This window comes from Phoenix dactylifera, unplaced genomic scaffold (assembly GCF_009389715.1).
Source record: "Phoenix dactylifera cultivar Barhee BC4 unplaced genomic scaffold, palm_55x_up_171113_PBpolish2nd_filt_p 000522F, whole genome shotgun sequence".
In the NCBI taxonomy this organism is placed as follows: domain Eukaryota; kingdom Viridiplantae; phylum Streptophyta; class Magnoliopsida; order Arecales; family Arecaceae; genus Phoenix; species Phoenix dactylifera.
This window is the reverse complement of record NW_024067933.1, coordinates 151,546-223,634: the sequence shown is the minus strand read 5'-3', so window position 1 is coordinate 223,634 and position 72,089 is coordinate 151,546. Positions and strand designations below refer to the sequence as shown.

General features: G+C 39.5%; 4 protein-coding genes across 5 annotated transcripts; all 4 read left to right on the top strand.

The window, feature by feature from the left end:
* Positions 1 to 5,220: 5,220 nt before the first annotated feature.
* On the top strand, positions 5,221 to 13,532 carry LOC120106304 (transcription factor MYBC1-like). 2 transcript variants are annotated; one of them, XR_005508491.1, is made up of 3 exons: positions 5,222 to 6,523; positions 12,927 to 13,002; positions 13,089 to 13,532. XR_005508491.1 is itself a non-coding variant. In XM_039119288.1 (2 exons), exon 1 carries the CDS (start codon positions 5,535 to 5,537, stop codon positions 6,516 to 6,518), a length of 984 nt encoding a protein of 327 aa, XP_038975216.1. In that variant the 5' UTR covers positions 5,221 to 5,534; the 3' UTR covers positions 6,519 to 6,523; positions 12,082 to 12,475. The 2 variants fall into 2 exon arrangements, 1 of the variants encoding a protein (XP_038975216.1); XM_039119288.1 differs by lacking the exons at positions 12,927 to 13,002; positions 13,089 to 13,532 and adding an exon at positions 12,082 to 12,475 and having other exon boundaries at positions 5,221 to 6,523.
* A 6,718-nt stretch (positions 13,533 to 20,250) lies between these two features.
* LOC120106307 lies at positions 20,251 to 21,376 on the top strand. The gene is made up of 3 exons (XM_039119294.1): positions 20,251 to 20,502; positions 20,656 to 20,662; positions 20,757 to 21,376. The coding sequence occupies exons 1-3, from the start codon at positions 20,251 to 20,253 to the stop codon at positions 21,374 to 21,376; spliced, it is 879 nt and encodes a 292-aa protein (XP_038975222.1).
* Positions 21,377 to 26,914: 5,538 nt separating this feature from the next.
* Positions 26,915 to 47,442, top strand: LOC103721789 (AUGMIN subunit 2-like). Its single transcript, XM_008812127.4, has 6 exons — positions 26,915 to 27,244; positions 28,169 to 28,297; positions 31,244 to 31,348; positions 31,965 to 32,033; positions 46,171 to 46,284; positions 46,872 to 47,442. Exons 1-6 carry the CDS (start codon positions 27,128 to 27,130, stop codon positions 47,193 to 47,195), a joined length of 858 nt encoding a protein of 285 aa, XP_008810349.2. The 5' UTR covers positions 26,915 to 27,127; the 3' UTR covers positions 47,196 to 47,442.
* Positions 47,443 to 59,010: 11,568 nt separating this feature from the next.
* On the top strand, positions 59,011 to 64,987 carry LOC103721788 (bZIP transcription factor 39-like). The gene is made up of 2 exons (XM_008812126.4): positions 59,011 to 60,695; positions 64,339 to 64,987. The coding sequence occupies exons 1-2, from the start codon at positions 59,051 to 59,053 to the stop codon at positions 64,794 to 64,796; spliced, it is 2,103 nt and encodes a 700-aa protein (XP_008810348.2). The 5' UTR covers positions 59,011 to 59,050; the 3' UTR covers positions 64,797 to 64,987.
* Positions 64,988 to 72,089: the final 7,102 nt, after the last annotated feature.

Here is a 72,089-nt window from a genome sequence, read left to right as displayed (position 1 = left end):
CATGCACGAGATCGAGGGGGCCGGGGCCGCACTCTCGACCCGTGATGCTTCCCGAGGTCGAGGGGTTTGGGACTCTACGGTCGACCCTCGGGGCATCTCAAGCTTAGTTGAGGGATCATGCGCCAGGTCGAGGGGTCTGGGAACGCTCTATCGACCTGCGATGCTTTCCGAGGTCGAAGGAGTTTGGGACTCTACGGTCGACCCTCGGGGCATCCCGACCTTAGTCGAGGAATCGTGCGCCAGGTCGATGGGTCTGGAAACGCTCTATCAACCTGCGACGCTTTTCGAGGTCGAGGGAGTTTGGGACTCTACGGTCGACCCTCGGGGCATCCTGACCTTAGTCGAGGAATCGTGCGCCAGGTCGATGGGTCTGGGAACGCTCTATCGACCTGCGACGCTTCCCGAGGTCGAGGGAGTTTGGGATTCTACGGTCGACCCTCGGGGCATCCCAACCTTAGTCGAGGAATCGTGCGCCAGGTCGATGGGTCTGGGAACGCTCTATCGACCTGCGACGCTTTCCGAGGTCGAGGGAGTTTGGGACTCTACGGTCGACCCTCGGGGCATCCCAACCTTAGTCGAAGAATCGTGCGCCAGGTCGATGGGTCTGGGAACGCTCTATCGACCTGCGACGCTTCCCGAGGTCGAGGGAGTTTGGGACTCTACGGTCGACCCTCGGGGCATCCCGACATTAGTCGAGGTCTCAAATATGGGGCCAAGGGAGCTTGGGCTCATCGTCGACTGGGTGGCGCTTCCCGAGGTCGAGGGAGTTTGAGACTCTACGGTCGACGCTCGGGGCATCCCGACCTTAATCGGGGTATTTGAGGATCACAAACGACCCAACATTAGAAGAGATAATCATAATCATTGTAAAGAGACGAATCATTATAAAGAGGAGACTGGATTCATGTTCCTGATTGCCTGGAACCCCTTGGGGTTTTATTGGCAATACATCCGTAGATTCTCGGAGTTCCAGCTTCGCGGAATAGGAGTCCCTTCAAGAGATTTCAACTTGTACGCTCTGGATCGTTGCACTCTGGCGATTTGATACGGTCCTTCCCAGTTTGGGGTGAGCTTTCCCTGCTTGGTTGGCTGAGAAACCTCGGCTCTCCTGAGGACGAGGTCCCCCACCTTGAAGAGCTTGGGCTTGACTCTGGAGTTGTAGTACTGGGCCGTTTTCTGCTGGTACCTTGCCATGCGGACCCGGGCGACCTCTCGTGTCTCTTCGACGAGGTCCAGATTATTCCTGAGCCGGGAAGAGTTGGAGTCGGCGTCGTAGTGCTCCACCCTTGAGGAGGGGAGGCCGATTTCCAGCGGGATGACAGCCTTCGTGCCATATGCCAGGTTGAAGGGGGTCTCACCAGTGGGTAATCGGAACGTAGTCCGGTATGCCCAGAGGACGTTGTACAAGTTCTCGACCCACTGTCCTTTGGATCGATCAAGCCTAGCCTTGAGTCCCTGCAAAATGGTACGATTAGTTACCTCAGTTTTTCCGTTTGTCTGGGGATGGGCGACCGAGGTGAAGCGGTGATCGATGCCGAGTTCGGAGCAAAATTATCTGAAGTGGACGTTGTCGAACTGCCGGCCGTTGTCAGATATAAGGATACGGGGGAGTCCGAATCTGCAGATTATGGACTTCCAAACAAAGTCCCGCATCTTTTGCTCGGTGATCCGGGCCACAGGTTCAGCTTCAACCCATTTGGTGAAGTAGTCGATGGAGACGACCAGAAATTTTCTTTGCCCGGTGGCCAAGGAAAAGGGCACCAGAATATGGAATGTTGGAGGCTCCCTTACTTCTCAACTCATGATCGCGACTCGGTCCCTTCCTCTAGCGCCAACTGTTGCTGGAAATTGGACCCGGGGGCGGTCGTCGGCTGAGGAGGGGGAGCTCCGGTGGGCTCAGGAGGGTGGCGATCCGTCGGCGAGCGGCGTCCTCCGTAGGGGTGCCTGCAAAAAAGCCGGTGGCCGGGTCTTCCGGCGCCGGCCCTCCGATGCTTAAGTCAGAGGGGGGGCTTTGTTTTTTAAAGATGAGAGGAGGAAGATATGTTTTTCTCCGAGTTTTCTGAGTCCTACCCCCCTCGGGAAGGAAGGGTCCCATTTTTATAGGGGGGTCGGATTACCTGTGATGTGATAGGGCGATGCCGTCGTACGACTTAGCACGTTGCTTGAGTTAGCGCGCGATCAGGTGAATCATTGCATTGATGTCGGAGGTGAGGCCGGGATCAGAGAGTTGTCACGGCCGACTGGACCCTGCTGAGCCGATTTGCCGTAGAGAGCTGAGGATCCGTAAGTAATAGGAGCCACGCGCATTAATTGTTGAGTGAGTTGGAGATATGCATTAATTGTTGAGTGAGCCGGAGATATGCCTTAATTGTTGAGTGAGCCGGAGATATGCCTTAATTGTTGAGTGAGCCGGAGATATGCCTTAATTGTTGAGTGAGCCGGAGATATGCCTTAATTGTTGAGTGAGCCGGAGATATGCATTAATTGTTGAGTGGACCGTGGGTTTGCAGAGATCACGCGTATTAAATGCTGGAGGCGGTGGCAGGGTATGGCCCCCGGCCAGACTTCGGAAGGGTACGACCGCGGTAGGTGGGTGGTGAGGACGGATTTCTGAGGTCGGGAGCTCTCCGGGTCGGAAGTTCCGAGGTCGGACGGTCGGAAGTTCCGAGGTCGGACGCCGACCTCGGCCGTCTAAGGTCGGCCGTCATGCGGTCTTCTGGTGACGAGGTTCCCATGTACTAGGGGGGAAACTGCATTCCCCCAACACTTGCCATGGCATATCATTTAGCTTCTTTAGATCCATGCATTGATGGCAGAATCCAAAGCATAAATTGTCTTTAGGCTCATCTTATAAACACACCAAGCTTGTACTGTCACTCACTCATGGATAAGGGATACAAACTTTGAAGCAGCTTGAGAACTGGCTTGCTCTACAAAATTTCATGTTAGATGTCACTATCTCTAAGTTGGAATAATATTGGTCAAAAGTTTCTTACTTTTTACTTCCATTTAGGCTTATAGGAACCACTGCTTTTTGAAATCTAGAGTCAAAGAAATGGATCTAGAAAGAGCTTTAGACACTGATTAGGTCACCGAAAAGATTACCTCATCCAATGAAACAATGCTAAGGCTAGTGTGAACTTTGATCCCATGTGCCCACTCCAATGAATTAGTAGACTTTTGATTAAAAAACTATCTAGTGGCGTTAGGGAAAAGTCCCTATCATTTAGAAGTCAATTATAATAATAATCAACTCGCCTAATCCTAAGGGTTATTTAATGGTCCCAAATTGCTGACTAAATCAAAGGCAAGATTGGTTTAGACTAGATATGTAAAACAATAATGGTGCTTTTTTTATGGAAACACTCTTTGCACACACTCTAATGAATTAGTAGACTTGTGATTGAAAAACTATTTAGTGGCATTAGGGAGAAATCTCTTTCTTTAGAAGTCAATTATAATAATAATGAACTCTGCTAATCCTAAGGGTTATTTAATGGTCCCAAATTGCTTACTAAATCAAAGGCAAGATTGGTTTAGACTAGATATGTAAAAGGATAATGATGCTTTTTTTATAGAAATACTCTTTGCACGCACTCTAATGAATTAGTAGACTTGTGATTGAAAAACTATTTAGTGGCATTAGGAAAAAATCTCTTTCTTTAGAAGTCAATTATAATAATAGTGAACTCTGCTAATCCTAAGAGTTATTTTATGATCCCAAATTGTTGACCAAATGAAAGGTAAGGTGGGCTTAAGGCAACAAATATAAAGAAATAATGGTGGTGGCTTCCTCATGACAACACTCTTTTGGCACTTACCTGACTTGTCTATAAAAGAGCATGAAACATCTGTGATGCATGATTTGTGATGATAGCTAAAAGCAGGATTTGGTACAGTGATACAGTGATGCTCGTCACCAGTAAATGGACGGCCATTAAATAAAGCTATCCTGGTATATTATACTGCCCACACTGCACTGCGGAGACTTGTGGGTCCCCATGAAGACCTCCCCGGGTGCAATTTATTGATTAGAAGGTGACAGATACGGGAGGTGAGCAGAAACGCATTAAATGATTGGCCCCGAAATTTTGTTGTCAAGGGAGGTAGTTCGGTAAAATTGTACACTTCGTACGGGTAGGATGGTCATTTAAACGTTGGCCACCTCGGATCGCCAGGTTCCTGAAAATTTGAAAGGATGTGTTTTCACAACTAATTCCGGCTGTCTCTCTGGATTCCAGGGAGGGTACCAAAAATCCCATAATTGTCCATGCTGTCTTAATTGCCCCCTCCCCCAACCGTCGTAATATCAAAACTGCCATCAAATCTAATTCCCTGATGTATAAATATTGTCTTCCATGACACAAACCAACTCTGGAACCAAGGAATTCATGCTACCATTTATGTCATGTACCAAGTTAAGAATGCACTGAGAGACACAACTAGTTCAACTTCAATGGGTTGTTTTTGATAAGTTGGAAACCAAGCAATGGATAAGAACAAGCATCTTCATGTATTCAAGTGATATTTGTTTTTCATTGATATATACCTATAAATCATAACATTACACAAATTCATTTATTTAGTCAATTTCATGTATCTTTATGTTTTAACACCATTTTTGCGAGCATTTGTTTCACTCCTTATTTCTTATCATATTATGTTGTCATCTATAATCTATTATAATGGCATCCAAAATCTATATAAAAGACAATTTTAAAAATATTTTTTTAATATTTTCTAAAGTATGCTTTCGTGTATTGCAAGCTTTTGTGAGTGTATGTAAAATGTAAGAAAAACATATAACTTTTCGAGTGCACAATTACTATTTGGCCCTTATATAATTAATCATTTTATTTTTTTATTTCTCAGGCATGGTTATGTTAATTTTTACATAAAATTATTCTGTTACACTTACATATAATTATATATAAACTGGATGTGAAGCCAAAGGATACATAATTTGCAATTTAGGGCCTCGAGTCTCCAAACCCGTAATTAAGTTCAAGACCGAGCCTAGTTGCGGAAGCTCCCGGATATGCCCGCTCTGACACGTTACAACCACCCCGGCCAGCCAAAAGGACACACCCCCAAAAGCCGGAATAAAGGAGCCCACACAAAAATAGAAAACAATTTCCAAAACAACAAACAAACAAGACATGGGATAAAAAAATACATTCGCGCACAGTTCACACACTATCACACCATACTCGTAAATCAACACCCGAAATTAAAGATTCCCAAGCGTCAGAAGGAAAGAGGAGAGAAAAGAGAGGCCAAACCCGGAGAGCATCAGCGGAAAACACCAAAAAACAAAGGAGAAAGATCCACCTCGAACCCCTCTCCCCCACCATCTCCCAAAGCTTCTCTCTCCTCTATCCTCCTCCTTTCTCCCATAAATCTTCTTCTTTTTCTTTGCCTTCCTCGTCCGGTATCACTCGATCCACTTTGGATCACCAAAGCTGGAAAGAAGGGGAGAAGAGAGGAAGAAAAATTTTAGAGAGGGAGAGAGGAAGAGAGTTAAGAAGGGAGGGATGAGAGAAGAGGAGGAGCCTAACTGGTTCGCGCGGTGGGAGGAGCAGCTCCCAAGCCCGGAGGAGCTGATGCCGCTCTCCCAGACTCTCATCACCCCCGACCTCGCCCTCGCCTTCGACATCCCTAGCGTCCTCTCCAGCCCTAACCCTAATCCTTCCCTCCATCACCACCACCCCGCTCCGACCCTCCACCCGCCACCGCCCGCGCCGTCCTCCCAGCCGCCACCGGACTTCGACTCCCCCGACCACCTCACGACCGCCTCATCCGGTGGTGGGGCCTCCGGCGCCGGCGCCGGCGAGGAGCCCGCACGCACCCTGAAGCGGCCGCGGCTGGTGTGGACCCCGCAGCTCCACAAGCGGTTCGTGGACGCGGTGGCCCACCTGGGGATCAAGAACGCCGTCCCCAAGACCATAATGCAGCTGATGAGCGTCGACGGCCTCACCCGCGAGAACGTCGCCAGCCACCTCCAGAAGTATCGCCTCTACCTCAAGCGCATGCAGGGCCTCAGCTCCTCCGGCGGCGGCGCCGGCGGGGGAGCAGGCGGCCCCATCTCTGCCGCCGACGCTGCCACCGATCAGCTCTTTGCCAGCGGCTCCGTCCCCCACCACTTCCTCGGCCGCGGGCCTGGGCCGGAGCCTTTCATGCCTTTCGTGCCGGTCGCCGCGCTGCAGCACCACCAGCAGATCACGGCCGCCATGCAGCAGCAACATCAGCAGCAGCAGCAGTACTATCAACAGAGGCATATGGGCCATTTTGGTTCGCCAACCGGCGGCAGCGAGGGATATGATCATGGGTTTCTTGCACGGACCGTGCCGCAGCCGGGGATGCATCGGATGGTGGGGCCGGTGGCTGTGGGCATGGTGCCGCCTCCGCCGCCGTCCGCACCGTCAGCAGCCTCGTACGTGGAGGATTTGGAATCGGGCAGCAGAAGAGGAGGTGGCGAGAGGAGGATGTTAACGCTTTTTCCAACAGGCGAAGATTGATTTTGGTATTTCATTCCTCCTCTTTATTCACATTATCAAATGCGTTATTGTGTTTTGGGGGAAATTATGATTACAGATCAAGTACGCCAGATTTTAGGAATCCAGTAAGGTTTTCTACAGTCTTCGCTACCATCATCATCAATGTTGTTGTTCGTTGACGTCATCGTCGTCGTTGTTCGTTGACGTCATCGTCGTCGTTGTTGTGATTACTTGAGCTCGGGGCAGAGGTGATTAGGCGGGAAATGATTATAATGTTGTAGTTTCTGCGTGTATTTAGATAAAATTAGGTAACAGAGGTTCTGAACCAGGTTGCCCACTCCTATTGCTTGTCGTCCATTGCAGTTGAGTGAATTCCTTTTCATTTTAATATCTGGGTACGGCTCCGGATGCAGGGCTTAGGCTTGTTTGCGGGGCAACGGTAACTGGGTTTTGGCTAAAGTAGAAACGACTGGATGCTTTATTTTTGGACGATTACAGTAGGAGCTTCACTAATATTCTGGGCACATTGTAATAAAACAAGCAGGAGTGCAGGGGATTAACAATGTATCATACTCTGACCGGCCTGTGCATTTGGTTGTTCCTTTATTCTTAGGACTCTGCTTCTGGCAAAAGGAGCTCAATCCATGAGAGGCTGTAGAACTGCACGCCACTCTCCACCTTTTTTCTTTTTATCTCTTTTCTGTCTTAGCAATTGGTATGTAAGGCTTGTATTATTAAATGTATCACATTTGGAAGAGCAACTTAAATGAAGGTGTTTCCTTGGGGTAGGTAATTATTGTTGTAAATTGCATCACCTGAAAATTTGGTTGTATGTAGACAAATGCAACGTGAAGGGTCTCTAGAACATTACAGCTGTTGTCAGAATGTTAAAGTGTAAATCATTGCTTTCCAGAAGTCAGAATGTAGCTGGAAATTTTAAAATTTCATTTAGTCATCAATCTTTGCAGATACGTTTATCTTTTCCTTAATTTGAAGGCTTACTAGGAAACAAATTCAATATTTACCCACAAATTTTGTTGATGCTCCAACTTTATTATATGTATCTGCGGCAGTTTTCGAGTTTCTTTTCGAGTACAGCCTTTGTGGAATAGATGTCCAAAAGTAAGATACTTGAGTTTTGTGATCCTTAAGAAGCATTATATGTTTTTTGTTTTTTTAGTTTATTATAGTAGTCTCCATTTTAGTGGTAGCAGAATCATGCATGATGATCGTAGGCCAGACTATTGTAAAATGGCACCACATATCTAGATCAGCAAGGCATGCCAACAAAGATTTCTATAAAGCACTTAAGCACTTGCTTTTGTTTGTCATATGTTGTATCATGTACAATTTTTGGTAGGTCAATACACTGACATTACTCGGTTTCTTGCCCATAATAAACATTCAACTGTTCTTTGATAAAAGTTTTATAGAAATCCTTGAAGTTCATCAAAACAAAAAAAAATTATATGGAGGGCAACTTTGATGAAAAACTGCAATATTGAATGGTAATCCCATAACAGCTCGGGGACACTGTTTTATCTATTCTGCAGAAGAAGGGTTAGATAAATGAAGATGTCTCATGATCCATGCTAGTAAGGTGGTTTGCTAAGATTAGAGAGGAAAATTTTATGATGTTATTACAAAATTTGCTATATTGTTTTATCAGTGTGTTGCATGATAAATAGGACCAATAAGCGTTGAAGTGGATTTATGGTGAGGATATAGGGCAAGGTTACTGATGAAGCCATCAGAGAATAAGGTGTGGTAAAACCATTTGAAATGGTTGGGTATGTGCAACATATACCAAAGACAAACCTAGAAAAGTGAAGGACTGGAAAAAGGAGGGTCTTGATCAAAGGACTTTCAAATGGTGTTGATGATAGATAATTCAATGGGCGTTGCATTTTTGAAGCCAGCCTTGTATAGGTTTCAGCAAAGAATGGAGTAGTATTCTGCTTATCTCCGACCCAAATTAATGAGATAAGTTTTTCTGTTTATATTATAAAAATATAAAGAGCTTTTACAGGAAGAATTGCACGATGAGTGTAGGTTGATTTTTGTGTAGAATTTTATTTTCTTATGTTGATATGGACCTTAAGATCAAATTACTTGATTGCAATAAGCAGCAAGCTTACTTCAGATTTCAATTGCTTTTAAAATGCAGAGCCTTTACTCTGTAAATTCTGTAAAATGGCCTCATATATGTTAGCCAGTTTCATGTAGAGAACAAGCTGTACTGCAAACTCGTCCAAATATCATTTGTCTGGAAATCAGCAATGATCTGCTGTGTAAAGCAATGAGCCATCACGAGAGAGGATGAAAGAAGAGAGTGAACACCAAAAAAATGCTAGAATATTGAGAAAGAAAGCAGGACACAAGAGAAGAGGAGAATAAGAAGGATGGAAATAATCTATTTATAATATGGTTGCAAGAAAATTGCCTGGAAAACTTATTTTCCTTGGAAAATCTATTTTTCCATTTGTTTGTTTCAGGAGAAAATTTCACAATTTGGAAAGCTTATTATTATATGCCCTAAGAACTTTTTTTTTTCTTGGAAAAGTTCTACTGTTCTTTTGTTTAGATTTCCTTGCATCAAGACAAATTTTTAGAGACTGAGCTGGACATCTTTCCTACCTAACTAGAGGATCTCAACTAAGAAATAAACACCAGGCTGCTCAGCCAGTCAGCTGATTAAATCAGAAAATAAAGACAGCCACCTTTTTGAATCCCTTTACAAGTCCTAAATAGGGAACGAAACTGATGATAATTTCATCTAATAAAAAGCCCTGATCAGTGTTCTTAAAAGCATAAGTTGAGTTCAAACAGAACTGTTAAAACAGAAAGACATTAAGGTCTATTAGGTGTCAAAACTATACCATATTGACATTCATTAAACCCCTATTAACTTTATGAAAAAGATCTATTACAATAATGAAATGAAACCTAGCCGAACTAAGACTCTAACATAACTAGAGGCCCAAAGGCTGGACCAAAATGGTATATGGCAAACATAATGCTGGCAATCTTTAGTTTCTTGGAGTATTTGGCAATATGAAAATGAGCAGTTTTGAAGGAAATTTGATGTTATAACAAAATATAAATTGGAACAAATTTAGTTGGAAACAACGTCTTATTTTGAAGGCTTAAAATGCTCATAAATAGATGGCACAATCTTAAATGGGAAAATCAAATATGTCCCTCATATGAATTATAAAGAATCAAATGGGAAAATCAAATTCATAACACAATCTTAAGCAGCTAGAATAGTTTTGCTTATTCTCTTTTACCAAGTGGAGTTACTATCTGTATGTCAGTTACAGCATTGGGCATGTGGCACAAGTTTAGTGATTAATCTGTCCTAAAGGAATTGTTAAGTAACAACATTATGCCAAGTTTGCAATAGTCTTTACTTTTGGACTTGGAGGTGAACAGACTTAATTTGGTGTTGGTATTGCTATTTGATCCACTTAGATCATCCATATGCTTATGTCATGCACTATATGCAAGATATATATGTAGACTTTTAAAATCTGTGGTATTGATATGATGGTGTTTAGTTTGTGTAGACAGATATTAAAGAATAAATCTATTGAATTTTTGTTTGAGGTATTTAATTAGGATATGCTATCTAGGAGTAGCCAAAATGATTAACTTTGCAAATTTCTCCCAAATAAGCAAAGATCAAGGGTAAAATTGGACCTGCTAGGTGCTTGACATGGATCTTGTTCTGTGCCATTTGACAATAATTGATTCAGCTCATTCTGTTTATGAACACATGAATCTATGACATAGATCTAACTAAGGCAGAGTCATGGAAATTTGTGTATGAATTCGTAGCATTGTCTATGTAGGATATAAAGCTTTCCTCCACCTCACAAGATAACCAAAACTCTTTATGTCTTGCAATCTCCTGCTGCATGATGACTGTTCTCTGATAAATATAGGCATCTACATTATCACAAATTGTGAGGAGCTAAAGGATCTGGAGGTGAGATTCTTTAGAACTTGTAAACTACATATATGATCGGCTCAAAGGCCAATTCACACCAGCTTGATCTAGGAATATGGGAATTACTTATGTCTCCTATGCTCAACATCGGATGTATGGAGTGCAAAAATAGATAGAGCAAAAATTTCGCCATCATGCATCCTTAGTAGTTCCTTAAAACTCTAGGATCTTCACGTATGGAGTGCAAAAACAGATAGAGCAAAAATTTCGCCATCATGCATCCTTAGTAGTTCCTTAGAACTCTAGGATCTTCATTGGAAATTTGGGAAGCATGGAGAAGTCAAAACCCAGGGAGGGTGAGTTCAACTGTATGGGCAAGGATGGGGAGGATGCAGCTTATCAAGAAAGTCAGGGAGGTGTGTGTTGATAAAGACCAAAGTTTTATATTGTTTCGTCTAAGGCACTCCATATTGCTTACCAAAAACTGAATATGTGGCAGTCAACTGGGACAGGGCAGGTCAAACAGAGATATTTGTGAATATGTGAACACGCACTCCTAATCATAATTAAGGGGATGAAACTAAGGCAAGACTCCAGGAGCTGATGTTCTTTGAGATAGACGTATATGAAATGCCTTAAAGCCTTGGTGCACAAGGGCGAGTCATATAACTTGTAGTGATAGAGGAGGCTAAATAGCTTGGCTTCAAGTTACCCAAGACAGGATTAAAAAGGTCTCATGAATAATTACTGTCAATTCAGAAATCACCAAGGGAGTTCATGTGTATGCAAGAGATTGTACCAGAGATTTTTATTTGCTTAGTTTTTTATTTTTCCCTTGAGAATGTACCTGGTGTTGTTGGCAGGGGTGGGTCCATGAGGAACTGGAGGGGCCATCATTTTCCTCAGATTTGGAAAATTTTCTTTTGATCTGCTTTTTCATCTATATAATTAACATACCAAAAAGGCGATTGTCACATATCTAATTAACATATCAAAAAGGTGATTGTCACATTTATTAGCCATCCCTAGGTAAACTTGAGTATTCCTTGTGACCACGATAAGGTAGACTAAGGTTTGCTGTACCTATCGGTACTATACCATACCGTATTTGTTCTGAGTCAGTATGTTGTTTTGTACCATACCAACACTCAATATGCATTGCCGTCTCATATCATACCACGTACTGATACTGTAATAGGACGGTGCCGGTATGAGATCCGCTACCGGGACTGTGAACCTTGAGATAGATTTTATGATTTTTTCTGCTGCCTAGAGTTCCATTTTTTATTATGAAAACTAGATTTTTTGTGATCTATATATGAAACATACTGCTGCAAAAATTGAAGCCCACAATCTGTTCAGTATTCTAAGATCTGCATATTTGAGTCACCCCAGTTCCTTCCCATTCACAACCTGTTTATGCGATTGTATGCGTACCTGTTTATGTGATAGTATGTGTACTCTAGCCAATGGGAATGGGGCTGAGTCAGACACTCACCTGCATCATGGATTCAAACACTTGCAACAAATGTCTATTGCAATGAATTAAGTTGGTCTGCCTCTCAAAATTCAAGCAGCCATCATATAAGACTATTCGTTTTGACTTTTGAATTTTAAATGATTCCATTGTAGGACTCACCCTAGGAAGGTGTGACTGGGAATGGGGAGGGATGACAACTTTTCTGCAGAGGATTATTCAGAATAGGATGGGAGCATGTATGGAGGAGTGGATCTGCTATCTTTTAATTACTTCTTCCTGATAAGGATTCAACTCAAAGCAAGAAAGAGTGAAACTGATTTCAGATGAACAGTTACCTTATAAATTGGGGTTATAAAAAAGTTTATCTGAATTTCAAGATTAGATGCAGAAGATGCTTAAGAACTATAAGGGGCTTCTGTTTTAGCTATATAATGGTAGTGGCAATGTACATATGGATATCAGAACTTATTTCCATGTGTAGAGCAGCAAATGGCATAGCTGATGTTTGCAAGTCATCACTGAAATAGATAGCTCATTTGTTTTTCAGTATGCTGTCAAATTTATTTTTCTACTGGAATTTTCTTCTAGTTACAAAAAGTTCATTTATCATGCATATATATTTGTCTACCTGAAATGCTATTCATAGCAAGCAACCAATTCATAATGGAAAGTAGTATTGAAAACTTTGAGGTTAACAAATTCAGAACTTGCTGGTTTTATTGATTAAGAAAAAAGTACTTCTGTGTGGGGTCAAACTGCCCTGTTCATGTAGCCTTTCAATCTCTAAATCTTGTTACATTCTGAAGCTAAATCCGAAGCATGTTTGAAGAAGCAGACCACTTTGCCATGACCCTAGAAAATTAGTTTTTTAAAATTAAAAAACACTTGGAATCCAACTTTTGTGCAATAGCGTGATGTTTGTCTAGGATGTTGTTTTGCAAAACCTACATATTAGCTTAACCACAAATTACTAAGCCAATAGTGAATGGTTAACAAGGAATGCTTCATCTGTGTTGGAGCGCACCTCTGGATGACATGCTCAAGCCGCACCTCTCTGGAGGCAGCAATTCAAGGTGATGTGTGATGTTGGTGATGGATTTTTCAGGTTAGAACGTACATATATAGTTCTTTGAGACTCATTTTATAATCTATTCTGCAGTGTTCCACATTTAGCATTGCCACTCAGTAGCTTGAAATTAGCCCACCAACATCAGTGCTGGTGATCAGTCTGTGACCTGAAGGTTCCCATTGGAAACTATCATTGCCTCCAATTTGAGTTATGTTCCTACATCTCGGATGTTAATGTCAAGCTTTGCACACCCAATTTGAAATGATGCAGTTGTGATGTTTCTGAGGAAAGATTGGTTGGCGCAAGTTAATTCAAGAGGTATTCTGAGGGCCTTTTGTTTCCAGAAGATGGTCTAATTCTGTAAACCTGTTTTGTTGCAATTCTGCAAACTTTTGTGCATTGTAGGAACTCATGCACCCTTTTAGTCCATAAGATGGCCGTTTTCCTTCTGCGGTTCTGCCCAAGGATATCTCTAAACTAGCAAAATGCGTTGCATCCTTTTATCATGAAAGGCTCTGTATCTCTTGAAGCTCATTAGGCTGCATTCTTTGTGATGAATGCACTCTTTTTCTAGTTGTCTTTGGAGGATCTCCTGGTTCCGAAACACATCCGTACTAGAAACAGATCTAACAAACGAAGCACTAGCGTTTAATTCTCCACTCATCTCACTACAGTTGTTTGATGTCTTTTATTTGCTACTTTACATTGCAAGAGTGTCGCATCTATTGGGTTTTTATATCGTAAGTAACTGGACGTTGGCTTCCATTTTAGTGATTCTCCTAAACTTTTGTACAATGAGAATGGGTTCGTGCAGCTAGCATGAGTTTTGCATGTTTTCTCTCCAAGCTTACCACAGCATTGATGGATGATAATATGATGTATTTAGGGTGCGGGTAGGGCCAGGTGTAGAAGTTGATAAACTCCTTGTGGATTCTCTTGCTTGGTCAACTGGAAAGTTGTTTGTAGAAGACGAGAAGGCTTGGGAGTTTTAGACCTCCGATCCTTTAACCAAGCATGCATGCAAAGTGGCAGTGGCATCTACTCTCGAAACCATCTCCCCCTTGCCATTGCAAATTGCTGATGCTCACTATGGAAGAAGGGAGTTCAACTGGTATAAGATAGGTCTCGAATTAGAGAGCTATGGATGACTTTTAAGAACTTTGACTACTAAGATACCGCTTTCTCAAAGAAGAAAATGGCGGTTTTGAAACTATATTACATTTTATAGACTAAGAATTACTAAAATCCAGGATAAATGAAAGTAACTGGAAGATAAAATCAAGGAACTAATAACTTCTGATTGGTGAAAGGTCCCTTCTCTAAGTTGCACTCTAATATTTATACAATTTATTATTAACTATAAGACAATTGCTTGCTTTCTGAGTTGATACATGTCGTTGCTTGTTCTTTCATTTTCTTCTGACGGTTTCAATAGTGAATTCCGGTCATTTATTCCATTTTCTACATCTTATTTCCTTGGTAATTACCTATGTTCTATATTCACATGCTAGGTTAACGATTGAAGCTAGACAAGTAGCAAGATTTGATCAGCCTCAAGTTCTAGACTTAGCCTTGAATAGACAATCTTCAACCGACCTATAATTTCCATCTTTTGAAACTTGATCTATACTTTAGGTTATCCCTCAGCTTGATTTGGCGGACGCTCTTTAGGTGGCATTGGTGACCCAAATGGGATCACCAAGATGATCTTAGATCATTGGTAATTCTTATTTTAGGTTATTTTGATCCTGATGAACTAAGATAACGATGTTTAGTATGCTATGTTCCAGTGATTTAAGATTTCCGGATATCCACGAGTAACTCATTTGGCACTCCATGGGAATCCAAGATTAACGATCATACAATAGCAAAATTGCCTCTCATATATTTTATAAAAATATATTATAATAAAATATTAATATATTCCATAAAATATGTTTATTAGTCCGATAAATTATTAATCCTATAAATATATATTCATTATTTTTATAGAATTAAAATTTTATTTATACTCATAATATATTATTTTTTAGTACTAATATTTATTTTGATTAAAAAATAAGGCAAATAGAAGTAATATATTAAATAATTTCATTATATAAATATAAAGCACAATAATATATTTTTACTATAATTTTGAATTATTATTGAGTAATAATATGATTAATAATATATTATAATATAATATATCATAAATATAATATATAATATCAATATATATAATATAATAGTATACTGATATATCAATTTTTTATGTTGGACTGAAGAGTATTTTTGTCCTCAAATTTCAGCCCAAGACCACTACCTTAGGATGATCTTGGATACTCGATCTCAAGGATGGGTATCCTATCACTGGGTTGGACGGTGATTTGAGGAGTTAAGGTGACTAGGGATCACTCTCATATACGATCACCATGGTGTAACAAAATAAGGTGATCTCATTATCTTCATCCACATCATCCTTCATTTTGGAATGATCATCCCATACCAAACGCTCCCTTAGATGCCATTTGACCTATTAGGTAGCACGTGGTAGTTTAATCAGTTGAGTTTTCAATGATTTCTTTCAGCTCATTCGACCTGCCCATATAGCCCCTATCTAACTGACCTTTTAAATTTACATTGTAGGTTAGGTTATGGTGTAAACACGGTCTCTTATCACCATGCCAAGTGTCCATATAGCTTCCTACAGTAATAACGTGGAGCCTCTCTACTTTCTCCTCACATTCCACTGTAATTTTTAATTTTTTTTATTTCATAAAAAACTAAGATAAGGTGAAACGTTATTATTTTAAATGCTCAAGATAATATCAAACTTAATCTACCTGTCACATAGGGACCCTCTTATGGGATTGAATTGGGCCACCTAGGGCACCTCAATTTGGGTCTAAGATCTAAAGTTCAACGCTCCCACTCGCACATAATGAGCTCAACATCGATTAAAATTGTATAGTTTCTCGACATCCACCCATTCTAGAAGCCATTCATATTAACAAATGAGCTGCGCGGCTGTAAGTAAACTAAGCACTCGGGAGCTCAATACTATACGAATCTACCTTTATGGTCATGCAAGCATCCTTTCACCATGACAACCTAATAATGCTTATACACTAATTACATTTCATTTTCATCCTTTCATCTTTCAGAAAATTTATATATGTCAATGTGATCAGTATCTTGAGTGCAAAAAAAAAAGAAAAAGAAAATTGAAATAATCGATTTTTTATTGGCTAATATATTCATATAAACATGAATATCAACCATCATTATCTTAACCAACATAAATTAATATATTTCAAGATAATGACCAACTCTTTTATTATTTTTTTAAAAAAATTACATATTGAAGAAGCTTTTGATTAACAACTATTGAAATCAATGTCTAAAAACTTAATTATTACCTCTTTTTTTCCTAGTCCAAGCCATTGAAAATCAACTGTGATCATAGGATATGACACACGCACAAATGCGCGTGGGGGAAGTAATATAGGAATTATAGCGGGTGGCTTGCATAAAGTGGTATCAGAGCCGGGTGGTGCATTTTGCCGAGGAAAGTAGCAACCTCTAGCATTGTGGCAAAGGGGAAGGCTAGATTCTTTGTGGCACGTGGAATAGTAGTGAGTCTCATGTTGTGCCCGTTTGAGCGAAAAGGGTATATTAAAGGCTTTTAGAGACTGTGACTAGTACTCTCTAGAGAATCACGGCCAAATCAGAGCCATGGCTAGAATCATTGAGTCCCTCACTAAGAGCAACACCAGGACTGATGATCATGAGAAACTCGTACTTATTAAGACAATGTCCGTGAAAAACTCTCATTCTATATATTTTGAAGCCTTAGAAAAAAAATATAAAAAAATCAGAAAATACCAGAAATACATGTTAAAGAAATATATTATCAAGGTAGTTTTCTATCTAGAGCCAATTATTATATTAAAACTATAGAAAAAAATCCTAACCATAGATACAACCCCAAAGACAATCTAACTTTTGGGATCAAAAGATCTAAACGGGTCCAATCTCAGTCAAAATACAACTACCTCCATATAGGATTAGTACAGGTGGTTGTGAGATCTTTAACAAGAAATATCTTAACCATTCTTGGATGCCTAAGAGACTGCAGAAATTTGAAATTTTCTGACTTCCTCTTAGGACTATTAGAAGCTGGCCTCAGCGATAGGCTGGTGTTTTTTAACACCTTTTCTGACTCGAGATACCGTGAGGTGACCTAGAAATATACTTTTTGTCTAGTAAAAAAAATATTTTAGACAGAAGATTTTTTACTTTATCAGTACCGATATCCGATAAAGAGAGAGGACAGGACATAGGGAGTAGAGGGGCGCAGGGTTAGGGATCCGAGTACACATGTGGTGGCGGCTGGTGGCTGTCAGCTAGCGGAGACCTCGATTCCTAGTGCTGAGCTAAGAGCTGCATGGGAGGGTGTTCGATATGCGCAGCGAGTGTTGCATGCTAGCTTTATTATTATGAAGGGTGACTCGGCTACTATTATTGAGTGGATCTACAGGGGTCCGAGAGTGTCGGCGGGGACTATCCCCTACTCCGAGACATTTGGGCCATGAGTAGGGATGGGGAGGCCTTCCTGATCAAGCATGTTTATAGGGAGGCCAATGGAGCCGTGAATTGGGTAGCCTCTTATGTGGCTAGTCATTCAGGCGACACTCTGTAGACGCAGGGGGAGAGCTGCCTAGAGCTCTCCGCGGTATTTTGTTTTCAGACTTTATTGGGTGTGTCCGTACTTGTGTACTGTGAGGCACCCATCTAAAAAAGATAAAAAAATAAAAAAAATAAAGAGAGAGGACACATTAAACCCTATAATATTGCCTACACCACCTATGTAAAAAGCTATGAGCCCTCCATCTCAGAATTCAAGGTAAATGTTATTGAATTAGAAGAATTTCAAATTGATGAAGAATTATTAAGAAAAGACTTCAACTCTGAAGCCAATAGAGAAAAGAGGCAATGGTTCTTCAGAACCTCTAATGAAGCAAAAGGAAGCTTTATCAGAGAATTACATAATAATCAAATGAGGGCAGAAGAAAGAAACATCCTTTTCTTTTGACTGGTATGAAAATGAATATTTGGAAGGGCTTCAGAGCTGTAACCCAGACCTACAACTAGCGGTAATCAAATGTTTTTCAAACACATGAAAGGCAGCCAGAGGAGTTGAAGTAGAGTCTGTATATCCACCTTTCGAAACCATACAAGCAGAGGAAGGAGTATGGGCTAGTCTTTTAAAGGTATTCACAAAAGGACTTAGAAAAACTACTAAAGTCGAGCATATGGAGCAAATAGTGGAGCAACAAAACTTCATAAATATGGCTCTCAGATCGATAGGGAAGCAAACGAAAAGGATTGAAACAATCTTTCTGAAAAAGAAGGAAGAGGTAGATAGGGTAGTACATAAGGTCCCTAAAGACAAAAGATACCTCAAAACAATAACAAAATCTCTTCATCAAAAAACGTAGCCCCTATGTTTACTTCTCATGAGTTGGACACAAGAGTCAAACTAGGACCATCCTTAAAATTAAAGACACAATAAATTATTTATTTGAAGAAAATTTTGAAGGAGAAAATTCTGAAGATGATATTCCTTCAGAAGAAAGAGAAGACGAATTACCAGAAAAACCTATAGAGGATGATGAGATAAATAAAATCTCAGCCTATAAACAAGTAGTACAAGCCTCTAGGATTATAAATTATCTAATCTACTCATGCAGACCTGCAGTTCGAAGAAACAGTAGATACTATAGTAGCTGTTCAGTTCGACAGAAGAAGCCTAGTCGAATGGAATCTTGATGGACTTACAGAATACCAAATATTCACCATGTGTCATCAAATGATCATGTATTCTAATGCCTATAAAGTCCATGGTAATATTCAGAATCAATCATGTTTATGATAAACTGCTCTTCATCAATCAATACCATCAAATCAAAACCACTGGATTGACTCTTACTATAATGTTCATCACAGCATGAACAACCTTTGGTTTCAGAGTTAGCCGAAATGATCAATCAGGTATAAGGTATACCTCAAATTCACCATAAAAACTGATCAGTTTCCATTATTCTTCATCCGGAAGACTTATGTCAAAAGATGGAACTGGTTCAATGAACAACCGATTATTTGGGGGTACTAGCTAGGAAAAGCTCCATCAGGATCCGACAATCTATATCAGGTAGAATTGCGTGTCAGTCAAGATCTGAAGACTCATAATCTTGACCTATCTGAAAAGGATCATCAAATTGAAGTATATAAAACTCTGCACAAGATGTTTCAAAAATCTCCTCAATCTCTTGATATAATATACGAAGACATGTATTATCAAAGCCGGACAGCAGCTATATCAACAGAAGCACCAAATGAAGAACACAGTCTATTAGGACAATCTTCTTCATCACTAAGGGTGACATACTGGTTACCCCTCAAGTAGGAGGAAGAAGAGATTGCTGATTTATCTGACGAAGAAAATCTTCCTAAATATAATCTGAGGCTAGGAGAATGAACAAAAAATCCTACCAAAAATGGACCATTCTAGCCAAGAAATCTGAAGAAATACCTCCGCAAAGAAATATTTAACAAAACTTTGAAGTAATGTTTCTATATGTCCACAATAAAAAATTGAAGTGATATCTACAGTAAAAATTATCCCTAGATAAGGATGTCCATAGTAAAAAACTGAAGTGACATCTATAGTGAAAATCCTCCAGATGTCTATAGTGAAACAATCTGAAGCGACATTATCAGTGAAGATTCCATCCAAATCGGCTATAATAAAGGACCGATTTATCCCTTGGACTTCAGAATGAAGTAAGTCCCGAAATCCACCAAGGCTTTAAGTCTTGAGGAGCCCCCTCATCTATAAAAAAGGGACCAAAGGCTCCTGGTGATGGTGACCTCCCTCCGAGGGCTGATGTGGGTATTGCTGATGATGAGAATACGACCCTGGTTCGACCGGTGTCGGCGCAGGAGGTGGAGGAGGCAGTCTGGGCTCTGGCAGCAGATAAGGCTCCGGGACCCGATGGGTTCCCCCCTTCTTTTTTCGGAGATATTGGGGTATCATTCGGAGTGCAGTGGTTGAGGCTGTGCAGCGTTTCTTCACTCAGGCAGCTATGCCTGAGGATTGGAAGGCCACCTTCATTACGCTCATTCCGAAGCGCCAGGAGGTGGTAGAGCCGGTCACTTTAGGCCCATTAGCTTGTGCACAACCGTGTATAAGGTTGTGGCGAGAATAATGGTGGGCAGGATAAAGCCCCTATTGCCGGGCATCATTAGCCAAGAGCAGGGGGCCTTTGTAGCGGGGAGGAATATCTCCCACAATGTTATGTTGGCCCAGGAAATGATGTGGGATCTTCAGCGAGCATCGAAGCGGCGCAGCTTGATGGTAGTCAAGCTGGATATGGAGAGGGCATATGACAGGATCAGGTGGAGTTTTCTTCGGAGGGCACTAGAGGCCTATGGCTTCCACAGGCGATGGATTGGATGGGTCTTAGGGTGCGTCCAGGGGCCAAAGTTCTCTATTTTGGTCAACGGCACACCGTCGGATTTTTTCGAGTCCACTATGGGGTTGCGGCAGGGATGTCCCTTATCCCCTTACTTATTCATCATTTGTTCTGACATCTTGTCTCGTGCATTGCAGGGTGCGTGTACTAGCCGGGAGCTGGAGGCCTATGTCCCAGCACCGGGGGTGGGACCTATCTCCCACTTACTTTTTACTGACGATTGTCTTCTTTTGACTAGGGCGCGGGTTTTCTGATGCATGGGTACTTCGCAGAGTGCTGGCAGGTTACTGTGCGGCGTCCGGACAGAGAGTAAACTTTATGAAGTCAGCCATTCAGTTCAGCCCTAGCACGGAGACCAGAGTCATACTGGAGATCAGGAGGATTCTGCAGATACCAGAGCAGGAGGGGACATTGGTCTACCTGGGAGTCCCTATCACAGGCCGGAGACTACGGGTGACAGAGTGCTCGGGGCTGGTACGGCGGGTCGAGAGCAGGCTGGAGGGATGGAGGGCATCATCTCTATCCATGATGGAGAGACTGACACTAGTCAGATTGGTGTTAGGATCTATGCCGATATATCTCATGGCCAACACTGTGGTCCCAAAGACGACTCTGTTGAAGATTGAACGTCTTCTCCGGAGCTTCTTGTGGGGGTCTCACGGTGGGGGCCATGGGGTACATCTGGTGGCCTGGGAGCAGGTCTGCCTTTCCATCAGCGAGGGTGGTCTGGAAGTGCAGTCCCTCCTGGAGCGGCGTGAGGCCCTTATTGCTCGGCATGCAGCTCGTTTCTTGCTGGAGCCACAGGGGCTTTGGAGCCGGGTGATGGCAGCCAGATATGGCCGAGGGGGCTCTGAGTAGAGTTGGGCACTGGGCCGGGCCGCCCACGGCCCGGCACGAAGCGGGCCGTGCCTGGCACGACCCGCTAGCTACAGTACCGGGCCGTGCCTGGCACGACCCATTTAAGGGGGCCGTGCTGGGTCACGGGTTTCTGGCCCGCGGGCCGAGCCCGGCACGGCCCGCTTCGGGCCTGGGCCGGCACGGCCCTCTCTTGGCCCGCGGGCCAAGCACGGCACGGCCCGCGGGCCAGCCCAGCCCGGCCCAGGCCATCATAAATTTTTTTAATAAATTAATAAATATTGAAAACTAAGGATTTATTAATATAAAGCCACCTTAATGGTGGGGAGTTTGGCATAGACCCCTACCAGTTTATTAATTTAAATCAAAATGGTACATGAAGGGAGGTTTGGACCTTGGTCTGACCTCCAGAATACAATAAGAAAGGGCCGAGGTTTGGACCTTGGTCTGACCTCCAGAATACAATAAAAATGTATAATTATAAAAAATTAAGAAATCTTACTAATCATCAGTGATTCAGTGAATCAGTATTCACTCTTCAGTAGTGTTTGTATCATCATCATCAGAGGATGTTGTATTATGTCCACCTTTATCTTGAAGTCTTGCCTCAGCATCCAACCAATCTTTGAAGCAGAGAAGCATCTCCACCGTTTCGCCCGTCATCCTACTTCTCTTTTCGTCAAGAACACGCCGACCTGCACTAAAAGCGGATTCCGATGCTACCGTGGACATCGGCACAGCTAAAATATCGCGTGCAATTGCAGACATAACAGGATATTGATTTTTAACACTCTTCCACCAAGTTAATACATCTAGATTCTCTATTTGATTTTCATCATATGCAGACTGAAGATCATTTCGTAAATAAAATTCTAGTTCACTACTTAAAGATGAAGAAGATGAAGATAAACTTGAAGCATGTGTGTGTTTTCTCTGTGCAATGAATGAAAAAATAGATGACGAACAAGAACTACTAGAAGAAGAAATAGAGGTTTGTATGGAAAATCTAGATCCACGAATTTTTTCATCATATATAGCATAAATATCATAAAGAAGTTGTTTTACCTCATTTTTAGCAGGTTCGGGATCTTGATTCATATTTTCACAGTATGTATCAAGTAAAATTAGCACGCCATTTAATTTAACTCTAGGATCAAATACAGCAGCTAAGTTATGCATAGGACATATCTTGTCCCAATACTCATTCCATTTAGATTCCATTAGGTCAATAATAGGCATTAAAACATCATCATATCTATGTTCTGCAAATTTTTGACTAATTATATATGCTTGTTATAAAAATGAACATGAAGTTGGATAATAAATACCAGAAAGAACATTGGTAGCATTATAAAAACTAAGCAAAAATCTTCCAAAATTTTTTCTTTATTCCAATCAGTTTCAGTCGATGTAAAGCCTAATCCACGATCATTAATATATGCACTTAATAAGTTTTTATATGGGTATGCATCATGTATCATGCTATATGTTGAGTTCCAACGAGTAATTACATCAAGTTTAAATTTTTTAAAACGTTTACCATGATTTATACATAGTTCCTTAAATTTTTGAAGTCTTGATCTTGAAGCATGAATAAAAGAAACTGCATTTCTATTTTTTGAAATCACATCTTGAATCATACTCATGCCAGCTTGAACAGAAAGATTTAAGATATGACATGCACATCTAATATGCAATAAATTTCCATCTAACATGGGATGCAATGAGTCTTTTAATAATGCAACAGCAGAATTATTATTAGATGCATTATCAAAAGTAATAGACATAATTTTATCATTAATATTATATGAACATGCAGTTTGATAAATGACATTTGAAATTTGTTGCCCAGAATGTGGAAAATCAAAAGCACGAAAAGCAAGAATATGTTTATTTAATTGCCAATCATTATCAATATAATGAGCAGTAATGGCAATAAAACAATTACTACCTACAGATGCTGACCAAATATCAGAAGTTAATGAAATTTTTATATTTAAAGTAGAAAGTGTTTCAATTAAACTTTGTCTCATTGCTAAAAAGTTAGTCATAGCTACTCTTCTAAATATACGCCTACTAGTTCTTTTGTAAGCAGGTTGTAGGTTTAATTGAACATATTCTTCAAAATTAAAAGATTCACATAAACTAAAAGGTAATTCATCCTTAACTATCCATTTTACAAGTGCTTTTCTTTGATTTTCATGATTATATGCAAAATTACCTACAAGTAATCCCCCTTGTATATTAAGGGTACTTTGAGTTTGAGCATGAGAATCATGCATCCTATGAGACTCTTGATGTCTTTTTAAATGCCCTGTTTCCCCACTACTACTACAACTATAAAGTTGGGCACATTTTTTACATTTAGCTTTCCAGACTCCATCAACCATAACTCTATCAAATTCATTCCATACACTACTAGGCCTCTTACGAGAAGAGGTTTGATCTTCACTCGGTTCACTAGTTCTGGAGGAACTAGGAACATGGGGTTGGGGATTAGTTTCTTCTTCCTCAGAAACAGGAGGAATGCCAAACTGACTTTCCTCAAAAGATGACATATCTAAATTGATGAATTCAAAAAATAAAAACTAACCACAAGGAGGAATTGAGTAGAGGGTCGGAGGGCAGAGGCAGAGCCGAAATTCTGAGCTTCCTCTTGTGCTCTCAACAGGAGTGACCTTCTCTTCTCAACAGGAACCTCCTCTTGTGTAGCACTTGAACACTTGCTAAATGCAAATTAAAAATTAAATTGCTAGAAGAGCACTTTAGAAGAGAGAAATAATAGTAGTAGAGAAGGAGAGAATAGTTGGTTTGGTGTGGTGAGAATGAGGGAGGAAAGGGCTATTTATAGAAGCCAAATTTTTTTTCCCCAAAATATCCCTCAATTTAGCCCTTTTTTGGACTGTTGGGAGGGGCAAATTTGGAAATTTCCCAAAATAGCCGTTGGAAACGGCTATTTTTCTCCCCCTCTCCAGACGGGCCGTGCCAGGCACGGCCCGTTTGCGCCCGAGATGGGCCGTGCCAGGCACGGCCCGTCTCGTGCCGTGCCCGGCCCGTCTCGTGCCGTGCCCGGCCCGTCTCGTGCCGTGCCCGGCCCGGCCCGCCAATAGACGGGCCTGGGGCCGGGCCGGGCTTCCGTTCTGTGCTGAACGGGCCGTGCCCAGCACGGCCCGCTTCATAAGCGGGCTGGGCCAGGCACGACTCGTTTAGACCTCGGGCCCGGTGGGCCTGGGCCGGGCCGGCCCGGCACGGCCCGATGCCCAAGTCTAGCTCTGAGGTAGCACGGAGAGGCCGCCGAATCTCCTTTATGTGGCACGAGATTGGGAGGTATCTGCCGACTGTGTCGGCTAACACCAGGTGGCTGATAGGCGATGGACGGAGCATCGATGTGACCGGTGATCTGTGGGTGGATACTTTTCCTTTGAGATGTTGGCCGACGATGGTGGATACTGAGGCAGCAGAGGGGCTCCGGGTGTGCGACCTCCTAGCACCAGGGAGGACAGAGTGGGATGACTCCAGACTGCATCAGTTGTTTGGGGCACATCTTGCTGAGAGGATCCAATCCCTTCCAGTACCAGATTGCGAGGGACCAGACGTCAGGGTCTGGGGCACCTCATGCAGGGCCAGTGTCAGGCTGGGTGATCTGTCTCGGGTCATCCAGCGGGAGCATGAGCGGGGACCGGACTACGCCTGGATTTGGAGGTCTGGGCTCCATCCGAGGGCAGCACTCTTCTTATGAAAGGTGATGTGGGACCGCCTTCCGACGAGAGCAGTGTTGAGTCGGCGTGGTTTGGGGATCCCTACGGAGTGTGGGGCTTGCGGTGCAGATGAGACTGTGGACCATGTACATTTCGGTGCACTTGGGCGAGGTCGACATGGCAGTGGACAGGTATCCCGAAGGAGGTGTGGCAGGAGAGGAGACTTTTCCTGCAGCTGATACGACAGTGGTTGGCCAGTCTCGAGACCTGTCAGGAGGCCATCCGAGCGACTTGCACAGCCCATCAGATCTGGCTGGCAAGGAACGCTCGCACTTTCGGCGAGTGCAGGATGTCGTCGAGGTTTGTTGCGGAGTTTGCTCGAGCACTGGCAATGGAGTCCAGACTTCCCACCCCCTCAGACATATCCTTGATAGCTCGGGACACCTGGGGTTCCTTCTCTGCTCAGGCAGCTCCTCGGACGGTGTTCTTCACCTGGGAGCCCCCAGCCCCGAGTTTCCTCAAGATAAATTTTGACGGGTCGGTGTTGGATGGAGGTACGCAAGGCGGGGCAGGCTTTGTCATACGAGACCCTCAATCCAGGGTAGTAGCAGCGGGCGGTTGCCGGTTGTTCGACATATCAGTTCCAGGGGCAGAGTTGCGAGCTGCCTGGGCAGGTCTTCGCCATGCCCGGCAGGTGCTGCGTGCCAGCTCGATCATCCTGGAGGGCGACTCGGCTATAGTTATTGGGTGGATCCGGCGGGGACCGAGTGGTAAGAGCATTGACCACCCTCTGATCCGGGACATTAGGATGATGGTGAGGGATGGCGTGGCCTTTGAGGCCAAGCATGTATTCAGAGAGGCCAATGGGGCGGCTGACTGGGTGGCTGTATATGCGGCCCACCATTCCGGATACGCCCTGTGGGCATGAGAGAGAGAGAGCTGTCGTTGGCACTTCATGAGATTATGTATTTTGACTTTTTTGGGTGTATTTAGACACGTGTTGTCTGAAACCCGTTTAAAGCAAAAAAAAAAAAAAAAAAAAAAAAAAAAAAAAAAAAAGGCAACTAGCCGAGCACCTGCAGCCTCGACCCTCACTCCTCTACTCTTTCTCACTCATCTGCCTCTTCCACTTCCACTTCCAACTCTACTCACCTTCCCACTTACATCCACCACAGCCATTCACCCTCACTTCTTTCTCCCGAACCACCCCTCTTTGTAAATCTATTGTAATTAACTAAGAGTGTATCTAGAGTAAAGTTTATGTCTCGAGTGAGCTTCCCTACTAGTCTGTATAAAAGGTCAACAAAACTATTATAATCATCATCTTTATCTTAATGATAAATATTATGTATTTATTTTCTTTATTCCTATGTTTATTGTCTTTCTTCTAAACTAGACCGTATACAAATCTAGTATAAAGTTTATGTCTTGAGTGATCTTTCCTATTGGTGTGTATAAAAAGTCTGACAAAACACTCGTAACCATCTTCTCTATCTTAATGATAAATATTTTGAGTTTTTTTTTTGTTCGTATGCTCATTATTTTTCTTTTGAACTGGGTTGAATACTATAAAATACTATAAAATACTATATATATATATATATATATATATATATATATATATATATATATATATATAGATGGCTGGTACATTGACCTTAAAAAGATATACAATTTTTTCTTTTTGACTGATGACCTCTTTCACATTTAGTGTACAAATATTATTCAAAAGAGAAACGAATGGTTTTCACAAAAAAAAGGAAAAAGAAAGATGAAAGGTATGTAAGATCGGAAGGAGAGTACGCTTTTAAAATTTATTTCCCATGAACAATCTTGATTAATGTTATCATGGCTGTCCATCAAGTGCCTCGCCCTTTTCTCTGCACCCCCCAAAAAACCTCTCCTTGATTTTTGTATTTTTCCTTCCCTCTGAGTCACAGACTCACGGTGCCAAGGGGAAGTGCCCGACCTAGCAAACCCCTCTCTCCTCCTCGTCTTCGCTCTGCCACTCTCCGCTGTCCTTCCTTCTTCGTCCAGTTCTACTCGGGACTCCCAAATGTCGGTTTCCGGTGACGCGGGCTGGGCCACGAAGAAGCCTCCGAAGCGCCTTGGAGGCATGGCCGAAGCCCTCTCCATCGCTTCCGATCTCGGCTTCTCCATCCCTCCCCTCCAGGTCCCAAATCCCGTCCGCGATCCATTCTTAGATTCTATCTTAATTCTCCCTTCCTGTAGATCTTGGTCCTTCGTCAAAGCTCGCACCTTTCATCGTTAATTTCGATATATCCATGACATCCCAACTCTCCTTGGTCGGCAGGCAGATGGATTCCTTTAATTTTGTGTAATTTCAATGTTAGATTTGGATAGGTTTCGCAGATTTGTGGTTTTCGGAAGTCCTAATCTCTTTAAACAAAAGAATAGGAGACATTTATGTGAATCTGTTCCTTTGTTCCTTTGATTGTAGCTGATCATATTTTTTTGGGCTTTTCTCACTCTTGGATGCTTTAGTTGCTTTTTCTTCTGTGATTTGGTGGGAGATACTAATTTTTCTATGTAGTCTTAAGCAGCATTGCACTTCCTAATAGGATCTAAAACCTCTGGATGCGGTTAAGCTATCAATTTTCCTCACCCAAACAAAGAGTTTCATGCATTATGCATTCTGTAATTCGATATGTTTTCGGGAGTTCATTTAATTCCTAGATGTATTGATTCGTTTTCCTCTAACAGTTACAGATGTTAGTCTTTTTGTTTTATATCTCTCTCCATCACTTGAACATATTATGTTAGAAACACTTCATTAATGAGAATTATTGGCAAGCTTCGTAATCTATGGAGGTCACATATATTTATTTTCTAAATAAAAAATTGTAAAACCTCTTGGGTCAGCTTTTTTTGTCATTTTTTTTAAATTATGTTCTTTAGCTCATTAATATTTGATTTATATTCAATCTTGCGAGGGTCATCCAGCTTTTCGTTTAACTTAATTTCTTGTATTTATTGGTTAGTATATCTTGTTATTTTTTTGGATATGCAATTTCTCTTCTAACTATGTTCCTTTGGCATCATTTGATCCAGTTTTCAATCTTGTTCATTTTCATAGGAAGATCAACAAAGCATGGTTAACTCCTTTGGTGGTGACAAAAGTGATGACTTGATAAGGGTTTTAAGAGAGCTTACTTCAGTGCAAAGAAACATCGCCAATTTGCAAGTGGAACTTCAAGGACGAAAGGTGAATTAATTTCCTGTGCTTTTTTCCCAAATCTACTCTATGGAGATATGTTGCAGTTCTTTTTTTCTTTTATGTACCAATAAGAATTCTAGAGATATTGCTATTGTAGTGTTTTGTTTCTTGATATTTAAAAAGATTCAATGTTGTTTGCATCACATGAGATCAGGGTCTTTTTAAAATTTCTAGTAACATATCTTGCTTCGTTGTTATTATGCAACCTAAATTGAAGTCTTTGACTAAAGTAGTCATGGTTCAATGTACAAGCTTCATAACTAGTGTTGAATGAGTAGTGCAGGCGATCGAGTGAACTAGTGACCATGTTATATTTGATATTTACATATTGGTGAACTTTTTCCTTAATCTTCCAATTGAGATGTCAACTTTGTATATTGGATGCTTCATTGTGGGAAGGCCATCTTTCAAGCGTCAAGTCGAGGGGAAAGTGTGCTACATTTCCATATTTCTGGCAAATGGTTTTCTATTTATGAATATATAGATATTTTTATTTTTGATTTTAATTTTCAAATGTATTATCAAGTATTTTTGGTTGTTTCTTTCAATTTTGCAAAATCCTATTCAGATTAGGGTAATGACTATTGGTCCCTTTCAGTTGCATTTTGTAGTTTGAGGTGGGAAAATTCTATATCACTAGCAAGATTTTAAAAGCCAACACATTGGCCACTCTGATGGGTGATTTATTCTGAGATAAAATCAAGATCTTGGTTGGTTTTCCTTGCTTGAGATGGATGGAAATATTAAAAAAGAAATAACCAATATACATGAACCAAGTTAGTAAAATATCAGCCAATATAAATAGTAAAATATCAGCCAATATAATATACATTGATTTTGATATTTACTAATTAAAAAACCCATTTAAGATAGTAAAAGAAAGACTAGGATATCCTGGTTGATATATTGATGTTGTACATGTATTGGCTGGGAAAATAGTGGTCTATGTTAGTCTAGGTAGTCTAGGTAATAAATGCTGAGATTTTAGATATATATTGGTCAATGTTGGATACCTTTACCAACTGATATCTCAGCCCAGGTGAAAACCTTGATTACTAGGGTTAAACTTTAGCCATTTTAACCTCTATAAATCATGATCTATGAGGGTAATATCAATGTTACTAATTTATTTTAATTTAAGAATCTCTTTAAGTCTACAATTAAGGTATCACACCATATTGGTTTGTACCATATGGTACATAACTGGCTAGGTTAGTACAAGGTACATACCTCTGTATCATGCACATCTATCCATGTTAGTTAGGCCCGAACTTGCATGGCTTAATATTGGCTAGCGTGGACACAACTAACACATCTTAGGGCATATGATTGGTCCTATCCTAAGTTACATACTGTACCATGCAAGCCGATGATCAGCATGGGTGTGGCACATGGTAATTTAATACTTGCTATAGGTCATGAATAGTCAATAATGCTTTGAGTTGTAGGACACATCTCCCTTTCTCTTGCAGCATGTGACTTTGATGGTATGCTTCCTTTGGCCTTAGACTTTATGCACAAATATTTATATTTTAGTCATATTTTTTTTATTCTACTTCCATCACCTTTTTCCTCCAATACCTGCCTATGTTGTAAATTATCAAAGTTGAAAATCCATAATAAAATACAAACTTTAAAAATCCAAACTGCTTTTTAAAATATAACCCACAATATCTAAAATACCTAGAAACCAAAATACAATAGCCTTAAGGTTTCGTAGTTATGCATCATATGGCTCCAAATTAGATAATTTTTAGTTGCATGATACAATGCTTTGATTTGACTAAAGGTTTTAAAGCATACAAATTAGTTAACTATGTTTCTGTGATTTAAAATGTATAAATCAAGATTGATGGCTCTACTGAAAAAAGAAAAGAAAAAAAAGTAATGGTCAGGAATCTCAATTTAGACAACTTTTATTAGTTTTGGCACTGTAACTTCAATAACAACATCCATTTTTTTTATAATTGAGCATAGGTAATAGACATTCAGAGCAAAAATTTCTTGATTTTAGGCAATTTAAATATTCTAGATCACGTCGATTGTCTGTATGAAATGGTCTGACATTGGTTTTGCATCAAATTGTTGAAGGTTCATTAGAAGGATCATATCTCAACTCTCCACGCTTGTGCATATCTTTGTGTGTATATTTTTTAAAGTCATACATCCTACAGTCTATCCTATCTTCGCACATAGTTGTTGTGTGGCCTATGTAATCTTTGCAATTCATCCCTAGCCAAAAGAAACTTTTGTTGGAAGTTGCAGTTAGCCTGACATTCAGCCTGTCCTTCTTAAAACCTCCCTGGTCACCCAATAAGACCTTACAATTCTATTACCTTTACTTCAACTCCATTCATCCTACACTAATTTGTGAAAATCTTTTTCTAATTCACTTTAATCCAAATTCGCGTGCAATTTTAAGTTTGTACAAAGCACATATTCAGCTTTCTTTACCTACATCTTAAAAATCCCTGAAATTCCGCATTCTTATTTTTGTCCAATATCAATTTGGGCATTAGAGCTCAAACTCTTTGATTATCCTGTATCATTTTTTTTTAAAATTAAGTTCTCTCTCTTTTTCTTTTTCCTAGTTTGTTGAGGTATCAATCATGAGAGAAGTCAATTATAGTTAATTAGATCTACTTTTCCTACATTTCTTGTGTTCCCCTCTCCATTTTCAACTAATTCTTGTTACTCTTTTCTTTTATTTACAGAATTGTGCATTTTAGTGGAAGCAGTCAAATATAACAAATACTTAGAATTGCTTGCCAATATGAATGTCCTTGCTTTATAGGAACTACCTGCTGCATGATGTTTAGTATGTTAAGAATGCGCTGTAGTAGACTCATAGTTTTCTGACACTTGTGTACCTCGAGCAAAATATTCTTTTTTGTGAAGCTATTTTTGTTTATATGCATGTTTTTAAATGCACAGGATGATAAAAATGTGGCACATCTAACCCATGTGAGTGAAATGGAAAAGAAATGCGAGTCTTTGGCCAGAATCACTGCTATTTTAAAAGATGTTATCCAGAACAAGGTATTACCAACTCTGAATTCCTTTGCTATGACCACTTGAATTTTCAAATTGTATGTCAAAGTAATATTTAGCAATATTTTAATTTGTCGATATATTTAAGAGTGGAACATTCGTATGATGTATCCGGCCCTGGTATTAGTTTCTGTCTTTGTCTTATGTCTGTGGTTTTTTATCTTTCCATCTGCCTCTGTAATCATTGTGATTCTTATTACCTAGTTAGTTTTAAGCTTGCATTTTAAAGCTACCACATGTAAATGCGATCTCTATTGTCGGGGAAAAAATATTTAATCTTGTAATAAAGATGTAAATATCTGTGCTTGATAGGAGTTTGGGCCATTGATAAATCCTAAGTTATGCATTCATGAAGAATAAAAATTTCAATAAACAGAAAGAAGAGCTAGATTTCAATATGTCCAGTATTTCTGAGGTCCTACCTCTCCTTTAACCACTGAAAAATGAAACTTTGATCATTACAGTTTTGGAAATTCATCAGGCTTGGGCAGCCTTGATGAACTAACTAAATCTCCACTTGTTAATCAGCGATTGGAGTGGGTGATATTTGAAGTTACTGTCACTTATTAGAATCTTTTCTCATTAAGGGGACTTGTTTTGTCAGGATCGCATCATTGCTCGGCTTCAACAACCATATTCTCTAGATTGCATTCCAGTGGAAGCTGAATACCAGGTTAGAGTATTCGATATTGGGGATTTTTATTCTTTCACTTATTATCCTAATGCATTTGAAAGGCAAACTCAAATATTTCATTGGATTAGCATATGATTACTTCATATTTTAGTGCTCTAATATTTCATTAACAGTTAGAATGTATATGTTGATCCAAGTCTAATTATAACACTTCATGATAATATCATGGGATATTGAATTTATCTCATGATAGCTTCTATGGTCTGTGAGGAATAAATTGCTTCTAAATTTGAAATAAGGCTTTTGCTTTGTACTTTATTTTAGTAAACTTCCCATTTTTTGATTAATTCTGGCTGCAAGCTTTAAGGTCCATGACTTGACATGGGAACATTTGCTTGAGCTTCATAATATACAATTTTGTATTTTAAAATGTTAAAAGCATCAAACAAGGTTGTTTAGGACATCTTATTAAGCATGAAAGTACAATGAGTAGCGATGCAAATGTCCATTTTTTTAACATAGGTCAAAGGGTTTGTTGATTAGTTTATCAGGACATTGGTTTAGAGTATAGCTAGGTTTTGTAAGGAAGTTAGCATGCTCACCTTTGTCGGGGTAAAACTATTTGGAAGGAAAAAAAGAACAAAATAAAAATATAGTTTGCATGTTTTGATATCACCCTTCTTCTCATCAATGATGTACTTCTAGAATTAAGTTTTTTTTGGCTTTGATGATTACATTTTTCAGGGTTCGCCAACTAGTTTTGGATGGCTTACCAGCCGGTGACCCGTTTGGCATGGTCTGGGTTTGTACCAAGGTATTCCGAACCGGTACTGGTAGGCGTACTGGTGGCCTACCGGACCGGTTCATCCTTTTCGGTACCGGGCCCGTACTGAGAGTCGGAGCCGGAGAAGACGAGGTGAAAGAGAGAGCGAGCGGGGGAGGGACAAGGAGAGGCCTCCGCCGCTAGCGGGGGGGGGGGGGCGGGGGTGGCGGCCGCGTCTCCTGTTTCAGCATACCATGGTTTGTACTGTGCCGTTCCGGGATGCATCAAAATAGGAAGAGCCGGAGAGGGAGGGGGAGAGGGACTAGGAGAGAGGAAAAGAGAGAGAGGGGGAGAAAGGGAGGGAGAGAGGGGGAGTGGGAGAGGGAGAAGGAGAAAGGTTGAGAGAGGGAGGGCCATCATCGTCAAGGTGGGGAGAGAGAGGGAGAGGAAGGGAGAGGGAGGCAGGGAAAGGGAGAGAGAGAGGCCGACAGAGAGAGAGGGAGATGCTGTCCTTGTCGTCGTGGGGGAGAGAGAGGACTTACTTTGGGGACCTTGTTGGCGGCAACGACAACATTGTCGTTGAGTTGGCCGGGGATGGGGATCTAGGAATTTGAAACGGGAAGAAGTGATGGAGAGAAGCGAATGCGGGGTGAGGGCGCTTTTTACCGAACTGATATATTGAACTGTGTTGGTAGTCGACCGGTCTAATTCAGTATGCTCCGAACCAGCCAGTTCGACATGGTTCAGCCAACACAAACCTTTTTCCTATGGTCATTGAATCAATAAACAATAATTCCTTTGTTTTCTTGACATCCAATATGAGATGGATGCTATAGGAAACTAGGAGATTCTACGATTTGAGAGGTCAAAGCTAGTAAAGGACATACTATTAATCCCTAAAGATGTTTACAGCAGCTCAAAAGACTTGTTTAATTTGTTTGAACTGTTCCATGAATTAATAACTTTCTTAAATGAAGATTCCTACCAAGCACCAGACATAGATTGAAAGAATTGTATTCGTCCTTTCCTGTCTACCTAAAAATATGCTAGACAGATCGTTGTTAGAACCGACGAACAAAGTTTAAATTTAATTCTACTCTTACCTTTCTTACTCGAAAAATAGCGGTTGTAAGAGGTCGATCCACAGGGAGGCGATTGGAGTTGCATAAAAATTAGAACGTTCACTCGGATTTGAAATCGATTTTTGAATGATAAAAGGAAAACATTATTTTGAGGATGTTGAATGTTTTCTAATTGAAATTAATTAAAAGACAGGTACTTAGATTCGAAAAGCATTTATTTAATTAATCAGAAAAAAAAGTTTTTGTATAAATTAAAATAGACGACACTAAGAAGATTGAAGCGTGAAACATAAATTTCATAAAAAAAAATTAAATATATTGCATCAAAGAAAAATTAAAAGATTGCATAAAAAAATAGAAATTAATTTGAATCTAGAACAGGGATTGCATGAAAGAAAAATGATAGATTTAGAAAACTAAATTGATTACAATGCTAGAAATGAATATTGGTAGCTTGATGCTCCCTTTCTTCTGCAATTAAAATAAAGGAAGGAAATAACAAAAATAAAAGAAAGAAAACATCTCCCTTCCTCTCCCACGGTGGAACAACATAAAATACTTTTTTTTTTCTTTCTTCTTCCCAAAAGAACAGAGCATCCCCTGTTCTTTTCTTTCTCTCTTCTCTAAACGAACAGAGCAATGCTCTGTTTCTTCTGTTTTTTTTTTCTTCTCCGCCGAAGCAGCCGAGCTCCTTCTTCTTCCTTGGATCAACCGAAGCAGCCGAGCACACCTCTCCTTCCCTGGTTCTTGGCCTCAAACCCAAAACCGAGCACACCCCCTCCCCTCTTTCTCCTTCTCCTCTTATAGCCGCAGGGTCACTTGGATTTTGGGAAGGAGGAGAAAATGGTGGCGGATTGCTCCGGTCGACTTCCTTCTTTGGCCGCGGAAGCGAGATCGCCGGACTCCTGATGCGGAAGGGGCGGATGGCTGAGATTTCGGCCGCGTGAAGAATGTGGTCGCCGGGATTCCAGGGGGGTAGATCCGTGGATGATGAGCGCGGAGGAGGGGCTCAACCGGCTGTGGGGCGCTGGTATTTCGGGATGCTTCACGGAAGAGGGATTCCGAATCTGGCTCGGGCGCGATGTCCGGATGCTGGGAATCCTTTGTCGTTGCCGGAAGAGGAGGAAATGGGGATGCTGTGGCTTGGATTCCGGTTCGGAATCTGGGAGGAATGCTTCACTTGATCGACGGAGCTTGAGCTGATCGCGGGCGCTGTGATGCGAACGAAGCAGGGACTCGGGACCACTGGAGATGCGGGGACGGTGCTTGGATCACGCTGCAGTAGTCGGACGAGCATGGAAGGTTGGAGAGGCTGGGAGATACCAAGTTCCATTCAATTAGTCATATAGAAAAATAGTGTGATATGAAATTTGGCTTGTAGACGGGTCATCTATTCTGGCTGGAGGTCAAGTGCAATTCTTTCAAGTCATGGGTCACCCAGTACCTTATAGTTATGATATAGCCCATTTAGATTTGCCCAAAATTATTTTCCAAAGGCACAAAAGAAATGGACCCGATTCGGACCCAAACCCGACTCGGATCCGAACCCGACTCGGATCCGATTTGAAGTCAAATTTGTACTCAATGTGCATTTTATCTCTAATTTATACTAATTTATGTTAAACCCAAATATAATATTAATCCAGTGAATTTATCATTATCGGTTAACAATAACACTAATTTTAGTAATATGTAGGTCGCACTTTTGTGCTCTCATCAAATTGCTTGGTCCATGATTAATAGCCCTGATCATTGAAATTCTGATTGATAATCGACCGACTAAGAGTCATCTAGCTTTAAAAGTGCCATAATCATTTATGCTCCATGAAAAGTGCATCGATTGCAAATCCAACCATTGATTCAAGACCCTCAAGAATAGAGCTATGTTTGATTTCAAAATTTACTGTAACACATGAAACCATGACAATGACCTTGTCTGATGTTACTGGAGGAGCAGTCTGGGGGCTGATCATGAAAAAAAGCTCATAGTTAGTCTTCATCAACCACTGTGCGTTGGGAGCAAATTTACTGTGATTCAACTTTAGATGAGACTTTAGGTCGAAGGCTTTTTCCCTTCTAATTTTTGGACATAATCGCAGAAACAAGTTAAGAGGATCATAACTTGCAAGCAAAGCACTTTATAGATAATTTTGTGCCGTGTCAATGAGACTCATATCTAGAAGTTACAAGAAGACCTTTTAAGCTCATAAAATCTATACGAGTTTTCCAACTCAGTTGAAGACCATTCACAGGTCAGTTTGTGATTTTCTATCAAGCTTTCAAGAAATCTTTTCAGGAAAATTAATTTTTCCAGAATAAAGCCAAATTAATTGCATAAAATCTTACTATTCTAATTCTTGTTTTTATGATCTATTTATAATCATTATTTGACTCTATAAATTTGGTTTTATGCAATGTTTTGTAGATCGACATATTATTGATTCAAGGAATGTGTACAGTTTTTTTTTTTTGTAATTTTCTTTTAATGAATCTCCAAGTATTAATGGTCTTTTTATATTGATCTGTTATCCAAGGCAAAAACTGTCATTATCATTCTGTAGCTTTTATCACATCATCCTTGCCGGTAACTTCTTAGTGGCTCTTTGGTTACCTGGAATTGGATTGGCAGCAAGTTTATTTGCAATGAGCTTGCAGGCAAGCACCTATATGTGTTTGGTTGCATGTAGGTCGCTTCAGTCACAAACAATTGATTGCGACTTTTGGCCCTTTTGCTGCTAAACCACTGATAGTCAAATTTAGTTGCAAGTACACTTCTAGCCACTAGTTGCAACTTGTCTAGGGACTGACTCGCAGTCTTGCACCATGCCTATTATCATGACCTGGAAGCTTCTCATCCTCTTTGGAAACACTCATAGCATAACATAACATAACATAATATTATCATATGTTTATAGGATAATATATATATAATACAACAAACATATCTATTAATGTTAGATGTCATATCATTATATATAATGCAACTATTATAGTATTATACAATATATGATACAACATATAAACATAATATTATAGTATAGTGTTAGCAATATACTCTATGTAAGTTATATCATTGATAATATTTATATTGATTAAAGTACTATGAACCTTAATACAAATGAACTGAATTATACTACATAACATTACCAGCAATGCTATAATATCATTAGTCCAATCTTATAGTAATATTCCAATGACACTATAATATTCATGATATAATCATTAAAATAAAATAATATAATAGATTCTTAAAAAAAAATCATATTTTCATGTTATTGGTATTATATCAATTCGAAATTGTGTATAGTATCAATAATATTATTATGTACTTATGTTAATGCATACTAATAATATAATATGTAATAAATAGTAATGTCATATCACTATTTTGTATTATTATAGACCACATGTTATAACCTATAATACAATTTATGATAATATTTTAACATAATATAATAGTATATTATGTTATCACAATATAGTATGATATAAAAACAATAACATATCACAATGTCATTGTATAAATATTATTTTCACTGTTTTTTGAAGCAGATAGTCTCATCAGATTAGTTGTAAGATTACCATATCGCTTTACCATTGGACAACTAAACACAGAATTGCACTTGCAATATCAGGTGCATGCATCTAAGGAGGAAACAAAAGTTTCTTCCAGCTGTATTGCAGATTAGCCAAATAGATACCTACAAACAGAATTGCAGCATTTCTACTTGCAGCTGCATATCCTATTGCAGGCAAGTGGAATTGCAGGAGACCAAACTGCCCTTACTTTATCTTTACAGTATCCTCTACACCAGTCACCCTGTGATGTATATTTCCTAAATATTCCTGTTTAATCCACATCCAATATCTTTTCTATTTCATTGGGATTCTTTAATTTACTACCTTTCTTATTGTTCTTTGTATATAATCTAATCTACATCCTAATTTTCCTCAATTATTTCCATAGCTTTTTGTTCGTTTTCTCTCCCTTTTAAAGCTTATTAATTGTTTGCATAAACCATCAATTGCAATTTTCCTCACTAGGTTCTATCCTACCCCTTGTACTGCTTGCTTTCCCTAGTTTTGAACAAACCGTAGAGCATGGCCTTTTTGCATTGATTGCATTATCTATAACCATGCTTGCTTTACGTTATCTTAACCTATCAGTATATTGTGACATCACTTTTGGTGGTGCTTCCAAGTCACCTTTGAGATGACCAAGGTAAAGATGGAGAGCAGAAGGTACTGGAGTCCAGAGAGAAAAGATCTTACAGGAATCTCTAAGAGTCATATTAGAAAAGTTCCTTGTAGGGGACAAGATAAGTTTTCTAAATCTTCTGGTCTTTGTCAATGCAAGGCTCCTCTTTTCCATTTTCTCCTTAAAGGAGTTCGCTTCAGGTTCGGAGGTAGAGACCATCATTGGAGAGAGTGCAAATACATGCTTGGTGTTTTTGTGGATGCAGATTGGCCATTGAAACTTTCTTTGTAGGAGGTTTCCACTTAGTGTTCTAGTTGGTTCTTGGGGAGAGATGGTGGAGGATCAGATTAATCTTGGTTTAATTGCCATTCCTATATGGAAGCATATAAAGAAGCAATGTGCTGAGGCCTGTGATTCGACCATTATCTTATCCTCTATGAAGATCCTATGTAGAGGAAAGTGGAGATTATTTTGTGTTTTTATGCTAATATCATTTGGAAGTGGGAGGAAAAGATCTGGGAAACCTCATACAATGGTCGTTTTCTGTTGTCAAGAGAGGCCTTTTTTTTTTCTAGCCATGGATGATTAAGTATGGGTGGTGAAACATGATTACAAGTTCAGAGCTTGAGTTAAGCTCCTTGATCTACTTGTTTTTTGTTGTAACAAGGCCTCTGTTGCAAGTGTTGTAAGCAATTTTTGTGCCATTGAATTGTCCAATGTAGATAGTTTTTCAAGGAACTACATGAAGGAGTTTAAGTTTACAATGGTGTGTGATGACTTGAAAAATACCAAAGGTTGGTTCTTTCTGTTATAGTGTCAAGATTGAGGTTGATAATTGGTTAAAAATACACCATGTCTCCTAATCTAAAGGCCCCAGCTGATTCAATAAAGTTTGGGATTTATGGTACAAGAAGGTTTATATTGAATTTAGAAGAAGGAAAATTTTAAAGAATTTAGGTAATCCAGTCAATGCTGTAGAAGCTGCTGGAGTTTCTTCTTTTCTCCTAGTTGAGACTACTCTTGTGTTGGGAATTTAGCGATTTGGTAAGGTAGGGAAATATTATTTCTGTAGTCAAATATACGAGTCTCAAATTTGAATTGGGTAAATATTGGATCAATGCCTATTGTTTGCTCGGTCGGGATGGTTCATTATGCTAATATTGGAAAAGAAAAGAGTAATGAAGAGGCCAGGTCTCCAGATGATTTAAGTCATGAGGAGATGTGGGATAGCTTTGATTGCAGCATGGATGAGGTGAACCCCTTTGGTTCACATGAATGTCAATAAAAGAGGCTTCTTTAGGGGGATTGCCTTCTACTGACATCACTCCTTCAAGAAAACTTTCTAAGGTTAAGAGTATTTTGTTTGATATATCCCTGCTCTTTGATTGGAATGTCCAACATATTTTTGGGGCTGTGTTAGAGGGAGAGCCTTTTTGGAGGGCCTGATGACTATTGCTTTTATACTTGGTCCTGATCTGGTGTTGTCTGCTGATGCTGGAAAGTGTTGCAATTTCAAGTTTAATTTTCACTTCTATTGCTGAGTCAGCTGGTGAGGCCCTCAGTATGTGTTGAACATTAAGGAGCCATAGCGTTCACATCTGGCAGCCCTGTCAACTGTAGCCTGAAACTTTTGCAAAGGGTGCTTCTCTTGGGAATATGGTTAAGGCTTCTAAAAGAAAGATGGTGAAGGATTTGGAATGTCTGTCCTTTAAGACAAGGCAGTCTTCTTGTTCTAAAGATTCTGGTTCTCAAGTTATTGCTATAATGAGTGTTTATCAAAGGAGCAACTGATGATTTTGTCTTCTAAACATGAGTTGTTTATTGGTGGTCAGGGTATAAAGGGTATTGCTTTGAGGAGGAAAGAAATGAAGAGATCCTTGCTGGCTATGAGCCTCATAAGCAGACTTGGATAGTTCTTACTGAGAGGGCCTATATGTGGATCACAGTAACCCTTCCTTCCTTTCTTTCTCCCCTTCCACCAACAAACCCCACACCCCCCCCTCCCCTGCGGGGGTGCGAACCACCCAAAAAAAAAAAAAAACCGCTGTGTCTTGTAATGTTACATGGGCAGGAGGCAAGTCCTCTAAATGTTGACTTGTTAAAAACTCTTTAGCTAGTTGTTTGTTTGTTACAGAGGAACTGAAAGCTGCCTTACCCTGCCTTTCCTAAAATCTATTAGTGGTAATTTTTTAAATTCTTGCGTCTGGATCAATTCTCAAGGTGGTTTTGGGGGACCTATCTTGGCTTGGAAGACTGGTCTGGCTGACTATGTTTGTCATTCAATGGCAAACTCTCTTTACCTCTGGTACTTCATATGAAATTTGGAAACTTTGATTGCATTTTTTTTTCTTGTATAACCGTCCTTCTGATAATTTTGAAAATCTGGAACTTTGGAATGAATTAAGGACAGTCAGTAATAGGTGCAATAGCCCTTGGATGCTTTGTGGAGAGTTCATTGTTACAAGATTTGGAAGGGAAAGAGGTGGTATAGAAGGATGTATGAGAGAAATGAATTCTTTTAATGACTTCATCAGAGAGATGGAGTTGATAGATTTTCCTCTGTTTGGTAGAAAGTTCACTTGGAGCAATATGAGGGAATGAGGCTCCTATCTTTGCTAAATTAGATAGTATTCTAGTTTCTATTGATTGGAATCCTATTTATAATACTTTGGAAGTCATGGCACTTCTCAATTGTACTTCTGATCATGTACAAGGTTGATTGTCAAAGTGACGAGCTGTTTAGATTTGAAAAGGTTTGGCTTGGTAATCTAAATCTTGTTACTTTGAGAGAGATGTGGTGTGTGAAATTGCTAATACAAAATCCTTTTTGCTCATCTGATCACCAAAATGTGAGAAGAAAGGAGTTGGGAATTCTTCTATTACTGATACCAAGCTGAATGGTGAGGAATTCTTTAATATTATAAGAATCTTTTTGGTGGCCATTCTCAGCCCCAAATTCATATGGACAGGAGGTCCTTATATCTTAACTCAACTTCAGATCTTTCTCAGATGGAAGTGGAATTCATAATGGAGGGAAACAAGGAAGCCACATTTGCTTTAGGTGATGAGAAGGCCCTCAGGGCCGATAGCTTTCCTATTCTATTTTTCCAAAATTTCTGGATATTGTCTATATGGATTTCAACTGAAGAGTTTGAAGATCTATTTGGAGGCAGGGTAGAAGAAGTGAATTTTTACATTAGTCTGGTCCAAGGACTGCTGAACCGACCTGTACCGGTCGGTTCAGCCCGTATCGGACCGGTACTGACTGGCACCGATCCGGTACAGAGGTGGAAATCGGTTCCGACCCAAATTGGGTCGGAACCGATCGGTACATGTTCGAACTGGTGCGAACCGGCTCGGTTCGCACCGGTACATGTTCGAACCGGTGCGAACCGCTCGGTTTGCACCGGTATGAGCTTGAACCGGTGCGAACCGAGCCGGTTCGCACCGATTCGGTACTGGATTTTAGTGCCAGAAAGTGCCACAGCGCTGGCCAGAGGCACTTTCAAAGTGCTACTTCGTGCGGCACTTTCAAATGAAAGTGCCGGTGCGGCACTTCAAATGAAAGTGCCGGTGCGGCACGAAAGTGCCGCGCTGTGGCTCACAGTGGCACTTTTCAAAGTGCCACAGTGCCTCAACGGTTGGCTATAAAAGCCGACCGAATGCTAAAGCCAAATCCATCAGCTTAGGTGAAGGAAAGGCAGAGAGAAAGGAGGAAAAAAAAAGAAAGGCAAAGACAAAGGCATGAAAAAAAATTAGAAGGGTCAGAGAGCGTCGTTTTTCTTGAAGAAAAATCCAGCAAAAACTAAAGAAGGTAAAATTTCTTTCCCCTACCAGCAGCGATGAAGGTTCTGGTGGTGATGGATCTATTAGCCATGGAGGAAGTGGAGGACAGTGTGGTACACTTATGAGACACAGCCGGAGGGAGGTTTTCGATACACCGGTGAGTCTCAGTTTACGCATGCTACACAAGATACGGACCACAGTAGGCCGTCTGATATAGGCCGGTCGGATACCATTGCATATCGAAGAAGAGCTCCTCGAGGTCGTTTAAGAGACCAGGATGCAGCTGCAGATGACCTCCCATGTGGAGTCGGATCCATTGATGTATCAAGTTCCGAGTCTTCCTATTATCCGCGGCCTCAGCCAGCCTATGGATATGGTGCATCGGAGTCATCTTCCGGTGGCTACTACCCTGCGCAGCCCGGAGGGTCTTACGAGTCGGATTTTGGTGCCGGCATATTCGGATGGGCCCCTTATCAAGACACCTCTCAGAGTCAGAGCTTCAGCGAGAGATCCGAGAGTTCTTATGACCCGACGCGCATTCCTCGAGGATTAAGCATACAAGACTACAATGCCGCTTGGTTAGAGGGATGGGTTGATTTGCCTCCATATTATGCTGATGATCCAGATATTGACGAGAAGCATCGCCACTCGATCCGATTTTAGATATCCGAGAGTGCTTTAAATGTATGTAATTGATTGTATCTTAATTTGAAAATATTTTATGTTCTTCATCTCATTATTTGAATCATTTGGAAGTAATAAGTTGCATCATCTAGTTTTAACTTTAAACCTAAATGTAAAAACATCAAAAAAAAAATCCAAAAGTGAAAGAACTCCAAAAAAAAAAAAAAAACGACAATGGGGTCGAAACCAGGCCGAATTTGCCCTATCGGTACGGTATCGGTTCGGCTCGGTTCGGCACCGGTACCGTACCGTTACCGGAGTCGACCGGTACGTCGGTACGATCGGTACCGCGAACCTTGGTCTGATCAGTGATGTACATAAGATTGTATCAGAAAGTTTAGCTAATGGACTTAAGAAATGGTTGGACTCAAGCTGCTTTTTTTGAAGGAAGACACGTACTCGATAGCTTTGTTTTGGCTCAGGAAATTGTTTCTTAGGATCATAAGGTTGTGTTTTCTACTTAAACTGAACTTTGGAAAATCTTATGACATGGTGAATTGGAACATTCTATTTAAGTTGCTAGAAGTCAAGGGTTTTGTTCAGAGATGGATTGAATAGGTGAAAGAAATTAAGAAGGATTTGCACCAAGGGGTCCTCTCTGCTCTCTGTTATTTCTTCTGGTGATTGATGCTCTTGACAGAATGCTGAAGTTGGTTCTGTACTATGGTCTTATAGTAGAACTTGACCCCAGTGTTGATTTGAAGGTTGCCTCTTTGTAGTATGCTGATCATACACTCATTTTTCAGGAAGCTAATATAGTTCTGTCCTGTAATTCGAAATGCAAATTATTTCTCTTTGAATGGATTTCTGGCCTGAAGATCATTTGTCTTAAGTTAGGTCTGGTTTGTTTTTGGTAATAGAGATAATCATGGTATCTTTCTTCAATCTTAGACTGTAATAGATTTAACTTCCTTGTGAAGTACCTTGACCTCCTTTTGAGGCCTGATGCCTAAAGTACAGAGATTGGAAGATTAACTTGGTTAGTTCTGTATTACTAACCTACCATTGCACTTTCTTCTTGATTCCTAATTGGGTTACTCAAAATGTTGATAGAATCAGAAAGCCCTATTTCTGGTTTGGTATGGGTGATGTTAAATGGGCCTACCTTTTAGTTAACTGGAAGTGTCTATGCAAATCCATGCTTGCAGAGAGAAGCGGCGGGGGGTGGGGGGTGGGGGGGGGGGGGGGGGGGGGGGGGGGTGTGGTTTATGGTGTAGAAGATCTCGAAGTCTTAATGTTGGCCTACAAGGGGAATGGTGGTGGAAATTCCTTAATGGTAGAATCCTTACTACTGACAATCTTCTAAAGAGATCTTGGCCAGCTTCATCTGAATGAGTCTTTGTAGTACTTCTGAATCTGCTTCTTTCATCTTCCTTAGATGCTCCTACTCTAAGAGAATTTGAGATTTCTTCATAGCTAAAATTAAATGGAATGGATGGCCAGGCTCAGCAAGTTTCTTTTAAGATGCCTAGAGACCCAAGAGAATAAACAAATTTTCTCAGACCTGAATGAGATATTCTTGCTCCAATGCGGGGCAAATTATTGTAGGAAGCGATGCCAAGATTTTTATATTTTCAGCTAAATCTGATCTGTTACTTGTAAATGAGATTGTGGACTGGTTGGGCTTCCGTTTCTTCATCTAAGGTCAGGAAGGATGTTAACTTTTCCACGTGTCCTTATTGCCCTAAAGTTTTGTATGATTTCATGAACTCGATAAAATGTTGTTGGGCCTTGCCTGCCTTTTTCTCAAAAAATCATATGGATTCATCTGGTGGATATAGATTGGAGAATATGGATAAAGCTTATTTGCTGAGATATATTGTAGGCTATACAAATTGAGAATCTTCACTGTTGATCATGTTCTACATATTTTGGAACACACAGAAACAAGAAATTAACTGCTACTATTGCTGTCCAACGATAGATTAATCAAAACATTGTATTATGCTCACATAAATTAATAGTTTCTTGGCAGTGTGGGTGTTGCAAATCATAATTAGTGGTGTGGATTTTTGATATAAATGCTCAATCATTGACTTTGCATTGGTAGGATTAGTTTGACTCCAAAACTATAGCTGATTTATTGCCCTTCTATTAATTCTCACAATGGCTCAAAGCAGAGATGATCCATCTGTACATTTTGTTTGAAAATGCCATACTGTTAACATAAATAAACATCTTGCACACATTGCCTTAGCTGATCCTATGAAATTATTTAAGTGTCTGTTTACCACCCCTTTAGTGCATTTAGGGGTAATTGACAATTTATTGATTATTTATCCTTGCAGTTAAAAATCACTTAGTATCAGGCACATGCTATACCTGTATTGCTGATCCATATTTATGATGATGAGATTATAGAGAGGGATTTGGTAGATGGGTGTATAACATCTTTTCTGAGAATGGATGGATTTTTTTATGGAGGTTGATGGTGGACCATTATCATGTGATGGAAGAGGAATTTTAGTTCGACAGACCCCATGATTATGTAAGGGTCAACACCTTCATTTTTTGATGACACTGTAATTGTAAAAATACATTCATTTTTCCCTTGATGCATTCATTTTCTCTCTCTCTCTCTAAACATGTAAGAGAGAGTAGTATTCCTATCAAAATAAAAAAGGTATTTTTAGCAATTTCCTTCATATTTTGCGTGGGCTCATGTGCAGGTGCCTCAGGTGCGTAGGGACCTGGTCATGTAGTTCTTAGTTAACAAACCAGTTATAAGTATTCCTATCAAAATAAAGAAGTATGCTTATCAATTTCCTTCATATTTTGCATGGGCTCATGTGTGGGTGCCTCAGCTGTGTAGGGACCTGGTCATGTAGTTCTTTAGTTAACAAACCAGTTATTCTTGGCCTGACATTCTTATTGTGTTCAAAAAGCGTTATCTGCATGCTGCTGATGCTATATGTGACTAACTTATTTTATTCTTACATTTTATTGGGGACTTTACAGCCTGCTTTTGTGGGCTCTTGTCTTAAAAAAATTGGCCATAAAAAAATTAATAAGTTGGTCGATAATGATAGACTTGCTGACACTATATGCGACTAACTTATTTGATTTTCTACATTTTATAGGTGATTCTACTTCACACAGCCTGCTTTTGTGGGCTCTTTTCTTGAAAAATTTGGTCCCAAGAAATTTGATATGTTGGTTGATAGTGAGAAATTTAATATGTTTGTTGGTCTATTTCTTTGCTGTCGTCTTCTTCGTTGTCCATCATTTTCCTTCTCCTTGTTCTTATCCTTGTCCTCCTCTTCTTCTTTTTTATCACCTTTCTGTCTAGCCTGGTGTTGACTGGTCTCATTTTCACATTTTCCTTATATCAGTTTGAAGTTATGTAGTCACTTGGTTCTACATTTTCGTCCGAGACTTGCACTATTCCATTTGTAGGCTTTTCTTTAACAATTTTGATTGGCTTGAAAACTTCTGAAATTTTTCAAATGAATAAATTGGTTAGTATTACTTTCCGTTTGAATCTGTTCTTGATGCTAATTTGACATGCAAAGCCATTTCTAAATCTTCCTTGAAAATAATCATTGTTTATCATTCATCCCATCCATTTGAATGGTTGGTTCTGAGGATGGTGGTGGTATGTCAACTAGAATTTTTGTAGCTTCTATTAATAGTTAAATATTATTATTCTTACATATGATCCAGAAACAATTTTCGGAGCTGTTGCTGAAGGCTGCTAGTGATTATGGGGCTTTGACAACATCTGTTGCTGATCTCCAGTGGAGCCAGAACTTCAGAGAATCACCATCAGTGTGGGGGGTATGTAAAGAATTTTTGTAGTTTTTAAATGTATGGACGGCTAGGTTTTTATGTATTGTAGGCGGCAATGTCTTTATATATTGTTTGTTTGTTTAGACATCATGCTGATGAAAAGTTTTAACAGTAAAATTGGTTTTGAGCAACGTTTTGAATGGATGATATTCTACTTTTTTTTTCTACCGGCAAGTGTTCGTATATGCTCCTCTATCATTTTATTGGTCCCTGAGGTTTTTATGGTACTTTAAGTTCTCTGAGAAAAGATCATTTTATGTTCATACTTAGAGCTCCATGCAGATAGTAAAGTCAAACGGCTGGTGATATTTTTAAGAACCATGTTACATAATTTTGCATCCAATTTTCCACATCATCTGCAGAAATACTAATTTTTAATGATTTTGGATGCTCAGATCATTGTTGATAAATTTCTTGGTTCACGTGCTGAATTTGTTGACCAAATTTGTTGATATAAATCTTCCCTGTGTTGATCGGTGGTGTTGTCTTGACAAAGTTTGTTCAGCTTGTCTTGTTTCCTTCACATCTTTATTATGGTAGGCCAGGCTTTGACATCTTATTCTTGTTTTTTGAAGGAAATGCTTCGTCCGATCCCTGCTGCCTTGGCATCCTGCACTCGTTTCTTTGAGGCCATGTCTGCCATGAGGGATTCATTTGCGACCCTCCAACAGCTACGTGTGGGTCACTCTTCCTCACCTATGACACTGAGTGACTCTTCGGGAGGGGATTCTAGGTTTTTGACACCTTCTCAATGGAGAGAGGGGACAATGAGCTCTGATGATCCAATTGTCGATAATTGGAGACAACAGGCAGAGGGTAGAGTGGAGGAGGGTGATGCGGGCGATGGCATCAATCAGAGGAGGTTATCTTGGCCTCCCTTGCTTAGGAAGGGCCCCTGATTATGTGGCTTCACCTGGCAGTTCATAGATAATATTTGGCATTACTTTGCACAAGTTGAAAGATAATAAACTGCAGTTAATTCTTTGTTGTAACCTTATTTTGTAAGACATCTACCCAGAGGATCCTATATGACATTGTAGCTGTCATTGTCCATGAGACATCAGTTGTGATTCATTGGATTTTCTACCCTTGCTGATTTTTTGAGATGTATCACTTGTTGGAATATGACAGATTGTGTTCATAGTGGCACGTATATGTATATGCGCACAAGCACATAAGGTCATGCAAGTCTTATCCATATATGATCTATGATTTGTTATCCTAAATCTAAGAATTTATACTTGTAAAGATCATTCTCAATCTATTTTAAAGATTTCTAATTGAGGTTGGGGTGAAAATGACAGAGTAATCTTCCTTCAAATCGTTATATAATTGGTCAGGATTAGATATTTTAGTATTTGGTGGTAATAAGATATCGTATGAATTGGTTTTCAAATTTACAATCATGATAAAGGTTTTGGGTAGACTACTTGTCCAATTTAATAAAGTTTAAACTACCCTTGTGATGTGTTGCAATAAGGATAAAGAGTTCTATGATTCAATTATAACACAAACACATTTTGTATATTTATATACCTTGTGTTAACTTTCAAATTTCAAGGAGCTGCTCGATAGATTATCACTGAGCAGAGACATTCAGTGTGAATTGATTTAGTATCTAAAATGTCATTATCCAACTTGCTCAATAAAAAATAAGCTTGGTAGTTAATGAGGAATTAAATAAGCAAATGAACAGTTGGTTGAATAAGAGATTTGTTCTTTTGGGGCAGGGCTTGTATATCAGGAGGAACAAATGCGTAAATTGAATGACCTCCTTTGTAGCTAATTACTTTGGTGGACTATTTTTAACCACAGAGGCATAAATGCCAAGGGCCTTTAGGTTGTTTTCTGATTTTTTGAGATGTATTCATATTAAAGTAGTATAAAATGCCCATCTTAGTTAAAAAATAATTAAGAGAGAGAGAGAGAGAGAGAGAGAGAGAGAGAGAGATATGAGGGTGGGACCGTATCAAATATTGTCCCTCTTAGAACCTAAGAAAAGTTTATGAAGGGATTGTATAGACGTCCAAGCCATTAACAAAATTACAATCAAGTATTGATTCCCCATCTCAAGCCTTGGCAACATACTAAATATTTTGTATAAACCTATAGTTATCCAAGATCGGTCTGAGAAGTGATGATTGCCAAATTGGTATACGCTTAGAAGATGAGTAAAATACTACATTTCAAAAAAAAAAGAAAAAAAGATTAGATGAATGGATGGTCATGTCATTTAAGTTAATTAATGCTTCCAGTGCATTCATAAGAGTGACGAACCTAGTTTTTAAGCCCTTTATTGAAAAACTTCTTGTTGTATACTTTGATGATATTTTTGTACTACAGCAGGTTTGAGGAGGAACAATTGAGTCACTTGAGGCGAGTGATGTGTATACTTAGGAAAGAAAAGCTTGACATCAATATGAAGAAGTGTAGCTTTATGGAACCAAAAAAGATATTCTTAGAAATCATGGTCTCATCAACAGAATGGAAAGCAGATTCTAAGCTTTCTAAGCTGATCAAAGTAAGATATTCTCCTATGCTGATAAATATTTACGAAGTCCTGAATTTTCATGGAATTGTTACTTTATAATGACATTTCAATGAAGGCTTCAGCACTATCATGCCATCAATTCTATAGTGCATCAAGGGCCCCCTACTCTTCACTTATTGGACTTTGGCAGATTCTTTGAAGTTACTTATAAAATGTGCTAAGTTAAGAAGGACATCCAATACCACAGTTCAGTAAAAGGTTGTCTTGTGCTAACAAGAAATATTATACATATAATATAGAGTTTTATGTAGTTATCAAGGCCCTACATAACTGATGTCATTATCTCATCCATAGAGAATTCATCCATTATTTTGATCATGAAGCATTACAATACTTGAACTCTCATAAAAAAAACTGCGGGTGGATCAATTATTTATAAGGACCCACCTTCTGAAGCATAAGTAGGAGGTGAGTATAGAACGGATGATGCATTATGAAGGAAAACTTGTCTTTTTGTAGAAATAATGGCTAAAGTAATAGGTTTTGAAGAAATCAAGGCAATATGAAGAAGACAAAGACTTTGATAAGATCTACAGAGCTCTCCTAGTAACTTGTACGATCATGATAACTTTTTTGTGCAAAGTTAACAAAGACTTGTGTAGTTGATCATTCTTCCAAATAAGATTTGTGTGCAGATGCCATGAAAAATTTGATTATAAATTACTAGACAAAAGAGTATGATGTAATTAGTGTAGGTTGGCAACAAACTTGAACAAATTTGAAGTTACATAGGAAGATATAATTGGAGAGGATGTAAGAAAAGGAGGTAAACATAAAATCTTTTATATATAAATTGAAATGTGTAGCTACAACTCAACGTACCAAATATGATGAAAAGCATACTCATCATAGTCATAATGCATGATTGTTTTTCCTATTCACTGCATTCATCATGCAAGCCCTCATTTGTATAATTAGGAAATATTAAAGTTGCACAAGCAGATGCGTATGATGTAGGCAAGGAGATATCATCACAAACTTCAAAATGACACAATGAAAGTCAAAAGCATCCTTAACAAGAAACATAAACTTGAAGCTAACTAGAAGAACCAGAAACTAATTATAAACTTGAAAACAACTGGAAGGTTAATTAGAAGACATAGGATGGTTAGAAGGGATAATTAGCAGCCTTATCTCACTATCAAAGATAGTGAGGGGAGTCGAGTAGTGATGCCGATGCCAGCAGTTCGGGTGTTGGAGGAGGAGACTGCAGCGTTAATTAGGCCGGTGTCGGAGAGGGAGATCAGAGAGGCGGTGTGCTCCCTCGAGGGGGACAAGGCGCTAGGGCCAGATGGTTTTCCACCTATGTTTTTTCGAAGGTATTGGATGATAGTGGGACAGGATGTAACGGCGGCCATACAACAGTTTTTCAGCACTGCAGAGATACCGCTAGATTGGCAGAGGATTTTCATCACTTTGATACTGAAGCGGTAGGATACTATTGAGCCGGGTCATTTTCGATCGATTAGTCTTTGTACCACCTTGTATAAGGCTACGACAAAGTTACTTGCTGTTAGGTTGAGGGGTATTCTTTCGAGGCTGATCAGTCCAGAGCAGGGAGCTTTTATTAGGGGGCGCAGTATCTCCAACAATATCCTAATAGCACAGGAGTTCATGTTTGATTTGGGTAGAGCCCCGATGAGGAGGAGTCTGATGGGAGTCAAGCTTGATATGGAGAGGGCCTACAATAGGATGCATTGGGATTTTGTGGAGCAGTCTTTGCAGGGGTTCGGCTTTCACGAAACATGAATTCGGTGGATCATGGGTTGTGTTAGGGCTCTGTCGTTCGCCATCTTGGTGAATGGCACGCCATCTTGTTTTTTCAAGCCTTCGGGAGGGTTGCATCAGGGATGTCCCCTATCCCCATTGCTGTTTATCATTTGTGCGGATGCACTTTCTAGGGCTTTGAGTCATGCTGTGACCATGCAGGAGTTGGAGGCTTACAAGCCGGCAGTGGGAGCTACCCCGATATCCCATCTACTTTTTGCTGATGATTGCTTGTTGTTAGCCCGGTCATCACGGCAGGATGCTCAAGTTATTTGCAGGATTCTTCGGGACTATAGTGCAGCATCAGGGCAACGGGTCAACTTTTTGAAGTCAGCTGTTTGTTTTAGTCCGAAGACCAGACATGAGGTGAGGCATTCTATACTAGAGATTTTGGGGATGGGCGAGCAGGAGGGCACAATGAGATACCTGCAAGTCCCGATCTCAGGTCGGCGGTTGCATGGCAGGTACTGCTCTCCCCTTGAACTCGGCATCAGGCGAAGGTTGGAGGGCTGGCAAATGCATTTACTGTCTATGATGGGCAGGATCACCATGGTTCGGTCAGTTCTTTCTTCGATTCCTATTTAATTACTCTCCAATACCTTCATCCCAGTGTCGGTTTTGAGGTCTCTTAAGCAGCTATTCAGAAACTTTATCTGGGGAAGGCATGGAGGCAGGGGAGGTATCCATATGTTAGCTTGGGTGGTGATGCGCCAGCCTACCAGGCTAGGGGGTTTGAGGGTGTAGTCTTTGTTGGAGAGGAGGGAGGTGTTAGCGGCCCGGCACGTCGCAAGATTTGTACTGGAGCCAGACAGTTTGTGGTCCTCGTTGATAAGGGCGAAGTATGGGGTGTTGGTGCCTAGAGCGAGGGCTGGCCGCCGCCACTCACCACTATGGAGGAAGATGTGTGCTAGAGCTACGGTGGTCCTCCTGGAGATTAGATGGGCCATCGGTGATGGCCAGTCCATCAATGTGTTGGAGGATTGTTGGGTGACTGCGCAGCTGCTCAGTCGTCTGCCGACCATGGTGGATTCGGGTCGACTGGCGGGTCACATGGTTAGTGATCTGATGGTTGCAGAGGAGGGCCGATGGAGGGAGGGGTTGATTCGGGAGGTGTCTGGGGAGCACTTAATGGAGATGGTTTTGGCTCTACCGGTGCCTATTCAGGGGGAGCCTGGCAGGTTAGTGTGGGCGCCGGCGGGGCGGTCGCAGGTGTGTGCGAGGGATCTACAGTTTCTGTTCAGAGAGAAGCTAGTGTGGCAGATCGAGGGAGGATGGATTTAGAGGATGTAGATGCATCCGCGGATGGTGCTCTTCTTCTGGAAAGTGGCTTGGGGTTGCCTCCCCACTAGGAGTGTGCTAGTTAGGCAGGGCTTGTGGATCCCTCTACGCTGTGAGATGTGTACGGACTCTAAGGAGACTATTGAGCATGCTCTTCTGCAGTGTTCCAGGGCTAGGAAGATATGGAGGAGGTCACCAGTCCCTCTCCTCCAGTCGGTGTTGTCGGTACAGGATCTGCTGCAGTTGCTGAGAGACTCATTTCGGAGCCCTAGATCTGTTGAGGCGGGGGTACTTAGAGCATATTTGGCCTACCACATTTGGTTGGACAGGAATGCAGGTGTGTTTGAGGGGAGGAGGGCGTCTTCGAGGTGGGTAGTAGTTAGAGTAGTGCTTCAGGCCGAGGAGGTGGCGTCATGTGCTACTATGTATTCTCTTGGGATGGCTGGGGACATCTGGGATACTCGCTTCACTATTACAGCGCCCAGGTTCGCCCTCATTTTTTGGGTACCCCCACTCCCTGGTTTTCTCAAGGTGAATTTTGATCGTAGCGTGTCGGAAGATGGGAGGTCTGGAGGTGTTGGATTTGTGATCAGAGACCACCATGGCAGTTTGGTAGCAACAGGGGGTCGACGCACGCTAGGCCTTACCGTAGCTGGGGCAGAGCTCCGATCAGCATGGGAGGGGATATCATATGCGAGGCGGGTGCTCGGTGCTGAGCGAGTGTACATTGAGGGGGACTCATTTATGGTGATCGAGTGGATACGGGGCACGGATAGGTATGGAGATGGTCATCCACTTATTCGTGAGATACGGAGGCTGGTAGTGGAGTGGGGTGTGCACCAGGTAGCTCATATTTTTTGGAAGGCGAACATGGTAGCAGACTGGGTCGCCTCCTATGTTGCTCGTCATTCAGGAAAGTTCTTGTGGACGCCTACAGTGGAGTTTCCGCCCCCTTTGTACTATTTACTTTTTTCTGACTTAGCAGGATGTACTCACGTTAGAGCTATATGAATTACCGCTTTTTACCACAAAAAAAAAATCTTAGTCCCTGCTTGGAATCCATCAGAAGCATTCAAGGATGTCGTGGTTTGTCAAAATTCACTAATTTGCTGCCAGTATTTCCCAGAATCTACCTAGGGTAATTGTAAAATCTATTAAGAGCATGCGTAGAGTCGACCATGTAAGAGTAAAACTCTAAAGTACACCAAAAAAAATTATTGCTTGTATTGATGAAAAAAATGAGAACATGCATGGATATTTATATAAATAGGACTCCTAAGGTTCATAGGTTTTCCCAATTCCATGAGAATGTAGTTACTCTAAAAAATAGATAACAACCAATAACATCTTTTCAAAGTCCCAAAGGACTCCTAAAATAATAAGTGTTTCTACATGCAAAAGTTTTTATCTAAAAAAAAGGGTCCTACAAAATTATAAGGAGTTATCTTTATTTTAGGTTAACCATGAGTAGTATTTTCATGACCATCTTGAATCTTGTTAGAGATGACATATCTTCCCGAAAATAACTATATTTTTCTCATTTGATTTCCGATTAAGGTGATTCAAGATATATTGGAAAAATAACTCAATTTCTAATGGCTGAAATTCAATTTATATTGGCTATGGTGAAGCCTTTTGGCGATAGATGTGCATTGAACTACTTTTCCGGCTGCATTTTTATGAAAAAGGACAAATTCATCTGCTTCAAATTTAATTTCACAAACAACCCAAAATCATGCGGCGTCATGTCACTTTTGTATTACATATGTTTGTTGGAATGAATCATGAGGCAGTCACCTTTAGATCTATTCCAGAATAATTTTTGATGCAACTATGACATCTTGATTATAGGCGCTCTTCAACCATTGACCGCAGTCTTTTGAGGCTTTTTGTTATGCAATTTGGAGCAAGATGGTCCGACTTCATGTATCCAAAAGATAAGAGCTTTTAACTCATGTTAGCATGGTATAAATATTGCACTTGCATAGAAGTTGTTACATATAATACATTCTATTGCCTATGCTTGAAGTATGCATATGGTAGGACTTGTAAATACACCATATTAGTTATATGTTTGCATCTATGTTAGTATAGACTGCTTATGTCCCATAAATTTGTAGAAGTTATGCTTGAAAATGCATAGTTGGACTTGAAAATGCACAGTGTCCCATAGATGTGCAAGTTTTGCTTGTCATATGCATATAATATGCAAGTAATATGCACTGGTCTTGTCATATGATTGCTTAGAACTTTTATCCCTTACTTGCAATTTGCATGTGATTTGCATAAATATTGTTTAGAATTCGATATTGCATAAATCTTATATCATTCTTGCATATTTATGAGTGAAGAGAGAAAGGTGGTCCAAAATTACTAACCACCTTTTATTCTGCACTTGAAGATGAAAAACTACATAAACATACAAGAAGATGAAAACTTATACAAGTGACAAGCCATCCTACTCTTCCCCTGTTTCTACAAGACAATGTCTTCTCCTAGGTAGATTTGTGTCTTTTAAATTGCACAACCACTCTCTAGCTCATACAAAGATAATACATGCTCCAAAAGTTAAAAACAACCTAAGCACACATTAGTATTTTTTCGATTTCTAAATATGAACTTCATGGCGGATGTTTTCTCTTGAATGATTGGAGAATTTAGAAGAGTTCTATGCTCTAAGTGGAAAGCTCTATTTAGAAATTCATACTTGACAATGCATTAACTTGTTAGGGATATTTGGTTGATTTAAGGTCAATATGGATTGTTTGCTCTTCACAGAGTGTATTATCCCTCTTTAGATTCAGAAAGGAATACAAGACAACAGAACCGGAGGAAGTACTACATGGAAACTCTTCTGTTTTGAGCAACAGACAACAGTTTTGCCAAATGAAAAAGATGGATTAAGAAAAGTTTGGAGGCCAACAATGAACAGTGCGGACTCAGCCTTTTTGATGCACTCATGATGTTTTTGCGACTCTCGACGATGTTTGATCTATTTCATCAATCCATTTTACGGCCTTTGTCATGAAATTGGATGCATTAAGGATCATAATCATGTTGCTAGAAGGTAGAAAGTTTCTGGCCTGCATCAATCTCCCTACCTAAGTCCTCTTCTGCACACAATATCCTTTTCCTTTAGGCCCATTCAAAAGCACAGGAAACAATCCATTTGATGCATTATAGCTCCAGCCATCTCCTCCATTTAGTTTCGAAGCCTTGGCTTTAAGAAGTTCTAAAAATAAGACCAATCTGCTGCATTGTAGGACTTTGTGAAGTAACTAACATTAAGGATGCCTTCTTCAGTGGATCTTTTACAATGAGAAATGATCTTGCTAGCTGTAGGATAGGATATGGTGCCCTCCAAATGAAAGCTGATTGAGATCCTTCCACCAGAACATCCATTAAAGGCTTGAGCCTACCAGCAAGGATCCTGGAGATGATTTTGATGACGCGATTGAGTAGAGAAATGGGTCTATGGTCTCTCACATGACAACAATCCGCCTTCTAGGGAATAAGAGGAACAAAGTTATAGCTCAATCAGTGGGAGTCAACATGAACTCCAAGAGTTATTTTTTGTTTTTAGGTGCTGGTCCAACTAAATTGAGCCTTTAGGCTCAACAAACATAACTTGTCTTATAGGGCCTGTTTGGGTGTCTAGGATTTATATCTTTAGGATAAAATTCATGATAGGATGTGGGTGTTGATCCTATAGGATTAGACGTAAAATTCATGATGGGATGCGGGTTTTGATCTTATACCTAAACAAAACAGAGTACCCTTTATTTATGATTTGTGAAATAGAAATCAAATTTTTCTTCATACCGAATATATAATAAACATTATTTACAGCAATAGAAGAACAAATAGATGATGTGAGAAATAAATCAACAATACTTTTGATAAGATAAAGTGAATCATCAGCGGTAGCAATAATATCAGAATCAATATAAAATCAAATACCTTTCCTTGACCAGTAAGATGATTAAAACACCAATAATCAATAATCCAATCATAAGCAAAATTAAAGTCTGGCATATGACAAGAAGTAGAAATACATGCATACTGGCTATGTAGATAAACTGAAATCAACAATAGATGAAGAAAGAGCCTAACTATCAGTTTTCTTCTCTCTCCTACGCTTTGATGTTGATGATGCAATATTAGACTATTTGTATTTCACCTTATAATCTTAAATTTTATGATCAAATTTTCTATATCTAGGATAATTCTCCTTGAATTATAATTTTTCTTCGGATTAAATTTTTTATATTCTCCAACTGACCTTTTTCTAAAATTTTGAATTTATTATTCCGCTTCTTATTTTTCTTTTTACTACCAAAAAATAAGGCTTCTTCTTTTTGAGGAGATATAGTCAAATCATGCATCCGAGTATTAAGTGTTTTTTTGACTAACAAGTATATTTTCTTAGTTAACAGGTATATTTTCTAGTTCTGCTAATGTAGATAGTTTAGCCTATAAAGAAGTAGAAAGTATATAAGCACTATACTGTTTATTCAAAGTTTCAAACTATGGACCACTAATCTATGCTATTTATTTTCATCATAATAAGAATTTAGATCAAGCATGCCAAACTCATCAAACAATTTCTTTTCTTTAAATATTGAGCGATTGTAAGATTATCTTATTTGAAAGCACCAATCTTATTCTCTAAAAATTGAAGCCGAGCATCAATAGATTTTTGAGCGGAAAGCAACAAATATATCCGATGCTATCTACGACTCCTTTATATCTTGAATATGCACTTCATCCACATTGGTCCTGAGAATATATATAGTGTTTCTAACTTTGATCTTCTACTTTTCTTCGCTTCTACATTATCAAGAGTTTCCAGTAGTATCACCGTATTTGTCCTATTCATGTTCTTCCATAAATCTTGCCCGATCAAATAAAATTTGATGCAGGCCTTCCAATATGCATAATTGGTATTGTCCAATTTTTTGATTCCTATGCTAGAGATGATGGTAACATCAACTATGCTAATTCACCTCTTAAATCACCAAATAAAAGTCCGCATGTTGACATTGCCACACAGTGAATTACTGAAAGCTCTTCAACCATGGCTTCAATACTGTGTAGAATAGTATCCTACTCAGAGTAGATCAACTACATCGGCATAGGATCGAGAACAACACCAAAAGAAAACAGATAATAAGGAAGAGATGCTGCAAGAAAAGATTTAGGAGAGAGAAAAAATTATTAAAAAAATTGTAAACCATATTGGAAAGAGCCCTCTCATGCCTCATCAAAGAAGTTGATTCAAGCTCTCTCTCTCTTCATACCACATACCAAAGAGGACGCGGAAGGTCTCTTTTGAAAAGAGTGAGTCTTTTTTGGAATTAATTTTATAATTAGAAATATTTTATCTTATGATGAGATGATGTTCATATTATCAAGTAATATTAAAGTTTTGTCTAATCTGAGATCTTGTATATTTTTTTTAATTTTGCTCTAGAGAACGTGCGGCCGAGTCATATGACCAGCTCGAGTGATGAGTTTAAAGCTTGACCATAATTATACTAGATTATCTTAATTTTATATCTTCTTTATTTTAGTAAAAGTTCAGTTATAAATTACAAAAATTTTGGTGTACTAATTGAATTTTTAATTTTAGCAATACCTTAATATATATTTTGAAAGCAAATCTTTTAAGAACTTGTCCACTTTACCATCTTCTTGGATATTTTTTTTTTGTTTTCTATCACCTTCTAGAATATTCATGCTCTGATCATCTCCAAAAAATCATTGATGCAAGGAATGCAAAATTCCCATCTTTAATATTTTTCATTATCTTTTAACTTAGATCAACTGTGGTAACTCACAAACAAACAAAAAAAATTAACATTTTAACTCAGATGTTTAATGTATAAAAAGTTAATGTAAAAAGTAAAAACTGATATCCTCAAATATGGGGTTTTTTTTTTTTTTTTTTTTTTTCCGCGCTGGAAACGGATTTTCATACAATACGTGTACGAATACACCCAATAAAATCAAAAAACACTAACTCATGGAGTGCCAGTGACAGCTCCCCCTCCCTCACCCAAAGGGTGTCCCCTGAATGATGAGCCACAAAGGCAGCCACCCAATCGGCCGCCCCATTGGCTTCTCTGAATATATGTTTGGCCTGGACGACCACCCCAACCCCACACATCATCCCTATATCCCGAACCAAGGGGTGGTCTGTACTCACACCCCTCAGCCCCCCTGGATCCACCTGATGACTGTGGCCGAGTCGTCCTCTAGGACAACTGAGCCAGCCAGCCTCACATATCGAAGCCCCGCCCAAGCCGCTCGTAGCTCTGCTCCGGGAACCGAAATGCCGAACAACTGATAGCCCCCTGCTGCCACCACTCTGGAGTGCGGGTCCCGTATCACAAAGCCCGCACCACCTCGCGCTCCTCCATCCAGTACTGATCCGTCGAAGTTGACCTTGAGGAAACTCAGGGGGTGGGGGTTCCCAGGTGAAGAACACCATCTGAGGAACTGCCGGAGCAGAGAGGGAACCCCAGGTGTCCCTAGCTATCAGAGGTCCATCTGAAGAAGGTCTGATCTCCAATGCCTGTACTCGCGCGAACTCCGCTACAAACCTTGGTGACACCCTACGCTTACCGAAGGTGCGGGCGTTCCGGGCCAGCCAGATCTGAATACGGGCTTTTTTTGCATTTACAGATTTACTAGCATTTATACTCCTGGATGGAAAAATCTTTAATTTTTGCCATATTTTCCACATCCATCCTTCCATTTTTTGGTATTACCAATCCATCCTTCCTTTGCTTGTACGTTACGCGGGGAGTCACGGAGACCTCCTCCCACCCATTCCATACTTTTCTAAAGAGGCGAGGGGTTCGGGTTGTATCATACGCGCTAAAGAATGGTTGATCTCGTTTCGCGATGTCGCCCGTCGGATTGCACTTCGCACAGATCACGACGCAACCATTGCGCAATTGTACGGTGGATTCATGCAAAGGAAAGTGAATCCTTCTTTTGCGAGAAAGATACAACCCTGTTCCACGAGGGAGAGGAACTTTCCCGAACCCGTGTGCGTCGCACTCACGTCAACCAAGTTGGTCGGACTCCTTTCGGTTTTGACCCCCTCCTGGACCCCCAAATCTTGGCCTTCTCTGGCGGAGACGCTAAGCCATGGCGGAGAATTCCTTCCTCGACCCCTCCCCCTTCGACTCCAATCCATCGATGGATGCCTCCTATCCTCCCTTCTTCGATTCGGACCTCACCCTTGACGATCTCCCCCTCCCCGCTGATTTCGGCGAGGATTTCTCCTTTCACGACTTCGACATCAGCCCCGATTTCCCCATCGAGGATTTGCTCCGGTCGCCGGAGGAGCAGCCATTCCCTCCCTCCGGCAATGGATCCCACTCGCCTAATTCAAACGACGGATCCGGCGTATCCTCCTCCTGCCCGACCTCCGGCCATCAAAGCTCCGATCTTTCCCGGAATAATGGCCCCTCCTCCCCTGACTCCGGCCACTCCGCCGCCTGTTCACCCAATTCCGGCAACTCCTCCGGCGTCACCAGCCAGGAGCTGAAGCTGGAGGATGAGAACAGCAGGTGGAACCTCAAGAGGAAGCAGGACGGAGAGGATGGATGCCCTAACCCTATTGCTAACCCAAACCTTAGGAACAGCAAGTATCAGCGATCGGAGCAGGGGAACTGCGCGAGTGCTTTTAATGCGGGGTGCGAGGAGGAGGAGAAGAGGAAGGCGAGGCTGATGAGGAACAGGGAGAGCGCCCAGCTCTCGAGGCAGCGGAAGAAGCATTACGTCGAGGAACTGGAGGAGAAGGTGAAGTTGATGCACTCCACGATCAATGAACTGAACACCAAGATCTCGTACATCATGGCAGAGAATGCGAACCTACGGCAGCAATTGGGCGGAAGCAGCGCGAACTGCCCTCCGCCGGGTGTTTATCCTCCGCCACCGATGGCGCCCATGCACTTCCCGTGGATCCCGGGATATGCCGTGAGGCCCCAAGGGTCTCAGGTTCCTTTGGTTCCTATACCTAAATTGAAGCCTCAGCAGCCTGCCTCAGCTTCAAGGGCCAAGAAGTCTGAGAGCAAGAAGAACGAGAGCAAGGTCAAGAAAGTTGCAAGTGTGAGCCTATTGGGGCTGTTGTTTATTTTGCTGTTTTTCAGAAGTATAGTTCCAGGAGTGACTCCTAGGTATGGAGGAGATAGAGATGAAGTATTTGGTGAGTTAGGTGTCGCCAAAGATGGGATTTTTGGTCGGTCTAAAGGAAGCATTTTGAGTGTCAATGGTCGTGGTAGTGGTGTGAATAGTACTGATGAAATTGGATTATGCAATGGAAAGATGGATCTTGGCGAAGGAGGTGTTGATTGGGTCACTCGTAGGAGATGTGAGACTGGAGTGGATGGATCTGTGTTCAAAGTCAAACAGAACTTGAGCGAGACTCTGCCTGCTTTGCTATATGTTCCAAGAAATGGAAAACATGTGAAGATTAATGGAAATTTGATAATCAATTCGGTTCTTGCTAGCGAGAAGGCCATGGCACAAACAAAGTCTAGAGATCAGGTGAGGCAATCGTCAAGTAAAGAAGGTGAAGAGACGGGTCTAGCTATTCCTGATAATGTGGCCTTGGCTTTGGCCCTTTCTAGAAGTGGAAGAGAGGTGGATCAACATTCTAACTCGTATAGGAGCGCAGGTGAACATCAGAGAGCACTTGCTTCTGATTCTGAAGACGTATATGGGGACAATTCAAAGAGAATACCAGCTGATGGACCACTGCATCAATGGTTCCGTGAAGGAATGACAGGTAATAATGGTAGCTGCTTATTTGTTCATCTGCTTTTTTGTTATTGTTGCATTTATAAAATGCATAATGCTTATACAATTTGCATCTTATCTTGTTGTTTTCACACCTAAAGATATCTGTTACCATCTGGTGATAAGGCTCTAGAATTTATTTAGTGAGTCTTCTGCGGAAGAAGGATGAATTTTCAGTGGGGACACCTTAGAAGATATGGTTTGAGAAAACATGGTTAGGTTCTGTTTGCCTTTTTTGATAATTCCTGCTATGCTGTAGCTTGGTCGCGTAGAGTTTGGTATATTCCGTGGTAACAGGCATTCGCCCTGTGTTTGCACGAAGCAGAGTTAAAAGAAGGGCAGTTTTGGGTGCAGGAATGAGGAGACAGTGGAATGTTGATATTCTTGAGATGCCATACTAAGTACTACTTGATGGCATTTTGTTGTTTATTTTTACATTCCATGATGCAAACTAATATTTCTTATTTGATTTAGACGAAGTTATGGTAATTATAACTAATTGTATGAGAAATAAATGCTTACATGTTTTTGGTACTGGGAGTGAATCATGAGTTATGAAGTGGATGTGACACCAAGATAGGATATTCTTGCAACCAAGTTCCATCCCTTCATGTTTCTCTAATCATGGGTTGTGGTTCATGAGAGTTCTTTATGTACTGCTCATGTGAGTTTATCTATGTACTAAAGCAGCAGTAATGGCTATCAAGGAGGAAAGGTGGGCTATGTTTGATCTTCTACATCGAGTCCCCAAGGAATAGAGGATTGCTTATCTCATACCATGAAGCAAATTGAGTCCAAAAGGGTGTATTCTTGTTAGTTTAGAATGAGAATGGTCTTTTTTCCCTCTCTCTTATTTATTTTTCTTTTCTTTCACCCCAGGTTTTTTTGGGGGGGTTTTCGGGGGGGGGGGGGGGGGGGGGGGGGGGGGGTGCGGTTGGGGTGGGATTTGGAGTGTGTATGTGTGTGCAGGCACTATATTCAAACCCTAGACATGAGCTTTTTTCAAGGAAAATGCTGAAATTATAGTATTACACAGATTGAGGATGAGGGTCTTGGCATGTGGAGCATGATATATAAGAGATCATCTTCCAGTAGGATGATTTTATAGTAATTGAGATATTGATTTTATAGTTAATTAGATGGTTGAGACTCTAATTGGAATATTTTTTGAATGATGTAAGTTATACGAAGATGATCATTATTAAATATCTTCCATTGTTGAAAGGACTATATATGAATTTAGAAGCTGAATTGGGGAGTACTTATAGATGAGAAGTTAAGAGGAGATGTGCTTCCAAATTAAACATGTCCTTTATTCTTTCTTTAATCTCTTGAGAAGTCAATACTGTAATTCTTTATGTAAGATTCCCTTGATTGTAACTAATGTTTGCATCTGGCATAGATTGGATTACCTTGTGAGAACTTCCGTTATATTTTTGATTACACTGCCTTTAGTAGTGAATATTTTTTGTGCTTGAGGACTTGTATGATGCTTTATGATGAAATGGAACAGTCATTGGGCCATATATTTATTGCAATGCCCTTGTTTAACTAGTAATGCTCCTCGTTTTGGACTTTTAGTGGATCCTTCTGACTGCTTCTGCATATGTCACAATGATCATCTTCATTTATAATCACATTGAAATGAGATTGTGCATTAAGTTAATTTATGAAGAAGAGCTGAAATGCTAAATGTGAAAAGATGCCAATTTTGTAAAAAGAAAGCCAAATACAAAAGAATAAGAGTAGCCATCTCTGAAGGAGGCTACTAAACCTTAAAATGTGTAGAAGGCAGCATGTCGTATATTTCTAAACTGAATTCTACTATTATTTTTGACTTTTCAATTGTAATTGAGTGAAGAAATACAGTCTGCCACATCCTTATTTTGGGGTTAGATTGTCTTCAATAAAAATTGTTCTAAATGCTCTTTGATCAGACTGTAGATATGGATATGGGATGCAGATACTACATGATATGGATACATTAATGCACCAAATATTGCAAAATAGAATACAACATGCCTTGGACACTTAAATGGATAAATGTACAATTATATATTTTATAAAATCATCTAGAAATCATTATGGTTTATCATAACATAGTCCATACTCTATACATTAACATCCATAAACTCCATCATTTAGTTGTCATTCAAATCCATGGACCACAATCTATACTTTATGCAGTGTCATTGACATTGCAAACTCTGAAATTACCAATCCACCATTCAAAGGTCTAGATTCATCAATAGAAAGAAAGAAAGCCCTCCACATCCCTAAAGGTATTTGGAAGTATTCTGATCCTATTTAAAATTTTAAAAGATAGGATATTTTAATAAGTACCAACAATATAAATATTTGTCAAGTATTTGATGTGAGCATGCAATGCAATTTAAGTATCATGCTTCGGACATTGATATCTTTGGCTGTTATAAATGGGAATTTTTCTAAGATTGGGATATGAGTTTGAGTGTTGGTGTTGACCAGGATATTCCTTAGGACCGAAATGCAATTTTATCTGTAGGATGACTTTAATTAGTTTGATCTATGTTAGCGAAATAAAAATATTAAAAAAAGGTTATGTAAGAATAAATAGATGATTATTGGAATAATATAAAATTCTAAATAGATGATTATACTATATCTTTTAACATTATTTGTTGTAAAATTATTAATGGTTCTTGTTTGAGGAGAAAGATCACATTATTCTTGAGTAAGTTTAATCTTGTGAAAAATAACTGTTCTGTGAGATTTTATTTATAAATTATTAGAAAGTTTTGTTACTAATTCATAAATTATGAAATGATGATCATATGTCCAAAATTCCTTCAGACTATGAATACTAGAAGTCAATTATGTAATCGTACTGTTGATATGTGTATCCTGATATTGCTTAAGAATATAAGTTGTTGTTCTGTTTTCTAGCTTATACATGTTTTAGTATGTAAAAGATTCATCAAATCTACTGATAGATTGTTTCATTGCAGTGGGAGATGTTATATGCTTACTACATGCTTATCGTCAATCGAGTCTTGTAGTTCAAAACTTTGCTATATTCATCAATTGTGAAGCTCAGTATGTAATATATTAAAATTCTTCATCAGTTGTAAATCACTCTGTCTGGTTCAGTTGATGCAACATGGCCATAATTAAGTATTTTCTTTGTCTTTGTATTTAGTATTATCATGGCTTTTTTCTGGAGATATTGAACATGATCCCATACAGGCATATACATAAGACATGCATACATGCAGGCATACAAACATACATACAGATAGACGTGAATATGTACGTATGTATAAGCATATAGATGTCTGATTTGCACATGCTTGTGCATGTAGACAACTTCCCACACCCTTGCCTGTTTTGGCACGTGCAGACATATATACGATGTCTGTGCGCCATTACGTGCATGGCATGCATGTGCAGTGTTTTATTTTTAAAATATAGTTATTTTTGTATATTTCATTACTCTCCCATGGTGAATGGTGTATTTGAAAACCTTGATTTCTTCATGGAGAAACTACTCTATTGTTAAAACTTTTAGCTAATATACTGTAGCTCATGTATATCCCATTGCAGTCCCTTTGCAGGGTTCTTAAATGTTGAGTTGTGATTGTATCTTTTGGCAGGTCCAGGATTAAGTTCCGGCATGTGCACTGAAGTATTCCAGTTTGATGTCTCACCAGCCTCTGCTCCAGGTGGTATCATTCCTGCCCCTAAAATTGTTAATACTCCAGATGCTAATGCTACTGAGAAGCTACACCCATCTGCTCATCCAAGGAAGATGAAGAATAGGAGGATAATGTATCCTGAGCCAATTCCACTCCCTGGAACAACTCTTAATGATACAGAACACTTTGCAGAGCCTTCTAAAAGCAGGAAATTACATGATAACAAATCTGTTTCCTCGGTGGTCGTCTCTGTGCTGGCTGATCCTAGGGAGGCTGGTGATGGGGAGGGTGATGCCAGGATCTCGCCGAAGTCTCTCTCTCGAATCTTTGTTGTTGTGCTTCTTGATAGTGTCAAGTATGTTACTTACTCCTGTGGTCTCCCATTCAAAAGTAGTGGCCCCCATCTTGTAGACTAGCTGTTAGGGACAAGTTATAACTGGATTATATGAAACTCATTGTGAGAATCTGAATATGGTCAGTTTAGTATGGTTGACGTCATTTGACTGACAACTTCTGAAACAAATAGAGCAAATCTGAAAAATTGGAAGGCAAAATCATGACCTTTAACAAATTCTTTATCATTTATTTCGAAATAATTCTTCACTTATTTGGCTAGAAGCCTGTAAGTTTCTCATCCAAGCTAGTTCAGTTGTAAGATTTCTTGCATTTGAGAGCTAACTTGATGCGAGATACTTTTCAAATTTGCCCTTTGATGCATCTTGCATATGAAATATTTATGTTCCATTATTGTCTTGTGCTAAATGTGACAGGCTGTCTATAGGCTTCGTGTGTGGCTGTTCTAAAGTTTCAGGGCTATACCATGAGGTGGTTTGCAACCTCGATGTGCATAAGAAGGGAGAGTTGTAAACTAGGGGTGGCAATTGGGTTGGGTGGGGTTATAAACAAGTTGGGTTAGATTCTGGTTGGGTCAAAAAAATTTCAAAACTTGAATCCGATTCGTTTATTAAATAGGTTCAGTTTTGAAACCTGAATTTGTCCTATTTAATAAATAGATTATCTGAACTGATTTGGTTAATCTATTTAATAAACAGATGGCCTGTCTATTCAATCCGACTCGATCTATTTAATATATTTAATAGATGGTGTTGTTGGACCTGCTAACCCAACCTGATCCAATCTATTTATCCCCACATTAAATTTTATATTTGCTCTAAAGTTTAACTTTGAATATTACATGCATTAATACAAAGGATCCAAATCTAAAATATCAACATCAAAACGAGACATGAAAAGCAAGTAAGGTGGCTATAGTATGAATAGAAAACAAAAGAACTCACTTTAGACAACTTAGATTATGATCGCAATGTATAAAAGCAAGCATAGAAACAAATATAACTTCCATAAGACTTCACTCTTCTAGGTAGAATTACAAATAGAAGCAACAAACAGAAACTTCCACTCTTCTAGGTAGAATAACAAATAGAAACAACAAACAGAAACAACTTCGTACAAGTAGGCATCTCCTTACCAATATACCTAGTAGAATAACAAACTACCCAAATAACATTGTACAGATGAAAAAACCTGCAAGTTCGCACCAATATCAACTTCCATTTCACCTTCTTCACATAGCTGCCACTGTTGCAAACCTTGGCTATCTACTTATCTACATGTAAGCTTGTATGTCTTTGCAATTCAGGTGTCTTGGTATATCTTTGCAACATTAAAGGGTACTGACTTATGTATTTTGGACAGTGGTATTGCATGAGATCATGAGCTAATGTCATACTTTTAGATGGGAGGCGAAGGTGCTTGTTGCCCAGTGACCTGATGACACCAGACGAGAACTAAAGCCAAGAAACAAGCAAACTAACTAAATAGGAAGACAATAACAAAGTTCCAAGATATAAATAATATAACAGGCTTATAATGCCATTATATGATACTTACATGATCTGTCATTGTAGACATCTATTTATTTTTCCTATTATGCAGAGAAGACCTGAGAAGCAGCTAACAAACTATGACGACATCAAAATTTGATGCAGCTAATATGATACTATGCATATTGTCATATAATGCTAATATGATACATATTTCATATGAGACATCAAAATATGCTCTGTTTATTTTTCCTTTGATGGAGGGAAGACCTAAAATGCAGCTAAACTATGCATTAGTAAGCAGTTGTATGTGCATATTAATTGATAAGAAAGGAAAAGAGATCCAATAATCCAACTTCAAGGAAAGGAACTATGCATATTAAATGATTTGCAAATGCATTAGTAAGAAGTTGTATATGCATCGAGACAAAAATTCAAATAATTACCCAAACACGAGAAAAATTGTTTTATCTTTGTACCTCTTGATCAGCTCTTCGAAGCATGATGCTCATGCATTTGTAGAGATTCAAAATAAGATACAAGTAGATAAACTTGAAATTATAATCTGAACAAACCTGAAATTAAATCTATCATGAAACAAGAACCTAAATTCTAATCATGACTACAATACTAAGCTATCCCTCCCCAAAAAAAATCTACCAAAAGAAACTATCAACTAGCTATAAATATCAACTACTTAGTAATTAATTAATAATTACCATCATAAGTCCATGACAATATCCATCGTCAAACCAGAACAAAAAAGAGTCCCAAACTATGATAACATCCATAGTTAAACTAAAACAAAAGAGTCTCAGACAAAATGCAACATAGCATATCCAACCAAAACATATGGGCAACATAAGTCCAAAAAAGTAACCATGATCAGCTTTCTTTTTGCATTGTTTCCTACTTCAACTTCCCAAATTTAGGTGAACCTATAAGCACAAAATTCAAACAATTAATGAAGAAAACAATAGAAAAAGATGAAACTAGAAAATATTAGCAAATATTAATTAGTAAACCATGATTCATCTCATTGTGCATTGCCATCAATAGTGGTCGAGCATTGAGTTGATTTGGTTTTATTATAGGAACTTGAGTTCATAACATCTTCTACAATCTTACCTAACTAAGATTCCAAAACATCTACATTAAAATATTAAAATAATTAATAATAAATTTATTCAAAAATAATAACAATGTAATCGATGACACGTATAGCTTCTTTCCAAATGCCCAATCTCAAACACAAATCAAGACTGCAACAATATCTGGTTTAAGTGCACTACGATACTTATCAAGTACTTATCCACCAGCATTAAAAGTAGATTCAGAGGTGACAATAGATATTTGAATAATTTAAATATTACGTGCCATAAGAGAAAGTTCAGGATATTGAAGTTGATTGGCTTTCTAAAATCCAAGGATATCCAGATTAGGCTGTCTATCAACTTTAGGCTCATCCAAATATAATTCAATTGAGAATTATATCCAGTAGTCACAAAATCAAAGCCTTGGAATATATTAAATTCCTACATTATTGAAAAAATAAAATAAGTTATTTATCATAAACAATACCATATACAAGTACAATACATTTATTTTGATAAAAAAAATTATTTTATGTTACGTTAGAAGCATCCACTTTTCTACATGATTCAAAAGCCTCATAAAAAATACCACTCTCCATGTCTCAATGAGTTAATGTGCTTGTAGTTAGAGCTTTAAGAGAAGTAAGCATAAAAGAAAAAATATACAATCACAGATGTGCATGCTCTCAGTATAACCAGATCCATTAATTTCTGATAACAAAACTCCACAAATTCAAATTTGTACCAGGGTTCCAAAATGACTGCCATGTCCAAGATTAAGCTATGATCTGACCAACATTTTTCAAATTTTTCCTACATCTACAATGATATTCTTTGCATGAAAGCATCTACACTCTACATCAGTAAGCTCAATCAAAAAATCTTGAGAAAAATACAAGTTTGATGTAGGATATCTAACTCATGAAAATACTAAAGTAGCATTATAAAACACACTTAACAACTTATTAATCTTCTAAACTTTTCCCCACTCTTCTTCACATGGACAATGCTTGTAATTATAGTTATTTAATTTCAAATAAAGAAAGGCATGGCGATAAAAGAGAGCACTCACTAGCATAAAAAATGTTGAATTCTATTTTATAGGAACATCTTATCTTAAGTCTTCCTCTACTTTCCAAAGAAAATTGTCTAACACATTCCAAAAATTTTTGTTTCCAAATTTATTAACCTCTCCCATATAATGCTATCTAGGGCTGCAAATGGGTTGGGTCAGATCCTGAGTGACCCTGATCCGACTCGATTTCTTGTTTGGGTCCTAATTTTGGACCCAGACCCGACCCGGTTGAAAATCGGGTCGAGTCCAGATCCGGATCCGGATCTATGTATTTTTATATTCAAAGTTCCACTATATAATAGTAAATAATATCAAATAACTATTGCCCTAATTATTTTTGGAAATGAAAATAGACATTTTACTAGATAAACTATATTTACATATTCAAATTCAACATTCTCTGAAAAAAAATCTGACCCAAAAAAAAATGGTCGGATCGGGTCCGGGTCCGAGTCGAGATTGGGTGGACCCGACCCAACCCAAAAAATAGAACGGATTTAAATTTAGGATCCAACTCGGCCCTACGGATCCTAAAATTCGGGTCGGGTCGGGTCTTATACAAGTCGAGTCGGGTCGGATCGGGTCACGAGTTGACCCAACCCATTTGCAGCCCTAATGTTATCATAAACCTAGAAGATAGGTTAATCTATCTCCTTTAATCTTTATTGCACAATTAAGTCGAGAATATAAGCACAACATCGGACATGAAAAAAATCATCATTTGAGTAAAATACATTCTTTAAATTAAGTTGGATCTTTAGATGAAAACATCATTTACTGATGCATTATTCAAAATCATGCACTACAATATCTTTTCCATCCTCTAATCAATCAATAAATTATAAATTGTTTCGCATAAATATATGCCATTATGTAAAGGAGGCATGTTAAAAATAATAAAATGGGTGGTTAAACACAAATATCCATTTACAGAAATAGAGGTTCACAAATCTGAAGTCAATCTTATCCTATAAAGGAATTGAATGTAGATACAATATTGATTTTTTTTTTTTAATACAATTTCAGCAAATCGGCCTTTACAGCGTTCTTTAATACTAACTTGGCGTTCTCGCAAATATAAGCAAACAAAGATCTAATGCTTCATATACAACAAATTGAAATGGTAGATCATACTTAATAATTGCAAAAGTTAGCAATTCATGGAATTTTGCGGGATCAGATTTAGTAGAACACATTGGCCTATACCCTTCAGATTGTGATTAGAACATTTATCATATGTCATGGTTCTTTCTACAACTCTCTAAATGACGTTTTAGATTTTCGATCCCAATCTTACCACCATATAGATATTCTATACCATATTTCTTGCACTTGTATCTTTGGGTTGCCCTAATTACATAAAAAAATAGATAAACAGGTGAAGTTAGCTCTTTTTTTATATACCATGTGTAAAGCCACCTACTACAACTGCAGTAGAATCTAAAGGCATTGATTCATTTGCTCTATCATCATCACTCTCCAACTCTACATTCATGTCGAACTCTTTGTCCATTTATATCATACAATTTAAAATTATATCAAAAGACCAATATAGAAAGAAAATGATTGATTTTGTGGAGAAATTTACAAATGTGTCTAAACATAATTAAAGAAATTAATCATGCTCAAGAAATTAAAGAAATATTTAAGAAACCAACATACATAACCAGAAAATATTTAGAAATCAAAGAAGGGAAGATGAAGGGAAACTCAGCTTCATCACTTAATTTGCAGCTAAAGCAAAAGGGCTGCTATCGGTTGCCTAAAGACGCAGACTATCCAAGATTGGTTGCTATAAAAAATAACCGATTCTTGCTTCACAAATCAGTAAAATCTTATCCAAAAACCATTAACCTTTCAATACAAATATAAAAATAATATCATAACAGTAGCACATAGTCATAGATAGCAGAACTAAATATAAAGACAATGAGAACATATAGAAACAGGCAGCATAACTGAACACATAAATAATGAGAACATATAGTCAAAGACAACAACTAAGATTGTTGAACACATAAACAATGAGAATATATATGACAGAGAGCATTCTTAATTGTTGTAACCTATGATAAGATCATTTGTGCAGCAACTAAGATTGAAACCAAGAAATACATCTTGAGGATAGTTAGAGGAATGTGAAGCTGAGCTAGAATAACATCTGTGGTTAGTGCAAATTTATAATTCTTAACCTAGTAAGGTAGTCATAGTGCATTGAATTCTTTGATTAGGCATTGAATTATATTAAAACCAATGCTCTAGAACTACCCTCTTTGGTTGCTTGCAGTGAGGTTTTTGATAGTAGTGGAGGTGGGGCTGCAAAGATCTGCATGGAAATGAGTGTCCCATTTTGTGGGAAGGTGCTAATGGATCCGCAGCTTTGCAAGGCAGCTGAGAAAGGCCAATCATGTTTTACTGACCAGAAATGCAGTGCAAGTGCACTTGCTCTAAGAAGAATCATGGAGTAACTGGTTGCAACTTAGCAACAGTCGATATGAAATTTTAATATTACATGCTAATGTGCAGCTTGCGTAGTTAGTTTTTATAAAAATTAAACATTGCAACCGACGTAAATTCTATGCCTAATCAACTGATAATTCTTAGGAATTTGAGTGGAGCAACCACAAGGTCATAGTGGAAACTCATAATTCTTTGATTAGGTTTGTTTTGCCTGGATCCTAGACCTAAATAGCAAGGAAATTAAGCATATAAACTAACCTTGGTACCTCATGTTGAAGACTAGGGTTTTCTGGCCCAATATTCTTAATGTTGAAGATTGAGGGTGCCTTGATGCCGTACCAATCTTTTTTCGTAAAAGGATCAAAAACCACACTACAATAGATTCAGCAAATCAAAACCATATTGAGAGATAAAAAGAGAAAAAATAAGAAAGGAGTTGATGTTAGCGAGCATTTTCTTCTTGCCTCTCTTCTTTTCTTGGAGATCCTCTTGTTCTTGCTGAAGGATGGAAAATCGAGAGAAAGAGGTGAGAGATTGGAATAGAAAGGGTTTGAGTCTTTGAGATAAGATATATTGAGGAAGGCGACGGAGATTTTGAGAGAGTTAGGGTTTGAGATGAAAAGTTAGATTTAGAGAAAGACTAGATTTAATCCTCAACCTCAAGCATCAAGATCTCGGCATCTCACTGCTCGTCGGCTCAATCGATGAGGAAAGGAGCTCAACTTTGGTCAATGGAAGGGGTGAAGCGTTAGTTGGGTCGCTTAGTCAAGAGAACTCCATGGACTAGAGGAAAGGAGATAAAGCCTAAAGAGAAAGAAACACTAGCTAAGGTTGATGGAAGGGGGTGAAGGGTCGGCTAAGTTGATGTAAGGATGTACGCCATAGATAATTAGACCAAGTCAGGTCGGGTCGGATCCACAGCTAAATTTTTTGATGTAAAGGGTCATTTAGGTCGAATCGGGTCTACGTATAATGCAGTCCCAATCCAAAAAATTTGAATCCAATTCGGGTCTGGTTCAAGTCCGAGTCGGGTTGGATTCAAGTCCCATAGAAGAAGTATACCTTGTCAGATACATGTAATTCATTTTGCCTCAAATTCACATGCACATAGTTTTGCCATAAACAATTTATGAACTGCTATCATAAAATCCCCAAAACATATATGAACATGTCCATTATTGCAATCAAATTCCCAAACTAATATATCAACCTCATGGGATTCTTCTTCCACTGTAC

Coding starts and splice junctions, on each gene's coding strand:
- LOC120106304 (XM_039119288.1), top strand. CDS start 5,535: ATGAGAGAAGAGGAGGAGCCTAACTGGTTCGCGCGGTGGGAGGAGCAG.
- LOC120106307 (XM_039119294.1), top strand. CDS start 20,251: ATGGTGGGCAGGATAAAGCCCCTATTGCCGGGCATCATTAGCCAAGAG.
- LOC103721789 (XM_008812127.4), top strand. CDS start 27,128: ATGTCGGTTTCCGGTGACGCGGGCTGGGCCACGAAGAAGCCTCCGAAG. Junction 31,349..31,964: donor AAGATGTTATCCAGAACAAG/GTATTACCAACT, acceptor TTGTTTTGTCAG/GATCGCATCATTGCTCGGCT. Junction 46,285..46,871: donor AATCACCATCAGTGTGGGGG/GTATGTAAAGAA, acceptor TGTTTTTTGAAG/GAAATGCTTCGTCCGATCCC.
- LOC103721788 (XM_008812126.4), top strand. CDS start 59,051: ATGGCGGAGAATTCCTTCCTCGACCCCTCCCCCTTCGACTCCAATCCA. Junction 60,696..64,338: donor GTTCCGTGAAGGAATGACAG/GTAATAATGGTA, acceptor ATCTTTTGGCAG/GTCCAGGATTAAGTTCCGGC.